The 72,089-nt window shown below is 37.2% G+C and overlaps 1 pseudogene; it reads right to left on the bottom strand.

Moving 5' to 3' along the window:
- Positions 1 to 33,738: 33,738 nt before the first annotated feature.
- On the bottom strand, positions 33,739 to 34,713 carry LOC101841229 (annotated as a pseudogene).
- Between the last annotated feature and the right edge of the window lie 37,376 nt (positions 34,714 to 72,089).

Genomic DNA, 72,089 nt, shown 5'->3' on the forward strand with positions numbered 1-72,089 from the left:
ATTTCTATTTTTCATTTAAATTAAAAACAATCTTATTTTACCCACCAATCTCTGTTGGTTCTTTCTCCCTCCTGTCCTCCCATACCCCCCACAATTTCCCCATCTCACCACACACCCCCTCTTCTCCACTTCCTATGGAGGGTGAGACCTCCCATGGGGGATCATCAAAGTTTGTCACATCATTTGATGCAGGACCTAGACCTTTCCCCGTGTATCTAAACTAAGAGAGTATCCCTCTATAGGGAATGGACTCCCGAAGTTCAAAATTTCATGCACTAGGGATAAATATTGGTTACATTGCCAGAGGCCCCATAGAATGCCCAGGCCTCCCAACTGACATCCACATTCAGGGAGCCTGGTTCAGATCTATGCTGGTTCCTCAGCTGTCAGTCTGAGGTCCCTGTACTTCTACTTGCTCAGGTCAGCTGTTTCTGTGTGTTTCCCCAGCATGGTGTTAAACCCTTTGCTCATCACTGCTCTCTCTCTATAACTGTATTCCAGGAGTTCGTCTGAGGGCTTATCTGTGGATCTCTGCTTCTGCTTCCATTAGCTACTAGGTGAAGGCTCTAGGATGCCATTAAAAGTAGTCATCAATCTCTTTATAGGGGAAGGGCATTTAAATTACCCTCTCCACTATTGCTTAGATTCTTAGGGTCATCATTGTGGATTCCTGGACATTTTCCTAGTGCTGAATTTCTCTTTAATCTTATAATGGTTCCCTCTATTAAGGTTTCTCTTTTCTTGTTCTCTTCTATTTTTTCCCTTGACTCCATCTTCCTGATTCCTCATGATACTTCCAACAGACATAGATTTCTAGGAAAGTGAAACAGAGAGTCTCCCACAATTTTGAGACAACAGAATTCATAGATACCTCTGTTTTGTCAGCTTTGGTGTTAACCTCAAATTTTTGTTATGGTTTTTGTTTTATCAGTTGGTTCTGGCTTAATTGTGGCTGACTTGCTTCCCTCAGTGTCTGTACATTTCCCCATATATTTAGTTTACATCCCAGTGCCGATGTCCCTCTTCTTGCTTGATTAATGCATTCATTTTAGTTTTAATTTCTCTTAAAGGGCATTTTCTTCCTTCCATGGAAAGTTCCAAAACTTAAACTCCATAGCCTTACCTGGAGTTAAGGGGAAGATAATGAAATGAAAGGGTAAAATACTCCCAAGGCTGGTATTTCTTCTACTTTATTTTTATAAAATGGCCAAGTTGATTTCTCCTGTCTTATATTTCTTTGACATCAAAAATGTAATTGTAAAGTAACACTAGTAGAACAATAGTTTAATAGTTTCAAAGATTTTCACTTATTACTCAGCAAAAGAATATACATGGGATAAGTGATACTTTATACAATAAAAAAGAATGACTCCTTTAATAGTGATGTAGTGTAAAACACAATACTTTGATGTTCATAAAAGCAGGCCTGCAAGTATGTGTTCTATATGAAACACATTTAGTTTTATAAATATATAAGAAACATAACAATGGTTCATTCTGTAAAAGTAGGTTTAATGTCAAGGTTTTAAAAACACCTTGAAATATAGATTCATATGAGCAAACTTTAGATATTTGGAAGAATTTTGCACACAGTTTAAACCCATTGTATGCATAGCTGCAATCAATTAGTTAATATTAATTCAATATGCATTAAAACAAATTTTATCATAACACTGCATTTCAGTAAAAATATTCGATCAAACTAATGTGTGTGGTGTTACTATATATGAAACAACAGTTTGGATATATCATTTATACAATTACAGACAATTCTTTATGACAATGGAATTCTTTATGTGAGCATTTTGTACAGCATTTCACCTATCAGCTAATAAAACTATCTAAGAAACTTGGGTATGGTACAAGAGACACATAAGCAGGAAAGATGAAAGGAGAGGTTAACACTTCTTCAGCATCTGTCAACACTGTCTCCTATTACATTTGATCAACTTTCAAGTAAATGCAAACACATGATATAATTTACAGTAATAAAAGCACATGCCACATAGCAGTTACTTTGCTTTTATCTTCTCTGCACATCACTCATCACAGACCATCAGAGGTAGGGGATATGCTGCTTAACAGTGCATCTTGCCAGCGAAGGATGTTGCTTCGGCATCCAGAGCTGGCCATTTACCCAGTAAGCAATGAGGATCAACTCTCATGCGTTTTCTCTATGAAACCTGAAAAAAGAATGAGAATAGAGAAACCATGAATTTGAAAGAAAGTAGGGGGGATATGGGTTGAGTTAGAGGGAATAAATACAAAGAGAAATTGATTCAATTTTATTATGATCTAAAATATATAGTAATCCAGTTTTAAAAGGCTAACGCTAAAAGTTAAGAATAAAGAACAAATAATGTGTGAACAGTGGAGTGTACTGACGGTTTACTAGAAAATAGGAAAAAACTGGTCTCCATCTTGGGAAAGTGAATTTAAGATGTGTTTCCTAAGTAATCATTGATGTAGAAAAAGGTTTGGAATAGAAAAAAAGACAAGGACCTCTAAATCAACATAAGCCTAGCTCATATGAACTCACAGCGGCTGAAGAAGCATACTTGGGTCCTGCATGTGTCTGCATGAGGTCCTCTGTGGTTATATTATGGCTTCCAGTTTAGTGTTTTTATGGGATTCCTGAGAGTATGAATGGTTCCCCAATTCTTGTGCATTTTCTTGGGCTCTTTTCCTTCCGATGACTTGTCCAACTCTAGTGTGATGATTTTTATTTTAGTTTATATTTCATGCTGGTGTATTTAAATAATTGAATGAATATAAACCTAGCTACTGGGATAAAAGTTAACAGCTGAACTGTCAATCATACCTACTGGGGAAGGGAAAATTATTTCTCACTAATAGAGTGAATCTAGGTATAGCAATCACTACAAGACAGATTTTATGTTCAGCTATAGTTGGCCAACATATAATGGACTCTGCAGTTTCTTGTATGTGCTTTCATTTGGTTGCAACTTGGTATTTTATTGAGGGTGAGTGGGTTTGTTTTCTTGATTTTGGAGGTTTTGTTTTATCGGGTTTGGTTGATTTTCTGAGATAGAACTTAAAGCTGAGTGCATAGGAAGGGTGACAGGATATGCAAGTACTTACGAGAGGGGAAAATATGATAAAAATATATTTAAACCTAAAAACTGTTTTAATAAGAAAAAAGAAAAAGGAGAAATCTGGCAACAGGGAAATGTCCAAAAATCCACAAGGATGACCCCAAGTAAGAATCTAAGCAATAGTGGAAAGGCTACCTTAAATGCCCCTCCTCTATAATGAGATTGGTGACTACCTTAAATGCTGTCCTAGAACCTTCATCCAGTAGCAGATGGAAGCAGAGGCAGACACCCACAGCTAAACACTGAGCCTAACTCTTGGAATCCAGTTATAGAGAAGGAGGAATGAGCAAAGGGGTCAAGACAGTGCTGGAGAAACCCACAGAAACAGCTGAACTGACCATGTGACAATATATGGAACCCAGTCATTAAGCTGGGGAACCAGCATTGGTTCCAACCAAGGTCTCTGAATGTGGGTGACAGGAGTCCTGGGCAGTCTATGAAACTTCTGACAATGGAAACAGTATTTATCCCTAGTGCCCAAATGGATTTTGGGAGCCCATTCCCTGTGGAAGGATGCTCTCTCAGTCCAGATACAATGAGGAGGATATTAGCTCTCCCCCTTGTGACAGACTTTGATGGTCCCCAAAGGAAGACCTCACTCTCCCTGAGGAGAGGATGGGGTAGAATGGGGTAGCCAGCCAGGCACATGAGAAGATAGGAGGGACAGGGCAACTGGGATTAGTATGTAAATAAGATTGCATCTAAACTGAATAAATACATTTTAAAAAGAAAAAGTAATCCAAGAACATAAGTAGTAACTGAGGGATATTTAATGAAATAAAGACAGTGCAAGAATCCCATCCCCTGAAAAATCCACAGGTTTTATTTGAGAGATTATTACCTTCATTCTGCTGGTGACACTTCATTGAATGTGTTATTTCTTTCTAAACCGCAATGATGAGAGAGGGGTATTGTTTAGGCCTGGTAAGTATTTGAACAGGAGGGGCCTAACATTAATCCTAGGGCAGAAACACTTTGAATTTCATTGTTTGCCATGCACTGAAATGTAAGTGTAGTAGGAAAGATATAAAACCATCAAAACCTACTATTTTCTCAAAACCTATTATTTTCTCACAATTTCCCACAAACACAAACAGAGTTACTGTCAACAATCACCTTCACCTATCTCCATCCCAATTTTGTTAACCTACTCTTTAAAAAATACTTTCATGTTTCTTTGCTATGTTTTGTGACTGGCCAGATTTAATCAAGGATCTCTGTGCACATCTCATCCGTGGGTACATAAATGAAGACAATAAATGTCCCTCTCAAAGAATCAAATATTTGCTAGTATTTCAGAAAGGAAAGATAGAGTCCCGGGATCCCATTCCCTGCCCTGGGACAGACTGATTTCAAGCCCAGTATTTCGAAGGCCAAATGGAGGTAATCTTAGCAGTGGTGGGATCATGACTATGAATACCTGAATCATGCCCTGAAGGTAGCATTTCATAACCCATCACTTTTTCTTATATTTTTTTGTATTCATCTGCAACATAATCTAAGAAGTATTGATGAAAATATTCGGTTCATGGCTGAATAACCATCAAATACTCTTAGCATCTCTTTAGGCCTAGAGTATCTGTACTCATTATGATGCACTGCATAAAATAAAATCATCATGTTCTTTTTATTTAAATTAGAAACAAGCTTGCTTCAAATGTCAATCCCGGATCCCTCTTGCTCCCCTCCTCCCCCTACCCTCACTAATCCCCTCCAACCCCCCTACTCAATCCCTTCTCTACCGTCCAGGGAGGGTGAAGCCCTAAAAGAGACATACATTATCCCCAGGAGAAGGGGAAATAGATAAGATATCCTGAGAAATTGCAAGCATGGGGGAGGGAGTAAGGAGAAAGACAAGGTGAGAAGAGGAGGGGAAAGGAGGACATGAGTGAGGGAGCAGGAAGATTGAGTCAGTGGAAGAATAGAGGAGAACAATAAAAGAGATAACATAATAGAGGGAGCCATTTTAGGTTTAAAGAGAAATCAAGCACTAAGGAAATGTCCAAAGATCTACAAGAATGACCACAACTAAGAATCTGAGCAATAAATTGTCTTCGGTGTTTTTGATTTTAGCCATTCTGACAGGAGTAACATGGTACCTCAAAGTTGTTTTGATTTGCATTTCCCTGATGGCTAAGGATGTTGAGCACTTTCTTAAGTGTCTCTTGTCCATTTTATCCTCCTCTATTGAGAATTCTCTGTTTAGTTCTGTACCTCACCTTTTAATTGGATCCTTTGGTGTTTGGAGACTTGCTTCTTGAGTTCTTTGTAAATTTTGGAGATTAGCCCTTTTTCAGATGTGGGGTGAGTGAATATCTTTTACCATTCTGTGGACTGCCTTTCTGTCTTGTTGTCTGTGTCCTTTGCCTTACAGGAGCTTATGTGGAGAGAGGGGAACACTCCTCCACTGCTGGTGGGAGTGCCAACTCGTACAGCCACTTTGGAAAGCAGTATGGAGATTCCTCAGGAAAATGGGAATCAATCTACCACAAGACCCAGCAATTCCACTCTTAGGCATATATCCAAAGGAGGCAAATTCATACAACATGGGCATCTGTTCCACTATGTTCATAGCAGCATTATTTGTAATTGTCAGAACCTGGAAGCAACCTAGATGCCCCTCAACTGAAGAGTGGATAGATAAAATGTGGTACATTTACACAATGGAGTATTACTCAGCAGAAAACAACAATGGAATATTGAAATTCGCAGGTAAATGGATAGCACTGGAAGAAACCCTCCTGAGTGAGGTAACCCAGTCACAAAAAGACAAACATGGTATGTACTCACTCATATATGGATTTTAGACATGGATCAGGAGAGTGCCAGTCTGCACTTCCACTGACAGAGAATCTTGGAAACAGGAAATAACCTAAAAGATATGCATGGTACCCAAGAGAAGAGAAATGATGAAAGATCCTCTGAACAGATGGGGAACACAGCAAGGGGTGGGGGGGGAGGGGGACCTGGGAAATAGAGAGGGGGAGAAGTGAAAGAGAGAGTAGGTCTTAGAGGAACAGGAAGGTTGACTGGGGGGGATAGGATAGGGGGAAGAGGGAATCATGGGTTAGAAGACAGATCAGGCACAATTGTGACCTCTCGTGATCTGAAGGGATGACACCAATTGGCAAGCTAAGCAATAGTGTAGAGACTACCTCGAATGACCATTCCTGATAGTGAACTTGATGTCTATAACCATGCTGTTGCCTTCATCCAATGACTGATGGAAGCAGAGGCAAACACCCACAGTTAAATCCTGAACAGAACCCAAGGAACCCAGCTACAGTGAGAGAGGAGCAAAGAGCAAATTGGCAAAGAATGGGCTGGAAAAACCAGCAGAGACACCTGATCCGAATAGGGGAGAGCCCTTGGACCCCAGAACAACAGCTGGGAAGCCAGCATGGGACCAATCCAGACCCCCTGAAAGTGAGAGTCAGTGAGGAGTCCTGGGCTACCTATGAGGTCCTGAGCAGTGGATCAGTGTTTATCCCTCAAATACTAACAGACATAGTGTATCCATAACACAAAAAGGGTTGCTCTCTCTGCCTGGACTCTTAGGGAAGTGCCTGGACCCTACTCTGAGTGAAATTATAGACTCTAGATATCCCCTATGTGGAAGGAGTTGACAATAGGGTGGGAGGATGGGGGGATGGTGGGGGGTGCAGGAGGAGGGGAGGGAGAGGGAACTGGGATTGACATGTAAAACAAGCTATTTAAAATTAAAATAAAAAAGAATCTGAGCAATAGTAAATAGGCTACCTTAAATATCCATCCCCTATAATGAGGTTGATGATTATCTTATATGCCATCCTAGACATTCCAGAGCCTTCATCCAATAGCTGATGGAAGCAGAAGCAGACACTCACACCTAAACACTGAGTTGAACTCCTGGAATCCAATTCCAGAGAGGGAGGAGTGATGAGCAAAGGGGTCAAGACCAGGCTAAAGAAACCCCCAGAAGCAGCAGAACTGAACAAGGGGGAGCTCACGGACTACAGACTATGGGAAATCACCATAGGACCAAACCAGAACCATTGAACATGGGTGTCAGTTAGGTGGCCTGGGCCTCTGGTAGTGGATCAGTATTTATCACTATTTTACAAACTGATTTACAAACGGATTTTGTAAACCCACATAAAGGGATTGTGGGTTTTCCCTTTTATCAGAATAAAGGGGTCCTTCCTTAACACTTTTGTATAGTTTTTAATTGTTAGTCTGTTTGGGCAGGTGATAGTAGAGCAGCACCTACTCATTTCATGTTTCATCTCCTTGTAATGCTTCCCGCTACCATTCTTTCACTCTAAAGTCATGATTATCCTTGAAATTTTGGAGTTTTCTTGTATACAGCAAAAATATATCTTCTTAATCAATGCAATTGAATATCATGAGTCTTTTGATTGAAAGACTAATTTAATATCTAGAATTATTCTTCAATGATATGGATTAATTGCTGTCATCTGTGGATGAAACTGGAATCAATTGAGGAGAAAACCACACTGAGCAAGGAGGTGAGAAAACATAAGATCTCAGGTTCTGCTTCATACAATAACCATTTGAGGTATCATCGAAATTCCCAAAGAACAGAGTGAACAATGAAACTGTTTATTCACATTACCACTCAAGACGAATGAAAAGCAAGCATGCTTTCAGAAAAAGGCAGTGATTTTGCTATTTCTCAATGCATACTACACTAACTTGTGCTACATTCCTTTACTAAGAAGACAGGAAGACAGGAAAATACATTGTTAAATTGGAGGATAAAACTGTATTAAAGAATGGTGAATGGTGCACAGCATTAAGAATCAAATAGAGTTAACATATTAGAATTAAATCCCATGGAAGACAGGGAAAGCATGATGAAAGCTGAAGGATTTTACTGCACTTGAACTTGTCAGTTAGAAATAGTGAATTTAATGAACATCTCAATTCAAGTCAAATACACTGCTAATATTTTCATACATTTTAGTTAAAGAATATATGTTAATTAAAAAGTCTCAAATTAATTAAAATTAAAACAGAAAATAATTGATCAACTACACAATAGGATTAGAGAGAATCTTCCAAGAATAGACATGGAAGATAGAACATAACAAAACATGTCTGTGTCTTGGACTCATGGTTTTGGATTCACTCTTTCCTAATGTTGTATCTTTGAGAAATATTTCAGAGTAACATAAGTAACAGGAGAAATTTTTGAATTGCTATTATATCACTAACTTTAAAACATTTGTCATTAAATTTATTAAAAAATGAAAACCTCATAATTAGAACTAAAATTATGTGTGCCTGTCTGATTGTATGATATTACATGATAATAGAGGACATAAATGAATATCACATTGCACATTGATTAAAAGTGGGAGAGTCATATGGAGACGTTGGAAAGTCTATCCACAATACACATATGAATATACTGAACATAGCCAGAAATTAGGAACAAGTACAGACTACAAAAATCTGAGAAAAATATGGACACAATTGCCTTAAAGCACATTATTTTAATATATTTAAATTTTATTATACATCAAAAGTGAAAAATGATGAGCCTTCTAGATGGCTCAGCAGTTTAACTGCTTACTGTCAAATCTAAAAAAGTGAGGTAGATCCCGAGGACTCACACAATATAGTAGAGAACTGAATCTACAAATTATCCTCTAACCTCAACACATATGCTGGAGAAACTCACTTTCCTAGCTCTACCATATATACACAATCACGAAAATTGTCAATAAAGAGACTAAATTAGGAAGATGTATATGTTAATACACACACAAGTATACATGCAATAACAATTAATCAAACAAGATGCCGTAAACTTGAAAATTTCAAGGATAATGGGTTAGGTATATGATATATATAGCAGTATATTAACTACATATAACATAATGTATAATAAATATGCAAAATGCAATTTATAAATAATATGGAATATATATATATATAAATATTATATATATTTAATGCATATTATATTAATGATACAAATATCAAACTAGGTAGAGTCAAAAGCAGGGAAAAGATTCTAACATGTAATACAATTTCTACATAGAAACACAAGTGGTGTGAATTTTAACTTATCTATTATGGTGAGAGGGAGTAAAAGTATTTTTTTTGTCTGAGCACTGTGTAGTTACTTTTCCTTGGAGAATATTTTTAGGAATATAACACAATTATCTATCATTCTTTCAGTTGGCCTCTTGGGCAAATACTGCAAGGTTTTGCTTCACTTTCTGGTAGAACTGAAGCACCTAACAAAAAAGAACAGTGGAATGAAACCTTCCCTAAGTATTCTTCAAGCAAGTGAAAATGATTCTGTGGGCTCCACATTTGCAATTGCCTTCCGTTACAACCTCTAGAGAGCTCTTCCCTATCACTTGAATTAGGTCTTTGGGCAAAGAGCCTGTTCAGAGAGAGACTGAGATGATAGTTACTCTTGACCACGGTACATTGCTTTTCTGTCCCCAATGCCAGGCACTCCAGCAGTGTGAGCAGTCAGGGGGCACGGATAAAAATATAGATAATAAAACTGTGAGTGTTCCCTGAAGCAGATAAAATGTACATGTGTTTTATCCTTTTTAAGAACACAATATTAGAAAAAAGAGAAGACATCAGAGCTCACAATATCTTTTTACAACCGAGATTTACCTGTAAATACCATATAGTCCTTGAACAAGGCAATTTTACCTGTAAATACCATATAGTCCTTGAACAAGGCAATTTCCTTGCTTTGTTGCTACATTTACCATTAAGGATAATTCGGGTATACATTTGAGAGCATGGCTGCTTATTTCGATCAATTCCATAAGTGTATCTTGATTACAGAGGTGGAGAACTGTGGCAAATGCATTAATTTGAGGACAGGCTTGGGTGCTTGCAATCACCATAGTGAACATGCTGTCATTATCTTTATCTTTTCACAGCTACAGCATCAAAGGTGTGTATTATAGGTTAAGGCTAAAAACTGGAAAGGTTTTTCCGTTCAGTGTTTTGCTTTAATCTGCATGCCAATTTTCACAGTTTTTCTCTCTTTGTGAGGGGCAATCTAGGTCATTTATGGATTAATAGAAATTTGTGTTTATATCCAGTATTTGTTAAAGTGTAAATTCAAACCTATGTGCAGTAGATATCAAAGCATATCAAAAATAAAGCACAGCATCTCTATGGCAACCTAGTCCGCAGACACAGGTAGCACTCCACATTCTTTGGGATGTACAGACCGAAAATATGTCCTCAAATAACAGTCTTCTGCCATACCTTTGCAGAGTGGCATGTTTCTCTCCAAATGCAATGGGTTTTACCTTTAATTGTTTCTATATAAGTTTTCATTTGAATTCATGCACTCCTGGGATTCTCAGTGGTTAACTTCTACACTGAACTCACTAAATGTGTAGACACTAGAAAATACAGCCTGAGTTATGAAATCTGAATAGAACATGTGTATTAAAATTGCGAGACCATTAGAAGACTTTTATTCTTTGACTCTTTTTTTTACCCACCAATGGTAAAGTAAAATGTAGAAGAGCATTTTTTCAAGAGATAATTGTCATATTTGTTGGATAATTTTATAAAGAATATCATGCTCTATCATGAATAGATCAATGAGAACCAATTACAAAAATTGTGCTTCTTTATAAAGGTAAAATTTACATTATGAGTGTATTTTTACATTCTTCATTTCAATCATTTTCTCCATGCTCTGAGGCCCTACTTGATCTATCATATTTTAGTGTGATTTAGTCCAGACCCTATTGTTTTGGGTGTAACTAAGTCAGTCACAATATTTAAAATGTCTATTGGAAGTCTATGTGTGTGTGTTTCCCTCTTCTCTTGGCTGTCATCATTTTAGTTACTCTAACACACACCAACAGGATAGTAATCTAGATATACTGAGTCCTGAAAGCAGCACCACCTTCCTTGCCAGAGGCTGCACCTCTCATGCAGAGTTATGTTGCACATATTGCAAGTTCAAGACTACATCAGAAGCTGACCCTTTCTCTCATTTCCCTCACCTCAGTTTAGCCTCTAGCAAAGTAAAGTTCAGACATTGCATGGATAAAGGAGAATAAGCAGGAGAACAGATCATTTGCAAATATTGTATTTGAGAAGTAGCAGTCTCAGCAAGTTTGTTCCCTTTGTTCTTGAATAGGATATTCTTACAAGTTCTATTTTCACCTGAAGTTCTGCACAGCTACTCACTCAAGTGAGTATTATCCTCCTCATTCTGTCCAGTTGAGCTGTCAAGATAATCTCATCATAAAGTAATACTGAGAATGACTGTTTCCAAATCATAGCTTGAAGCCCTCCTGGACAGGAGTTTCTTCAGAATCTTTTCCAGATGATAACAATGAAAAACTGAAATGGAAGCTGATTCAGCTCAAAATTTCAAGCTGAATTACACTAAGCAGTTTGGAGGATTAGTTCTTCAGTATTGTAGAACATTTTGTGCACCCAAACATGGGAGTAATTGGCTGCTCTTCATTAAACCCCACATTGAGATTGCTTACTGAGAAAATGTGATGTAAGCTTAAGGAAGAAGATGATGGAGAGTGTATGTTGTCCTAGTTGTGGGCTACAAACAAATGACACATAATATTTATGTATTGAATAAATGTTTTTATTACCTCATTTATAAAGGAGTTACCTCATGCAGAATGTTCAAATGTTGGTTTTCTTGTCGTGTGATCTGCAGGATAAGTAAATAATAAATAAATAAATAAATAGCAAGCAATTGAAAGCATCAGATATTCATCTAAGAACTCTATTAATTATTTAAAAATCTTTCCAAAATGATTGGTAAAAAGCATTTAATATAAAGGATTTTAAAATCAATTTCTTACTTGGAACAGTAACAAAGATTTCTTTCATACTCTACAAGTAAATCATCCTTGAAACATGGAGTGTAAAACTGTATTAAATTTGACTTGAAAACTATTTATTCTATGTTTTTTGCCTGAAATTTCTCACACATTTACCCCTCTATATTTATGAAACCCTCAAGTGATTTTCTTGACTTGAAAAAATTCAGGTCAATCAATGGATGTTTACTAAATAGGAAGAGGACACTGTGGAATTCTACAGCACAGCAGAGTTATAACTGCAAACTAGTGATGTTGTGCATCTCAGAAAAACTGAAAGGACAAATTCTGGAAATGATGAACACAAAGAAAGAGTAAATATCTGAAATGTATGATACATTAAGCTCAATTGAAACTTGATACAAAGTGTGCCTTAATAATATTTTTGAAATTTGATACAAGGTGCACATTAATAATTTTATATGGTAAACCATTAAAGATGCTTCAGTTTTTATGCATAGATGATACAGGATATCATTCTGTATGCTGTGAATGTTTTGCTTTAATTGGTGGATGAATGAAGATGTTTTAGCCAATGGCCAGAAAATACATACTTATGTGGGAAATACAAACAAAGAGGCATAGAGAAGAAAGGTGGAGTCAGGGATAAACCACGTAGCCTCTGAAGGAGTAACATACTGGAGTATTACCTGAAACCCATTGCCTGATAACAATACACAGATTAATAGAAATGGGTTAATTTATAAGAGAGAGCAAGCAAGTAAAGCCATTGACCAAACAATTGTATTGCTATTATGCCTCAGATTGTTATTTCATAAGTGGCTGTGGGTACCCAGAACAGGAGTGAAACTGGTCCAGCAGGACCAGACAAAACAAAGAAATTGCACAATCTACAAGACAAAATGGCAGCCCAGAGAATGGAAACAGATCTTCACCAATCTCACAGAGGGCTGATCTTCAAAACACAAAGAACTCAGGAAGCTATTCACCAAAACACCAAATATTCCAATTAAAAAGTGGGGTATAGAACTAAATAGAGTATTCCCAAAAAAAGAATATCAAATGGCTGAAAGTCACTTAAGAAATTGCTCAAAATCTTCAGCCATCAGGGAAATGAAAATCAAAACAACTTTGAGATACCATATTACACTTGTCAGAATGACTAAAACCAAAAACACTGATGGTAGTTTATGCTGCAGAGGATGTAGAGAAAGGGAAACACTCCTCCATTTCTGGTGGGACTGCAAATTTGTACAGGCACTTTGGAAATCACTATGGTGTTTCCTCAGGAAAATGGGAATCAGTCTACCTCACGATCTAGCAATTCAGCTCTTAGGCATATGCCCAAAGTATGCACATTCATACCACAAGGACATCTGTTCAACTATGTTTAAGGCAGCATTATTTGTAATAGCCAGAACCTGGAAGCAACTTAGAAGTGCCTCAGCTGAAGAATGGCTAGCGAAAATGTGGCACAAGTACACAATGGAGTATTAATCAGCGGGAAAACAAACAAACAAAAAAATGAAACCTTGATATTCACAGACAAGTGGACAGAACTAGAAGAAACTCTTCTGAGTGAGGCAACCCAGACACAGAAAGAAAACCATAGTGAGTACTCACTATTACAAACATAATAAAAGCTATATACAGTAAACCAGCAGCCAACATCAAACTAAATGGACAGAAACTCAATGCAATTCCTCTAAAATCAGGAACAAAACAAGGCTGTCCACTCTCTCCATACGTTTTCAACATGGTACTTGAAGTTCTAGCTATTGCCATACGACAACAAAGGGGGATCAAGGGGATACAAATTGGGAAGGAAGAGGTCAAACTTTCACTGTTTGCAGACGATATGATAGTTTACATCAATGACCCAAAGAACTCTACCAGGGAACTCTTACAGCTGATTAACACCTTCAGCAAAGTGGCAGGCTACAAGATCAACTCAAGAAAGTCAATAGCCCTAATATATACAGATGATAAAAGGGCTGAAAAAGAAATCAGAGAAACATCACCCTTTACAATTCCCACAAACAACATAAAAAACCTTGGGGTAACACTAACCAAACAAGTGAAAGACCTGTATCGTAAGAACTTTGAATCTTTAAAGAAAGAAATTAAAGAAGCCCTCAGAAAATGGAAAGATCTCCCATTCTCTTGGATAGGTAGGATCAGTGTAGTAAAAATGGCAATCCTGCCAATAGCAATCTACAGATTCAACGCAATCCCCATTAAAATCCCAGAACAATTCTTCACAGACCTTGAAAGAACAATAATCAATTTTGTATGGAAAAACAAAAGACCCAGGATAACCAAAACAACCATGTTCAAGAAGGCAACGTCCGGAGGCATCACAATCCCTGACCTCAAGCTCTATTATAGAGCTGTAGTCCTGAAAACAGCTTGGTATTGGCACAAAAATAGACAGGTAGACCAATGGAATCGAATGGAAAACCCGGGTATTAACCCATACATATACGAACATCTGATCTTTGACAAAGAAGCTAAAAATATACAATGGAATAAAGAAAGCATCTTCAACAAATGGTCCTGGCATAACTGGAGACTGGCATGTAGAAGAATGCGAATAGATCCATGTTTATCGCCATGCACAAAACTTAAGTCCAAATGGATCAAAGACCTCAACATAAATCCAGCCACATTGAACCTCTTAGAAGAGAAAGTGGGTGGTACCCTTGAACGAATTGGTACAGGAGACAGCTTCCTGAACATAACACCAGTAGCACAGACAATGAGATCAACATTTAATAAATGGGACCTACTGAAACTGAGAAGCTTCTGTAAGGCAAAGGATACAGTCAGCAAGACAAAAAGGCAGCCCACAGAATGGGAAAAAATATTCACTAATCCCACATCTGACAGAGGGTTGATCTCCAAAATTTACAAAGAACTCAAGAAGCAAGTCTCCAAAACATCAAAGGACCCAATTAAAAAGTGAGCTGCAGAACTAAATAGAGAGTTTTCAATAGAGGAGTCTAAAATGGCTGAGAGGCACTTGAGAAAGTGCTCAACATCCTTAGCCATCCGGGAAATGCAAATCAAAACAACTCTGAGATACCATCTCACTCCTGTCAGAATGGCTAAAATCAAAACACCAATGACAATCAATTTATGCTGGAGAGGATGTGGTGAAAGAGGGACACTCCTCAATTGCTTGTGGGAGTGCCAACTGGTTCAGCCACTTTGGATATCAGTATGGAGATTCCTCAGAAAAATGGGAATAAGCCTACCAAAAGACCCAGCAACTCCACTCTTAGGCATATATCCAAAAGATGCCCATTCATACAACAAAGATGTCTGTTCCACTATATTCATAGCAGCTTTATTTGTAATAGCCAGAACTTGGAAGCAACCTAGATGTCCCTCAACCAAAGAGTGGATAGAGAAAATGTGGTACATCTACACAATGGAGTACTATTCAGCAGAAAAATGTAATGGAATCTTGAGATTCGCAGGCAAATGGATGACACTAAAAGAAACCATCCTGAGTGAGGTAACCCAGTCACAAAAAGAGAAACATGGCATGTACTCTCTCATATATGGATTTTAGACATAGACCTGGGGAGTGCCAGCCTACAATCCTATGGCCAGATGTCTGGGAAACAGAAACTTCATTTAGCGGCTGAACGAATAAGATGCAGACTCCCTTGGTTAAGTACTGAGCTGAACTCAAGAAAGACAGTAACAGAGAGGGAGGACTGATGATCAAAGGGATTAAGACTGGGCCGGTTTAACCCCCAGAAACAGCTGACCAGACAGAGGTTAACTCTTGAATCCCAGGCATCAGCCTGGGAATCCAGTATGTGACTGATCAAGACCCCCTGAATCTGGGTGTCAGTGAGGAGGCCTAGGTAATCTATTGAGCCTTGGGCAGCAGATCAGTACCCATCCCGAGTATACACACAGACTTTGGACTCCCGTAGAACAATGTGAGGTGCCCTCTCACCCTGAACTCTTGGGGAAGGGTCTAGGCCCTGCCCTATATGAAATGACAGACTATGGACACCCCCATGGAGGGCCTCACCCTCCCTGGGGGAATGAGGGGATAATGGGGGGGATTGGGGGGAGGGCATGGGAGGAGGGGAGGGAAAGGGAGAGGGACCTGGAACTGACTTGTGAAGCAACCTTGTTTCTTATCTAAATTTAAACTGGAAAATAAAATTTAAAAAAGCTAAAAATAAAAGTGTATATTAGACATAGACCAAAGGATAACCATCCTACAATCCACAACTCTAAAGAAGTTGAGAAACAAGGAGGACCCTAAGGGAAATATATGTGGACTCCCAAAGAAGGGGTAAGGGACAAGGTCTACAGAACAATTTGGGAGCACAGGAGGAGAGTAAGGGATTCAGGAATAAAATGTGGAGAAAAGGGGAATGTGGAGGATAACATGAGGGATCAGTAGGTCCAGTTGGGTTAAGAACAGAGAAGTAGAGAAAGAAAAGAGATAATTTAATATAAGAAGCCATTATGGGTTTAAAGAGAAATCTGACACTAGGGAAATGTTCAGCGATTCACATAGATGATCCCAACTAATGGTCTAAGAAATAGTGGAGAGGCTAACTTAAATGCCCTTCCCCTATAATGAAATTGATGACTACTTTTAATGTCATCATAGAGCCTTTACTCAGTAACTGATGGAAACAGAAGCAGAGATTCACAGCTAAGCAATGAACTCAACTCCTGGAATCAAGTTGTAGAGATAAAGGTGTGAGGAGCAAAGGGGTCAAGACCATGCTGGGGAAAACCACAAAAACAGCTGACCTGAACAAGCGGGAGATCATGGATCCCAGACTGACAGGTAGGGAAGCTGAATATGATCGAACCAAAGCCCTGAATATGAGTGTCAGTTGTGAGTATGGGCAGCATATGGGGTCATTGGTAGTACAACCAATATAAATCCCTAGTGCATGAATGGGCTTTGGAAGCCCAATCCCCATGGAGGGATACTCTCAGGTTAGATACACAGGGAAGGGTTTGGTCCTGCCCCAAATGTGTTAGACTTTGATTATACCTGATGGGAGGACTCATCCATTGAGGAATGGCTGGAGAGTGGGATTAGGAGATTTTATTTAAATTTAAGATTTTATTTAAATTTAAAAAAATTTTAAGCAAATTGCTTTATCTAACTATATGAAATCTCATTAAAGAAAAACTAAAGCTGCTGGTATGTTAGTTGATAGCAAGCACAGTATATTATGAAAATATTTTATCTTTGGTGCGTGTTAACAGAATTCTGCTCCTAATCAAGAAATGTTTGTCTCCATTGTACAAACTGTCTTTTGTTCTTTTGTGTGCACTGAGGTTCTTATTGAATTTCAGATGAGATTACATACTATAAAATAGTTACAAAAAGTTTCTGGGTTATATAATGTATCATACATGTTTGTGGCAAGTGAAGATTTGAAGTAGCCAGGGGCACATGCATATAATCTCAAAGTTTTGGAAGCAAAGTCAGGAAATTTCCAAAACTTTAGCAGAGTACCAGCCAGTCATGGACTGATAATGAAACTGTCCCAAGATTGGCAGAGTTAAGGAGAAGGCTCAGGGGTAGAGCATTTGCATGGCAAACACCAACAAGGGAGCTTGAGATCCAAACACACAAAAAAATTTCCAGGTACCATGGCTCAATTTTGAATTCTACACTCTAGGGAAACAGACAAAATTATCTGTTGTTCTGGCTTGACTTCAGTCTATTCTAATTTGTGAATTCCAGACCAACTAGAAACCTAGTCTAAAGGAAGAATTTTGTGTTCATGAAGACATCACCTGATATCGTATTATGTCTCCACATACAGCCCCACATATGACATGTACAAACATACACACATGCATCCATATATACATTTAAGATAAAATTATATCCCAAACACTACTTAAAGAGTAGTGGCCATTTTCTATCCTGTTGTGATTCTTAGATTTTCTGATTAAACACTCCAGTAGAATCCACCCAGGAGTTTCCACCTCTGTAATCACTCTCTTGGACATGGATCGTACTATGAGAATTTCCTGACTCATCTTATACTTTTGTCTCTAAATATGTTCAAGTACATGAGAACTTCTGGCCACCTTGTTATCTGTCTTAATTAAGGTTACTATTGCTGTTTAGAAACACCGTGGCCAAAGCAACTTGGGGAGGAAAGGCTTTATTTAGCTTATGATTTCATGTCACTATCCATCACTGAAGGAAGTCAGGACAGAAACTCATAAAAATGGCAGGAACCTGGAGGAAGCAGGAGCTGATACAGAGGCCAGGGAAGGGTGCTGATTAATGGTTTGCTCCTACTGAGTTGCTCAGCCTACTTTCTTGTGGAATTCAACACCATCTTCTCAGGGTTGACAATCCACAGTGGGCTGTGTCTTCCCACATCAAATCATTAATTAAGAAAATGCACTACAGGCTACCTCTAGCCTCATCTTTAATTATAAGTTTTTATTCATTTTACATATCACAGTTACCTCCTCCCTTCTTCCTCCTCCCCTGTACTTCCCCAAACCACCTCAATTCACTCCTCAGACAGGGTAAGACCTCCCATGGGGAATCAACAAAGGCTAGTACATTCAGTTGAGGAAGGACCAAGCTGCCCTCTCCCCTTCCCCATTCCCTACCTTGCTTCAAGACTGATCAAGCATCCCACCACATGGGATGGACTTCAAAAACACAGCTCATGCATGATAGATAGATCCTGGTCCCACTGCCAGGGCTCTCACAAACAGACCAGTCTAGAAAACTGTTGCCCACCTGCAGAGGGCCTGTTTCAGTCCCATGAAGTCTCCCCAGCAGTCAGTCTAGAGTCCATGAGCTCCCACAAGTTCAGGTTTTCCCATCATGACCTTGAATCTCCTTGCTCATATAATCCCTCCTCCCTCTCTTCAACTGGATTCCTGTAGCTTTGCCTGATGCTTGGATGTGGAATCTCTTCATTTGCTTTTATCAGTTTACTAGAAGAAGGTTCTATGATGACAATTACGGTAGTCACCAATCTGAATACATGGGAAGGTCAGTTTATACATTGTCTCCATTATTGTTAGGGGTCTTAGCTGGGGTCATCCTTGTTGATTTCTTTGAATTTCAATAGCATCAGGTTTCTGCCTAACCCCATAATGACTCCCTTTATTGAGATATCTCTTTCCTTGCTCTCTCAAACCATTTCTTAAAGTAGTAACCTTGCAATCTGTTCAGACTCATTTTGAATTTAGTCTTAAAGTTACATCAATTTTCTGCTTCAGGCAGACATGCCATTATCTCTTTTATACCAGTGACCTAGTTAGTGCCCGGCTTCAATGCTATTGCATACATTTTTGAAAAGATTACAATTCAGAAGCATGTTTATCATTTTGTGGAAATTACTTTTCCAAAGATTTATCTTATAATAACTTTCGCAACATGTTTTATGTCTGTATATGATTTTCATAACCATATGATTAAAAGATGTTATAAGTATTCACTAAGTAGTTTTGAGAGACTACTAGATTTGTTGCACAGTGTCCATTTTAGTCTGAGTGGTATCTGAAAGTTAATCCCCAAATTTTTATGGCCACCATTTTTTCTACTTTATTTCTATCAAATTCACAAAAACCATAAATTTAAAGTGTTTTTGGAAAGCAAATGTTGTCTTGTGGCAACTGGATTTGTATTATTTCCTCCTGAATATATAAAACATATGTAGTATTCTACAGTAGACTAATACCTTGTTTTCAATTTTATGTTCAACATATAAAAATGATTTCTTTGTTTCCTTTGATGACTTCTCTCTTTAAGAAGTCTATGTCAATGAATGGCCACCATGAGATACTGCACAATAAATATGATCAAGCAATAATAAGAAAGCTACTATTCAGCACTGAATTTTAAGATCCATAAGAGAAGGCTCATACCTACTAAATATGGGTAACTAAAAACAAACAAAAGTGCACTTTAATTAGCATGATTTCCTGAATATTTCACACTCCAGTGTAGTCATGAAGACATATGAGGGTATTGTTTCAATATAATGAGATCTGACATTTCAATAAAACTTGCCAAAGTGACTTGAGAACAAAACACTACAGAAACAAATGCCCACATGTACAATAGAGAATTCGTGATTCAAAACAAATGTTTTGGTTCCACCCACAGGCAAAGGGAAGTAATGGCTCTGTTCATTGTAGTGTTTATCTTTTCATCACCTGAAAACCTGGTATCCAGGTGGAATGTACAATACTGCAGCAGGCACGTTCTACTTTAACAATCACAGACCATTTACAGTGTTGAGCAGATGCATGCCCAATAAGAATGCTTGAGTTTATTACTGCATTTATCATTTCCTTTTGTAAACGTACTCAGAATTCTTTCCTATATCTTTTGGAAATGGATTATGTGTTGTTTTCTATAGAAACATAATATGCAGCAGTAACACAGTTTCTTACTCAGATCTAATGGTAACATATTCACTTAGAAATGTCTACTCATCTATAATAGAAAGAATATTATAGAATGAAAATAATATACAAAACTATCTGAAAATGTTCTTTGCTCCCATGGCAATTGTGCAGAAATATATAAACTTACTTTCATAATAATTTTGCAAATAGTATTTAAATCACACACTAATTATATTTTTTATTTCAGCCAAAAGAATTCTGTGATGCAAACAAAGCAGATATTGGAATCAGTGATTACAATAATGAACTCATTATTTTATTTTATTTTTAAAATGCTTCATGTGCATGACAAGCATTCTCAGAACCATTTCCATCCAAGAAATGAATGAGTTACATCAGGACTTTGGAAATGCATAAGACATTTTTCCATTTTCATGGATGCTATCGTAGTCATATCATCTTCAGGTTCTGTTTTCTTGTTTGTTTTGGTTTTTGGTTTTGTTTGTTTTATTTTCTTATTTAAATATTTCTACATATATTTACATATGTATGAACTTCATAATCAAAATAAAAGACAGTATCAATTTCAGAGTGAGTGAAAATGGAAAGAGTTTGAGGAAGGGGACATGGAATGTTCTGGAGTGAGGAAAGGGAAAAGTGATATAATTGAATTATCATTAAAACCTATATTTGTAAAATAAATTTATGAAGGCAGATTTTTTTCTGCCTCTCCTGAAAACTCCCAAATGATGACTTCTCATTAATTATGAAAGCTAATCAGATAGGTTAGGTTATTTTCAAACTAGCTCCTATATCTTAACCAATTTCTATTAATTTACTTGTGACCTCATGGATTTATTATATTTAGTCTCCCCATGTTGCTTTCCTGCTTCCTTTGTGTTTAGTTGGTACTCTTTAAGACTTGCCCCTTCTTTTCAGCATTGATTCCCACCCTAAAATCCTGGATAGCTATAGACCCGTTCAGATTTTTATTATACCAATTCAAATAACAAATCTTCCCAATATATGAAAAAATATTCAACAATATTATATTTATTTTTTTCTTCTCTCATGAATATGTCCCTATTAAATAGATTCTTCTCTCACGAATATGTCCCTATCACAGTTATCTGTCTCTCCAAACCTCCCAGGTCCTCCTTCACCTCCCATTTCCCCTGTATTCACTTCTGCTCTATCTCCCATCAGAAAAGATTACATCAACAAGAAACAATCATAAATGACCAAAATAATAATAATGATAATAATAAAATGATGATAAGACAAGGAGACAAGGCAAAACTTTCCCAGAATTTGGAAAAGGAAACCTACCAGAAGTAAAGAATCCCAGAGCAGGTAAAAGAATCAGAGACAGGCTCACACCCACAGTTAGGAATCCCACAAAACACCAAGCTAACAGCTACAACTGTGTGCAGAGGACCTGGCACAGACCATGAAGACTCTGTGCTTACAGTTTTGGTCTCTGTGAGCCCATCTGCACCTTGCTTAGTTGATTCATTGGGCTATGTACTCCTGGTACCCTGCATTGCCTCTGATTCCTACAATATTTCCACTCCTCATTCACAGGATTTCTCAAGCTCCATGGGGAATGACCTGATGGAGACCTTCAGTTTAGACTATCCCAGCATAATGTTTGGCTTTGGGTCTCTACACCTACTCCCATATGTTGTCATAGAAAACCTCTCTAATGATGAATAGACAAGGCTCTATGAGTATAGTAAAATATCATTAGGAATCATTTCATTGACTTTTTTAAAGACCAGCCATGTTTGTTTCTGCCCTAGGACTCTGGACAATGTAGTATCTATTTCCTGGCCATTCAAGCAGTGCTGGGAATGGGAACTCACTCATGGCATGGGTTCAAGATAAATCAAACATTGGTTGGTGATTTCCATGATTTCTGTGCCACCATTGTTCCAGCACATCTTGTAAGCCTGACTGGTTGTTGGTCAAAGGTTTTATGACTGGGTTGGTGTCTATAGTTTTCTTCAGGCAGCCAGTAGAGTGTTGTAATGTAGGGGTGATAATTCCATGAAGGCATCAGCTTAACATCTCTATACTCAATGTGCTGTGTAGATGTTTTCCTGAAAATAGGGCCCCAGCTGTAAATTTATGAAGCAACCCTGTGCCCTATCATCAGCCTGGGTTGTTTGGGAATTTCCTCAGGACACCTGCTGTGAACAACTCAACTGTGTATCACCCAGTACCACCACTAGAAACTCTGTCTGGATACAAGAGATGTCCAGTTGTGACTCCACACCCTGTCTTTTCTAGGAGCCCTCATTAGTGCCACCCTCATCAAGGAAGATCCCCGCTGCACTACATTTCCATACTACCCCTGAAATCTTCTAAATTCCATGGAATTTTTATTGTGAATCTGCTGTGTTGTAGTATTCATACCCTGCTCTGGTAGGATAGCTGTGCTCTACAGGAGACACTGGCTGTTATTGATGCCAGTACAGATGACAGGTTCCTCAAGACTTACATTGACACCTCTCTATTGTAAAATAAAACAGAGAGAGGTGTTGGGAGTTCCCACTGGTTAGAAGTTGCAGTCTTCCAGAGTGTACCTGCTCTCCCCAGACTCAGCACAATATGGAGGACTACCAACCAGCACTGTCCCAGTGGAGGCTTCCTGCTTTCTGCTTAGTCTTTGCTGGAGGATGACTCTAGGCCCAGGTGCATGACTTGTCTCAAGGATGACCCTTGGCACAGGTTCCTGCAAATGTTCTTCCCCTGCTACCTATATGGTAGTTAAGAATTATACTCTAGCAATTTTCACAGTGGGCTGCCACTAATCCAGCTATATGATAGGAGCATGCCACCTAAGGCAAATTAGGGTTTCCCCCATCTAACAACCAAATGCTATATTCCCTATACTCTGGAATGAAGTTGAACTGATTCACCAAAACTGTCTCCCAGACATCTAACTCTGTCTTGTTCAGAGGCCACATATAAAGCTTTGATGCCATTTCTGCACCTTTGTGATGTGAACTTGTGGCCAAGGGACCATGAGAACAAAGGGGACCCCACAGAGAAATATGGTCTGTTATTGACTCATGTGACCATAGGCCTAGGTGCTGATTTAGGTTTTGTTGGTTTCTTTGCTTTGTTTGTTTGTTTGTTTTTGTTAGGGAGTGTTATGTTCCTTGGTTTCTGTTCCCTCTCTGAATTTTCAGAGTATGATGACAGTGTGTTGCCTGTTTTATTGACCTGCTTGGCCTGTGTGTTCACAGGCAATGGTTGCTGGTGTTGATGGCTGGGATGCAGGGCTGAGTGGGAGGAGGAAATTCAGGAGGAAATGGTCTGTAGGATGCACAGGAGACATGAGGAAGGCAGAACAGAGGCTGCTGCTGGTGATCTGTTGCAGTGTTAGAGTGGAAACTGAATTATTGAGTCTAGGGGAGCAGAGATATTACAGAAAGTGTCCAGACAGCCTACCTGGTTTTCTGTCAGGCATGACCTGTGGGTGAACCAGGGAACCTGCTTTAGTTGGTGACTGGAATACATCAATGAATAGGTTAGGGAGTTAAGGAAGGGTGGTCTGTGGGATCCACAGGAGATATAAAGGGAGGAACAGCTGGTACTTTGTTCCAGAACTAGAGATGAGCCTGAGGTGTTATGTCTAGGGGAACAAAGATAGTAGAGAAGGTCTGTAGGCAGACTGCCTGGTCTTCTGGTAGTCTTAATTCCCTTGTAGCAAATCTATAATCATTTGTGTAATATTAGGTATCACTAAATATATCACTATATAAAAATATATGTAATGTATTTATATTTTATTATATATGTACCAAACTGTTCCAAAAATATAACAATTTTTATATCTAATAAATTTGAATGCTTGAAGGTTTTGTATTATTTAAAGTGGTCTGTTCTACCAGCATCTGTTTCTAGAGATAAAATTTCATCATGGATACTGGTGAATAGCCCAAGGTCCCACGTCAGTCCTGACATCAATATACAAAGACAAAACTAAGAAAGAGAACTTCAGATGAATAGCCCATTTGTGACACAAAGGACACAGTCAATAAGACAAAAAGGCAGGCCACAGAATGGGAAAATATATTCACTAACCCCACATCTAACAGAGGGTTGATCCCTAAAATTTACAAAGAACTCAAGAAGCAAATCTCCAAAACACCAAAGACTCAAACTAGAAAGTGGAATACAGAACTAAATAGAGAATTCTCAATAGAGGAGTCTAAATCAGCTGAGAGGCACTTAAGAACGTGCACAATATCCCTAGCCATCAGAGAAATGCAAATCAAAACAACTCTGAGATGCCATCTTACTCCTGTCAGAATGGCTAAAATCCAAAACAGCAATGACAGTTTATGCTGCAGAGGATGTTGAGAAAGGGTAACACTTCTCCACTGCCTATGGGAGTGGCAACTTGAACAGCCACTTTGGAAATCAGTATGGAAATTCCTCAGGAAAATGGGAATCAGCCTACCACAAGACCCAGCAATTCCACTCTTAGGTATATATGCAAAAGATGCACATTCAAACAAGGGCATCTGTTAGCAGCACTATTTGTAATAGCCAGAACCTAGAAGAAACCTAGATGGCCCTCAACTGAAGAGTGAATAGAGAAAATGTGGTACATTTACACAATGGAATACTATTCAGCAGAATAAAACAATGTAATCTTGAAATTTGCTGGCAAATGCAAGACACTAGAAGAAACCATCTTGAGTGAGGTAATCCAGTCACAAAAAGACAAACATGGTATATACTCACTCATATATGGATTTTAGATATGGATCAGGGGAGTGCCTACAATTCCAGTGCCAGAGAGTCTGGCAAATGTAACCTTCAACCAGTGGCTGATGGAAGTAGAAGCAGACACCCACAAGTAAAAACTGAGCTGAACTCAAGAAACCAAGTGATGGAGAGGGAGGATTGATGAGCATAAGGATCAAAACTGGGCCTTTTTAATCCACAGAAACAGCTGACCTGAACAAGTGGAAGCTCTTGAAAGCCAGACTGATGGCTGGGAGTCCAGCATGGGACTGATCCAGACCCTCTGAATGTGGGTGTCAGTGAGGAGGCCTAGGCAATCTATGGGGCCTTGGGTAGTAAATCAATATTTTTTTCATATATTTTTATTTAACTTTTTACGCATATCATTTTCAGTTCCCTCTCCCTCCCTCCTCTCCCACCCTCGAATCCTCCCAACCAATCTCCCCACACCCCTGCGAGGAAAAAGACCTCCATGAGGGATTTTCAGGGTCTATCACATCATCCCGTGAAGGGCTCAGGTCCTTCCTCATGTGTCCAGGATGAGAGAGCATCCCTCCACATGGTATGGTTTCCCAGAGTCCTTCTATATGCCAGGAATAAATGCTGCTCCACTCTCTCAGGTCCCACAGATTGCCAAGGCCTCCTCTCTGTCACCCAGGTTCGGTAGGAGGGTGTCTGGATCAGTCCCATGCTGGCTCCTCAGTCATCAGTCTAGGGTCCATGTGTTCCCTCTTGTTTAGGTCAGCTGCCTCTGTGGGTTTGCCAGCCTGATCTTGATTCCTTTGGTCATCACTGGGTTCCAGGAGTTCAATTCAATTCACAGCAGTAGGTGTCTGCCTCTCCTCCATCAGTTATTGGATGAGAGATCTAGGATGGCATATAAGGAAGTCATCGTTATCATTATCATGGGAGGGCATTTAAGGTAGCCTTAGTGACAGTTAATTTCATTCTTGTAGATCTGTGAAGATATTCTTACCCTGGCTCAACCTTCCTGCTCTACCATGTCCTCCTCTCCCCTCCTGTTTTCTCTTTCCCTTTCTCCCATCTCCTTCTAACCCCCCCATCCAATTAAGAGATCACATCCCCTAAACCTTCTCCAGGTTACCATGCATATCTCTCCTATCTCTGGCAGGGGGGTTGTGGGCTGGCAATGCCCTGGCCCATGTCTAAAATCCATTTATGAGTGAGTATAAACCATGCTTGTCTTTTTGTGACTGGGTTACCTCACTCAGGATGGTTTCTTCCAGTGCCATCCATTTGCCTGTAAATTTCAAGATTCTATTTGTTTTCGTGCTGAGTTGTACTCCATTGTGTAAATATACCACATTTTCTCTATCCACTCTTCAGCTGAGGGGCATCTAGGTTCTTTCCAGGTTCTGACAATTACAAATAATGCTGCTATGAACATAGTTGAGCAAATATCCTTATTGTATGAGGGTATATCTTTTGCATATAGGCCTAAGAGTGGAATTGCTGGACCTTGTGGTAGACTGATTTCCATTTTTTTTTCTGAGGAATCTCCATACTGATCTCCAAAGTGGCTGCACTAGTTGGCATTCCCACCAGTGGAGGAATGTACCCCTTTCTCCACATCCTCTCCATAAAAAAATCTCTCATTAGTGTTTTTGATTTTAGCCATTCTGATGGGAGTAAGATGGTATCTCAGAGTTGTTCTGATTTGCATTTCCCTAATGGCTAAAGATGTTGAGCACTTTCTCAAGTGTCTGAACATAACACCAGTAGCACAAACAACACTGAGATTGACAATTAATAAATGGGACCTCCTGAAACTGAGGAGCTTTGCAGGGCAAGGGACACAGTCAACAAGACAAATGACAGTCCACAGAATGGGAAGATATTCACAAACCCCACATCTGACAGAGGGTTGATCTCCAAAATTTACAAAGAACTCAAGAAGCAAGACTCCAGAACACCAAAGGATCCAATTAAAAAATGGGGTACAGAACTAAATAGAGAATTCTCAATAGAGGAGTAGATCAATATTTATCCCTGGCATACAAATGGACTTTGGGTGCCCATCCTAAGTTGAGAGATGCTCTCTCAGCCTGGACTCTTGTGGGAGGGCCTAGGCCCTGCCCTGAATGAAATGACAGACTGTGGATATACCCCATGGAGGACCTCACCCTACCTGGGGAAAGGAGTGTGGATTGGGGGATGGGGAATGGGGGAGTTGGTGGAAGGTTGTGGGAGGAGGGAAGGGAGAGGGAGCTGGGATTGTCATATGAAGCAACCTTGCTTCTAATTTAAATTTAATAACAAAATAAGAGATTATATTCATTCTGTTATCCAGGTAATACAAGTGTGTCTTCTCATGTATTAGGAATGAAAGATACTGTGTTAACAGATGTAAAGAGCTTGAAAGACAACATAGATCACAATCATTACTCAATTCATACTCTTTCACTACCAGTATTATATTCTAATGATTATATTTTGTCTTTGTGCCTCAAAATTTCTCTGATCTTTCAATTGTCATCCCGACCTTTTGGTTAAAATTTTTGAGTGCTGAGTAGCTCATCAATGCTACTTTCTAACGATAAGAAGCCAACATTTCATTCTTTGCAAAAATGACTTAGGAAAATTTCTACATCTGCTGGCATATATTTTGAAGTTCAGATATATAAGAACAATGAAAACAGTACCCTTCTTTTTGAGAAACACTGATATGTCAACTGGTTTACATGGTAAACATGGTCAGAAATTTTAAAAGCTAACTCTGATGGAGTTTGGCTTTGTGTCCAAATGATGGAAGAGACTTTCTCTAAATTTTTGAAAATAATATCTCTCCGCTTGTCATTTTCCCATTCTAATAACTGAATTTATCTGTGAAAAATATGACATCTTATGTGTGCAGATATGTATACATATTAATATACTATGAATACAGCATTGATAGTAGAGTCATGGGTTGTTTGTATATAGCCTATTTTTCTCAATGAAAATGTCTTCAAAATTTTTTTCTAAGAATTTGACATTCTACACACAACTTTTGTGCCTGATGTAAAGTTGAAGTGCATAGACTGAGCTGTATCTACTTTCTTACATGTCTTCTGTCTATAGCCAGATCAATTTTGTTCATGAGATATAAGTAATCTAAAGTTTAAAATTATACCTTGGAGCCAACATATTTTCAGCCTTGGGTAAATTATTTAGCATTGCTGAGTTTATAGCTTTTTTGTGTTTTTTTGTTGTTGTTGTTTAATTGTGACATGGTTTCTCTGTGGCTTTGGAGGCTGTCCTTGAACTAGCTCTTGTAGACCAAGCTGGTGTTGAATTCACAGAGATCCACCCAACTCTGCCTCCCAAGTGCTTGGGTTAAAGAAGTGTGCAACCACCACCTGGCTGAGTTTAAAGTTTTATTATATATTATATATGTACATATATATCATAAAGCATATTCACATAGTATAAAATATAGCTTATATTACAAATGTATAAGTATTTGATTAAACTCATTTACTTGATATAATTATATTTGATGTATACTTAAATAATTTTATTTATATAACATGTACACATTTATAATGCACACATCTTATACACACTGTATAATTATGAGTGAAGTGGCTCATGTAGAAAGTATCTTATCATTGCAATGTCCTAAATTGTTTTGGGTGAATGAAGGAACATCCAACAGTATTCCATGTAAGATAGTTAAAAACTGTCTCTATGTAACATAGTGAAGACAGAAAAATAAAGACCACCCTAAAGAGAGGAGAGAAAGAACACTGAATATAGAGTAGCACAGTTAATCCTATGGAGAAAGACAAGTAGGTGCCTGAGGCTGTGTGTTTACCTGATGGAACGAAGATGTAGTCAGCCTGTTAGAGGACTGATAGACCCATACACTGGAGCAATCTGCACTTTCCATACTTAGGTGAAAGGAAGAGTTCTGGTGAGCCAGCCACAGCCTCTTGCAAAAGGTCAGGGCAACAGTGAAGAGGAGATCCATTTTGTTCCAGAGGAATCTCCTTCATCCTCAGCAAAACATACTTCAACATACCTATTTTTTTCTTTTCTTTGTTTTCTAGTTGTCAGAATGGTAATTTTCTTTATTCAAGTTAGATATCCATTCTTTGGCAGGTAAGGCTATTGTGATCATATTTACAGGTTTATATATTACTTACCAACATTTTACAAAGTTGTTCAGAAAAATCAAAGGTCTATTTACTTCGAAGAAAAATTTACCAAAATTTATTATCATATTCTTCTTTAAATTATTTTTCCATTTATTGAATACAATATTTTCTCACACAATATATCTTTATTTTTTGTTTTTTATTTTATTTTTCATTTTTAAATTTAAATTTAAATTAGAAACAAGGTTGCTTCACATGTCAATTCCAGATCCCTCTCACTTTCCCTCCCCTCCTCCCGCACCCTCCCACCAACCCCCCTATACCCTCTCATTTCCTAGGGAGGGTGAGGCCCTCCATGGTGGTGTCCATAGCCTGTCATTTCATCCAGGGCAGGGCCTAGACCCTCTCCCAAGAGTCCAGGGTGAGAGTGCATCTCTCATTGTTAGACGGGAGTGCAAAGTCCATTTGTATACCCAGGATAAATAAGGATCTACAACCCAAGGCTCAATAGGTTACCAAGGCCTCCTCTGGTCTTGATCAGTCCCATGCTGGATTCCTAGGCATCAGTCTGGGATTCGGGAGCTGACCCTTGTCAGGTCAGCTGTTTCTGGGGGTTGGACCAGACCAGTCTTAACCCCTTTGATCATCAGTCCTGCCTCTCTGTCACTGGATTTCTTGAGTCACACAATATATCTTAATTACAGTTTCCTATCCCTCTATTGAACCCAGTACCTTCCCACATCTCCATTCTTTCTGGATCCACTCCTTTTTTCACTCTCATTAGCAAAGAAAAGGCTTAAAGGAGATAACATTATATCTTGACAAAACAAAATATAAGATAAAACAAAAACTATTATAAGACAGTCCATCAGAATAAAAAGAGTCCCAAGGGGAGGCACAAGAATCAGAAATGGATTAATTTATACATTCATGAGTCCCATAAAAATATTAATCTGAAAACTATAATACATAAAAAGAAGATTTGCTGCAGACTCATGTAGGCTCTGCTTTGCTTCTTCCATCTCTATGAGTTTATGTGATTAGTTGATTCAAAAAGACTTGCTCTTGTGGTGCCCTCATGTCCTCTGCATTTTATATTCTTTGTGCTTGCTCTTCCACAGGGTACCATGAACTTTGATTGGAATGATTTGATGGAGACATCTCTTTTAGAGCTGTATGTTCTGAGGTCTCTAGCATAATATCTGCCTGTGGGTCTCTTAATGAAATTACCATTGTAGCTATATTCTACAAATGGAAATTTCATGCTTCTATTTTCATTCATTTCAATTAATTTTGTCCTTTGCCGTTTTTTATTTGACATATACAGAGTTTTGGGATATATGAATCTACTCGTTATCATTAAGAATGAAATTTTATTGACGTTTATTATGCTCAGAAAATTAATGTACACTGTTTTGTTCTCGCCTTGTCAGACTGGTCATGTAATCTATTTGAACTTTCCTCTCCATTTTTAAGTGTGACTTTTTCTACTACAGCTGAAGGAAGCTTAGTCAAGTGAATGCATGGTGACTGCAAAAACTCAAGTGGGGATACGGTGGGAGGCTGGGGGGGATGGAGGAGGGTGCGGGAGGAGGGGATGGAGAGGGAACTGGGATTGACATGTGAAGCAAGCTATTTAAAATTAAAGTAATAAAAAAACTCGCTTTATATTTGCCCAGAGTTGTATGACCATTGCTTGAATATTTTAGTAAAAAATATACATTATAAGCACAGTTTAAATTTTGTAAACTGCTACTCTTCTGTTTCCATAGGAATGTATTCATTGTTTTATTGCCAAGCACAAAACTTAAGTCCAAATGGATCAAAGATATCAACATAAATCCAGCTACAGTGAACTTCTTAGAAGAGAAAGAGGAAAGAACCCTTGAATAAATTGGTACAGGAGACCACTGCCTGATCATAACACCATTAACACTGACACTGTGAACAACAATTAATAAATGGGACTTCCTGAATCTGAGAATCTTCTGTAAGGCAAATGACACAGTAAATAAGACAAAACAGCAGGCCACATAATGGGAAAAGATATTCACCAGCCCCACATCTGACAGATCTCCAAAATATAAAAACAACTCAAGAAGCATGTGTCCAAAACACCAAATAATCCAATTAAAAAGTGGGGTACAGAACAAAATAGACAGTTCTTAATAGAGAAGTCAAAAATGATGGAAAGGCACTTAAGAAAGTACTCAAAATCCTTAGCCATCAGGGAAATGCAAATCAAAATAACTCTGAGATACCATCTTACTCCTGTCAGAATGGTTAAAATAAAAAACATCAATGGCAGCTTATGCTGGAGAGAATGTGGAGAAGGGGAACACTTGCCCATTGCTGTTAGAAGTGCCACTTGTATATCCAATTTGGAAATCAGTATGGAGATATCTCAGCAAAATGGGACCCAGTCTACCACAAGACCCAGCAATTCCACTCTTAGGTATATACCCAAAAGATGCCCATTCATACAACAAGGATGTCTGTTCCACTATATTAATGGCAGCATTATTTGTAATAGCCAGATCCTGGAAGCAACCTAGATGCCCCACAACTGAAGAATGGATAGAGTAAATGTGGTATATTTACACAATGAAGTACCACTCAGAGGAAAAAATTATGGAATCATGAAATTTGCAGGTAAATGGATGGCACTAGAAGAAACCATCCTGAGTGAGGTCACCAAAAGGCAAACATGGTATGTACTACCTCATATATGGATTTTAGATATGGATTAGGGGAGTGTCAGCCTATAATTCCATTGCCAGTGACTCTGGTAAACAGGGAGGTTCACAAGAGAGACATGCATGATACCCTAGAGAAGTGGTATTAGGCAAGATCTCCTGAGCAGATTGGGAACATCGGGGGAGGGGAGAGGGCACAGGGAAAAAAAGGGAGAGATGAAGAGGGCATAAGAATGGGGGAGCATGAAGGTTGAGTCAGGGTAAGAATAGAGGAGAATCGTCATAGGTTTGAGGAGAGAGCTGACACTAGTGAGATTTCCAGAGATCCACAATGATAACATCAACTGGCAAACTAAGCAATATATGAGAGACTTCCTTAATAGCAACTCCCTGATAATGAGACTGATGACTACCTTATATGCCATCCTAGAACCTTCATCCATGACTGAAGCAGAGGCAGATACCCACAGCTAAATATTGAACTGAACTCCTGGAACCCAGGGACAGAGATGGAGGAGCGATGAGCAGAGGGGACAAGACCATGCTTGTGAAACCCACAAAGACAGTTCACTGCACAAGGGCGAGCTCTTGTACCCCAGATTGATAGCTGAGAGGCCTTGAATGTAGTGTCAGTGAGGAGGCCTTGTAAACCTATGGGGCCTCTGGTAGTAGATCAATATTTATCCTGAGCTTATGAATGGACTTTGGGAGCCCATTCCACGTAGAAGGATACTCTCTCAGCCTGGACAAATGAGGGAGGACCTAAGCACTGCCACATGATATGACAGACTTTGTACATCTCACATGAAAGGCATAAAGGGGATGGGATAGGGGGCTAATGGGGGGTATTGGTGGAGGGGAGGGAGAGGAAACTGGGATTGCCATGTAAAACAAGCTTATTTCTAATTTAAATGAAAATAAATAATAATAATAATAAATATGTTCCACCATTTCCTTTTCTCTTTTACTGTGTTCAATATGTGTGTTAATATCATGATATGTGTTTTGCATTTCATCTGCTTTAACATTTATTTTTATCAGGAAAATGTGATGTTTCTATGTAGATTATTAGAAGTTTCTGACTTTTGAGTTTCATCTTGAGTCAGCAAATTAATATTCTTCATCAAGTTTAGAAAATATTTTGGTCATTTAATTATACTTTCTGTTGTATTACTACTGTTTCTTCAGGAAGATTTTAATAATAAATAGTTCCAACTGTTTAACAGTGGCCTATTAGTCCCTTAATTATTTTGATTTTTTACTTAATAGTTTCTCTTTTTTTCATGCAAATTAGTTCAGCTAATTTTTTAAGTTCACTCATCTACCATAGCAATTCTACTTTTCAATTTATCCAGTGAATTTTTCTTTTCACTTACCAAAAGTTTTTTTACTGAAATAGTCTTGGTTAATCACACCTATGTGATATATTGACATATTTACTCATTGATTTCATATTTATTTATTTTTTGTTTTTTTTTTCGAGACAGGGCTTCTCTGTATTGTTTTGGAGGCTGTCCTGAAACTAGCTCTGTAGACCAGACTGGCCTCGAACTCACAGACATCTGCCTGCCTTTGCCTCCTAAATCCTGGGATTAAAGGCATGCATCACCAATGCCCGGCAAGAGATTACAGCAACTCTGAAGACAAAAAAAAAAAAAGATCCTATTTGTGGTCCCAGCAACAAACTCAAAATTCTATGATGAACAGGGTATCCGATGACCTGTTTTATGAATATTTCACATTTGTTACAATTTAGACAAAGTCTAATTCACTTGAAATCTTCAAATAAAAGTTCCTGTTTTTTCTAAAATGGTGCTTGTTGAGGTTTAACATTTCTGTTAAATGTGGCATTGAATTACTTGTTATCCAAACATAGCAGGGGCGTCTTACCATTTATTGTCAAGACTTTAACTGTGTGTCTTCCGCAACTTCTACTTTTTCTTAACCATTTTCCATGTTTCTCCTTGTAGCGATTGATTTTTTTTGCAGTTAATTGTCTTAGTAGAAGTTGATCTTGACTTGAAGTTGCCCATACTACAGCTACCAAATGATGCTGAAGAGAATGAATTGAGATCCCAGTGCCCCTAGGTTCCCTAAAGAGTGAATCCTGTATCAAAAGCAGGTAATCCAACTCCAAAAGAAGTAAATCCACTGAAGGCAGAGAAAAATGAGCCTGTGCCTCAGCTTCTATTTCCTCTGGAACCCCTTCAATTCCCACCCACAGAGTCATCATTTGGGTCTTCAATGTCAAATGAAAATGGATACTTTCCACCCAAGTGTTCCCTGAGGACATCATCTTTATTCCGGAATGTGAAGCCAAACTCAAAGGGGCTGTCAAAATGACTTCCATCTACTCCTGTACCAAGATTTAAACCCTCTCTGCTGTATTTGTCATAGATGTCCCACTTTTTCCCACCTCATATGTTTCAGTGCCACCATCACCAGTGCATCTGTGCCATAGCCATGAGGAGACCTGCTCAATTTCCCAACTTACCGGCCACAGTGTTGTCAGATTTGTTCCAACAATCTGTTAAAACATGGTGGATTACTATGACGTTCTGGACATCTGAGACATGAGACATTAAAAAGGCATGTTGGAAACAGGCAGTTACATGACATCTAGACAAAAGTCGTGAAAATAAAGAAGAGGCAGAGTGGAGCTTCAAACGGGTTTACTTTTAAGAGAGAGGATGGATGTGTTGAAGCCATAGAGTGTTTCCTGAATTCCTCTGGCTTTATAGATTGCCCTTTCCATACCTGACCCCGCTTAATTATGTCTTATTTATTAGTTTTTTTCATTGCTATTAAAGCAGAACTTACTGTAAGACATGCCCCTTCTTCTAATAAATGATGTTGTTGCTGTCTTAGCTGAAATCCTACAGCATTAGCTTCTACTCTCACTGGGTCAGAACTCTTAGATCTCTCCAAATCGTCCAAATATTTATCTTTGCTTTTAAACACAAGCTAGTTGAGTTTCTATTAGGACCAGTTTTAAGGTAAAGACTTAAAAGTTAATTCATTAAAATCTAATTGTTACTTCATTCCCTCTGTCTGGTCTTTCTCATCATGGATCTTCTATGCCAACTACTTCAGGAGTCTTAAACTCTTTTTTTTTCTCTCAGCCCAGAGGAGTGATAATGCTTGTCTTGTCTTGTCTTCTCTCAGCCTGTCTAAAACAGAGAATTTGTGCCAAATTGCCAGAGCTGTGGATATTACATAGTTCACACTGGGGGCTTGCCTACTTTGGGTTTGCTGTGGGACTAATGCCTATAAATTGGTATGGATTTTGTCATGACTGATTTGATTTACTGTGGTTTAAGTTTTGATGGAATGATTAGTTTTGTATCTTTAAACTATTGTATTTGATACATGGATATCCCTTTTGTTTTATTTAATTCATCATTATTTTTTCATTTTACCACATCAAGTTCTACATGCATTTGTTACATAAGTATAAATTTTATAGTAAGTTTAAATCCAGTTTTCACTATAATTTGTTTCAATTTGATTGGGAAAGTTTAGTAATTATGTTCCCTCAAGGATTTATTTTTGTAATGTAGTTATATCTTTGAATTTTTATTGACTTTTCAATAATGCCCATACAATAATATATTACATATTGTATGGATATAATATGGATAGTTAATTCATTAAACTTATTTATGGCTTGTAATATGTGTACTATGTATTCATTAACAATTATGTATTTAATATGTAATATTAAATTAAATCTAGTTTATGAACAAGTTTACAGTTGTCTCCTTATTGAATTTAATAAAGCATGATTCTTTGTGATGTTGCTCCCAATATAGGATGATGATGAAAAAATCCATTACATTAGAAACTTTATATTCTTTTTTATGTGTCAAGGAAAAATGTTTATTATGCAATCAATCGTTCTACCAACCACATAAAGGTCTGTAAGAACGGGGAAGGTTATTTTGAAGGGAAGAGGACACTAAGTCAGAGGGTGAAACGACAGGAGGGCTACATGTTGAGTTGTACATCCACCAAGTTCCATAAGTATTCCTGATACTTGAAACTTCTCCCTTTGTCTTTTGTCAGATCATCCATGTGATAACCATTGATGTACTCAGGAGAGATGGTTTCTGTGACATTTTAGAAAATGCACCCATTTCCTGAAATGTGGTTGATCATTACACTTCTTTGAAAAAAATCTTTAGATTGCTTTTTCATATAATATATCCTGATTATAATTTACCCTATATTTCTTGCAGTTTCTCTCCACTTCCTTTTCTGTCCATATCTGCCTGTGTTCTGTCTCTCATTAGAAAGCAAACAAGCTTCTAGGGGATAATAATAAAATTAAATCAGATAAAACAAAAGCAAGCACATTGAAATAGAACAAAACAAACATACATAGTGAAATAGCCCAAGAAAGGCACAAGAAAACGATATAGACCAAGACATGCTTGTTTGTCCACTCATTATTTCTCCATTCTATTAGTCTGTGTCTTTTCTTTTTTAAATTGTGAGTTGCAAACATTTCTATGGGTAGCTCAAGAGCGTGAAGATCATTTTGGCATTGTGACATGGATGTTTGAAGTTTTTAATCATACAAGTCTTTGATTCACTTGGTTTGCATTACCACAAGATATTTTACATTATTTAAGGCAGGTGAAAATTGATGCTTCCCTAGTTTTTCTCAGTATATTTGTCATTTATATATTGGAAGGCTACTGATTTTTGAGTTAATTTTTTTTTGTTTTTTTGCGAGACAGGGTTTCTCTGTATTGTTTTGGAGGCTATCGGTCCAGCCTGGCCTTGAACTCACAGAGATCCGCCTGCCTCTGCCTCCCGAGTGCTGGGATTAAAGGCGTGCACCACCACCGCCCGGCTTGAGTTAATTTTTTATATAGCTACTTTGCTCAAAATATTTATCAACTGTATGGTGTTTCATAGTGGAATTAAATATATACTATTATATCATACGCCAATAAAAATACTTTGAATTTTTTTCTGTCCAATTTATATCCCTTTTATCTCCTTCAGTTTTCTTACTATTCTACCTAGACTTCAAATACTATATTGAATCAATATGGATAGCTCTGCTACCTTGTCTTGTTCTTGATTTTATTGGAAGTTTTTGAGTTTCTATTCAAGTTGGTTGTGCCTAGAGGTTTGCTGTAAACTGCTTCTATTATATTAAGGTATGTCACTAATATGTCTTATTTCCCTAGAACTTTTCCTATGAAGGAATGTTGAATTTTGTAATGGTACTTTGCAACATCTAATGAAATGTCTTTCATTTGTTTATATTGTGGATTATGTTCATAAATTTGCATGTATTGAACCATAATTTCACCTTTGGAATTAAGCCTACTTTAACTTGGTGGGTGATCTTTTTTTGTGTGTTTTTGAACTGTGGATTTGCTTTGCAAGTGTTTTATTGGGAATTTCTACACCAATGCTCATAGCAGAAATTGGTCTATATTTCACTTTCTTTATTGCATGGTTTGGGTAACTGTGACTTTGCAAAATGAGTTAGGCAATGTTCATTTTGTTACATTTTATAAAATAATTTGGGGAGCACTCACTCTTCTTTGAAAGTCTGGTATAATTATGTGATAGAACTCTTAGGCCCTTGACTATTTAAGTTGGAAAGTTTTTAATCACTATTTATATTTTACTCGGTGTTATGGGTATGCTTAAATTGCTTGTCTAATCTTGACTTAACTTTAGCATATATTGAGAAAATTATCTATTTCTTTTAAATCTTCCAATTTGAGAGAGTACAGATTTTTAAACTATGGCCTTATGAATCTATGGATTTCCTTACTGTCTTTTGTCACTCCCTCCTTTTTGTCTATAATTTTGTTAATTTGAATCTCTTTACAATGCTTTGTTTCTAATTTGGCCAAGTATTCTCAATCTCATAGATTTCTCAAAATGCCAGTTTTTTGTGCCACTCATTCTTTTCATTTTTGTTTGTTTTTATTTTATTGATTTCACCTATCAGTTTAATTATCTCATGCCATCTACTCCTTCCTGAGTGTGATTAGTACTTTCTGTTCTATCATGTTCAGATGTGATGTTAAACTATTGGTATATATTTATTGTTATGAACATGCCTCTGAGAATTGCATTATGACCCACAAGTTTGGGTACGTTGCACATTCATTTTCATTGAATTCTAGAAAGATTTTAATTTCTTTTTTCATCTCTTCTCTCCCATTTTTCATTCTGTAGTGTTTGTCAGTTTGCATGAGTTTATAAGCTTTATTTTGTTTCTGTTATTTTTGATACACAGCTTTAATCTGTGGTAATCAGATGGGATGCCTGGGGTTGTTTCAATTTTCTTGTATCTGTTGACACTTTTCTGTGTTATAACTATGTGGCAAATTTGGGGAAAATTTCCATGAGATGCTAAGAATACAGTAAGTTCTTTGTTGGGGTCAAATGTTCTGAAAATATGTTAAGTTCTGTTGGTATGTATCATGAAGTTAGCTCCAGTTCGTGAGAGGGAGAGATTGATTTCAAAAACTATCATTATTTGCAGGTCAATATGTATTTTAAGCTTTACTAGTGTTTCCTTCATGAACTAGGGTGCTCTCTTATTTGGTGGACAGACTGTAAGAATTGCAATGGCCTATTGCAGGATTTTTCTTTATGGGTATATTATGTTCCTTTTTTAATCTCTTCTTATCAGTTTTAAAGTCTGTTTTGTCAGAAATTAAAATGACTACAACAGCTTGATATTTACAACACTTAGTTGTGTTATTTTTCCTCATTTTACCCAAGGTGTTGCCTGACCTTGGTGTTATATTGTGTTCTTTGATGCATCCATCAGAGGATGTAGTCTGTTTTCTCATCTATTTTGTTAGTCTCTGTCTTTTTATTATCATGAGTTGAGACAATTGTTGTTGACAGTCATCAATGAGAAGTGTTTGTCTATTCTTGTTATTTTGTCTTTGGGGTATTGCTTTTAGTTTTGCACTCTTTATTTGTGGTTTTACATATTCATTGTGGTTTTGGGGGAGTGTGGGTAACTTCTATACATGGAGTTTCCTTTCTATTGAAACAACTGAATTCGTAGTTAGAAAATGCATAAATTGGTTTTAGTATTGAATGTCTTTTTGTTTTCTCCATCTATTGTGATTGAAAGTGTTACAGGGCATAGCTGTCTGTGCTAGCATCTTGAGCCTCTCAGAGTTTGTATAACATCTGTCCAGGCTGTTCCTTTGAGAGGACAGTTGTCATCCTAATAGATCTGCCTGCATATGTTACTAGATCCTTTCCCCTTATAGCTTTTAATATCTTTCTTTGTTCTGTACATTTAGTGTTCTGATTATTATGTGTCAAAGGGGAATATTTATCTGGTCCATTCTCTTCTATGCTTCTTATACCTCTCTGATAGACATCACCTGCTTTACGACATGAAAATATTGTAAAATATAGTTTTGTTTTAAAATGCTATATGTGTCTTTTACTTGGGTTGTTTTTCCTCCTTTTGGTCTTGCTATTCTTTTTGTAGTGTTCCATATTTCCTGAATGGTTTCTTCTAGGATAATTAAAATTTTCTTTGACTAAGTTGTCTTTTTTATATTTTCTCTCAAATGCCTGATATTCTCTCTTCTGTTTTGCATATTATTGATGACGCTTGCCTCTGAGGTTTCTGTTTGTGTTCCAAAATCTTTCATTTCCAGATTTCCTTCAGTTTGGGATTTCTTTATTGATACTATTGCCAGTTTGAGATCTTGAACTGTTTTATTCATTTTATTGTGCAACTTGTTTGTATTTTCATATATTTCCATGAGGAGAATACTCATTTTCTTTTAGGGACCTGCATTCTTGTCATAGAAGTTATTTGAATGCCCTTGCCATTTGTTTCAGTTATGTTGGCTTTCTCAGGGCCTGTTGTAATGGGGTTTCTGGGCTCTAGTGGAGAAATATTGGCCTAGATGTTATAGATTGTGTTTTTACACTAGCATCTAAGCATCTAGGTTTAGGATGACTGCAATACTGGTTACTGATATCTGGTCTTATGTTTTCTGGTGTGTGTGTGGGGGGTTATTTTTTATTTCTTTTGCTCTCTCTGGACTTTTTGAATGTTTTATTGTTTTATTGTTTCCTCTTAAGAAATTATTTTAGGATCCAGCTAGTTGGGGTGAATTAGGATTCTGTATAGCAATTGTTTCTACATGTAGAGAGCTGTCACGTTGGAATAGGGATGGATTAGTTTTGGAGGTATAAGGGACTCCACAGGAGGGAAAAAAGCAGATTTTCCGCCAAGAGATGCTTCATCCCTTGTAAAGTGAAGAGACACTATAAGAGGTAGCCTGCTACAGACTAGGCATGCGACTTGGTATTGCAAATGGAACACAGGAGGGAGAAGCAAAGAGCTGCAGTTGATCCAGCTTCTTTGGCTGGACACTGTGTCATGTTCCTAAAATTATTTCAGTATTATCTTCTTATCCTAGATTTATTAATATCTTGAAATGACCACCACAGTATTTCTTAATTGTGTGAGAATTGAAGAGTTGTTGTTAACCTTAACACTTACATTAATAATGAAGTTTCCAGGAACAATAAAATATATAAATACTGTTGCATGACTCTAGGCCTCTCCTTCCTTAAAAGATGTTCATTTATTTAACTGATAGTTTTCAGTGCTTTTATCAGTTTGACCAAATTATTCTACAGTCTGAATATTTTTCCTTCATTATGAGGGTTCATATTATAGCCACAAGGCCTATATTGGTTACACACACACACACACACACACACACACACACTTAAAACATATGCTACAATATGTAATATGTTGTGTGTGTGTGTGTATGCTTGTATACTGACACACAAATGCTGATATTTTTCAGTGTCCTATAATTCTTATCAGTATTCCAAAAAAGAAGTGACAATGAACATTAACAATGGCATCCTGACCTGACAATTTTCTTTTTTGTTATAAATGTTCTAAATATTCATGTTTTCTTTTTTTGGTGTTTCGAGACAGGATTTCTCTGTATTGTTTTGGAGGCTTTCCTGAAACTCACCTGTTGACCAGGCAGGCCTCGAACTCACAGAAATCCGCCTGACTCTGCCTCCAGAGTCCTGGGATTAAAGGCGTGTGCCACCAACACCTGGCATGTTCGTGTTTTCTAAAGGGTAAGATGACAATACACCGTGAATTATCACTGACTTCTTTGGCATGATCAAGCACATAGTGTTGAAATATAATAATAAAAAGCACAGAGAAAGAGCAAATTTATCCAACTGCCACCTCTTCTTTTATGTTTTCAAAACACTCCTGTATTTGTGTGTTTGTCATTTCCAATAGTTTTTATCTTAATTTTTATAAAACATTTCTATATTTCCCCTGGTTTTATTATTGAGCTATCAGTGAAAACCTTTAATCAACACAAAGCAAGCATTTGTTGCTTTCTTCACTCCATATTAAAAGTATACAAATCAAGTTCAGGAAAAGGATACTCTTTGTATCTGCCCTGTACAGTTGTTCTTTACTGTAGGATGCTTCAATGTCTCTGACAAGAATCTCTGATATCTTCAAGCTATCCACAGTTACAATCCATGTGATTAAGTGTAAAGTGTCTAAAATAACAACTTCCAACAGGTTGCTAACGTGTTTAGAAGGTTAACCATCATGACCCCTTGAAGTTGATTTGCATTTAAAAAATTCTGCTGGGACTTGCCTACTTGCTGGTGATCAGCATCCTCTATCCAAGGAAAACATATGGGCTTTAGTTGCTTATTTGTTAACTGAGTTGAGACTGGAAAGGGACGTATATATCAGAAACATAAGATTGCTTTCCATCAGATTGCATGAACACACCCTCTACACAAAACCAAGCCTGGCTGCTCCTAGAATTTTGGGGTACATTTGGATTTGTCGAAACCTAAGACTATTCATGTGGCTGGCTGCCTTTTGATTATTCAAGTGTCCCTCCTTCTGTGTCTCCCCAGATACCAGCTGTCTTGGCCCCTGGCAATCATAAGATTTGCTCTTCCCTACAGCATTTCACATGAGTACTCTGATTCCCTTAGCTGTCTCTGGTGTTAATACCTACTGGCCCGAGATCTTAGAATACTCTTGGATTTTACAGGTATTTCCAATTTGAAATTCCTTCTTTTACTTTTGTTTCTTCTTCCCTCTTTTCGTTCTTCTTTTCCATTTTGGCTTTGTAATACAGAGTTTCTCTGTGCAGCTCTGACAATCCTGTAAGTCTCTCTGTAGACCAGGCTGCTTGAACTGGCAGATCTACCTCTCAAGTGCTGGGATTAAAGGTGTGCACCATGACCATCCTGCTACAATTCTTCTTATACCCCCACTTCTCCCCATGAAAGCATTATGTGAAAAACATTGAAATCCTATCCATTCAGTTATAAACTATATTTTATATTTCATGTAAACTGACATAATTTTACAAAAATATAATGATTACAGGGGAATGTCATTTGTATTTTATGTATCTATTCAGAAATCTTTGGGAATTCCTGAAAGAAATACATTAATTTATATGTTAGATTATCTCAAACATGTTATTTATGAAAAACCACTGAAAGTACATTCTGATTTGAAGTAGTTTTTATTTATCTCCTAAACTTCTTCAGTCACAAGCTTCCTTCTTGACTTTTTTTTTCTGGGTATTCTTGGAAGGCTGCCATTGATCACTTGTATGACTTCCTTCTGTTTTCTGGTTTTCTTTCTCACAAAAATGGTCCATCACAATAGCTTAATACCCAACAATACCTGAAAGAAGCTCATACTTACATCTATCTATATCTTATTTCAAATATCAGCATATAATCCACTTAGCAATAAACTAGTCATGTTTATTTTACCTCTAATGTTTGCCATTGATATAGTAGTAATGCAAACAAAGCAAAATATCACCTTTGTTTTGTGCAAAAAGCAAACAAATGGATTTGTGTCACTCACTAGTGGTCTTACTCTGCTATCGAGTGTCATTGATCCTTTAGTCACAGATAGTCTCCAAAATGGGCATTCCTCAGAACTCACTCCTCTATAGTGGACTAATTAGACAGTTATTAATCAAATGCTTTCTAAGGATTCACTCATCAAGATACAGTTTTCTGCACTTTAAATTTCTTTAGGTTTACTACCAACACATTGCAATGAGAAGAGAATAAGCCAGCAAAGTCTTATTTATGGTGCCATGTGGGTTAAAGGGAGTCAGTGTATGAAAATGAAGAATTTACCCAATTTATCTTCACTCTTAGAAAATCAAATGGCTTGTCTTGCCCCAGGCAACTCAGTAATATAACTGTAAAATAAAAATGATGGCACATTTAAACTTGTACATAAATATTGCTGTATAAATTTCTGGGCATTTTGATTCATTTCCTTTAACTCTAAAAGATATTTTTCTGTTCACTACAGTGACAACAGTTTTATTATAAATCTGCTCCACTAACACCAGCCTCAGCTCTAATCTCTCAACATTTACTTGGTCCTATCAGGCTGTGCATGTGGAAACATAGCTCCCTGGACATATAGCAATGATAGCTGTTCTAGGATCAGCAGAGACAAGACCTTAAACTTAGGGTAGTGTCAAACGCAATGTCTGAAGACATTACACTTAGAGCAATGATAAACACAATGCCTTAATATGTACCCAACCAGGAATCAGAAGCTTGAGCTATAGAGAGTGTTAAAATATTAAATGTTAAATGTTACTTAACATTTTTGTGTCCAATTCTTGATCCACTCTCCTTGCAAAGAATGCATGGTCCAGAATTCCATGATCAAGGGATAAAGTACACTGAGCAGCTTTTGTCTTTTCAGGCAATTACTTTTGCCTCAGTACAATCATAAACTGATTTTAAAATGAGATATTGGAAAATAATGATCAAAAAAAAAGAGTTGCTCAAGTCAAATGAAATGTAAATACACATTGGTATTATACTCAAACTACAGGAAAAATGTGAGAATCACTTCCTGGGTTTTAGGGAAACTTTAAACTCATTTTTGAGGAATAGTGGGTTGTGCTTACTCCTTTCTTTTTCTTTTCACTGAGGAGTGGTAAACATGGTTATTTACTTTTGAGAGTTTAATCACCTGGAGGACAGTGCCTCACAATGAATTAACAGAAAAACATTACAGTTAATTTTATGAAACATACCAAAATTGGTTAATAACTAAGGGGAGTAAGGACACACGGTGCTGGCATCACTAGTAACAAAACTGTGTGGCAAAGTCACACTAAGAAAGAGAATGACTTAGGAACAAGAAAATAATACCTATGCACAGAGGAGGGAAGATCATAAGCACAGGTATCTAAAGATCTGGAAAACTGAAAGAACATACTTTAATACAAAAAAACTAATTAGAAATGATGAGCAAGACATTGCAACCAAATTATTACACAATTTAGGGAACTATGTTCTTAATGATTTCAACCTAGAACCAATGATTTGAGTAAAGATGAGAGAAATCTATCCTTTCTATGGGCCTCATGCTCTAGTTTTCATTACTGTTACTCTGAGGAGCATCTTGACAAAAAGCAACACAGGAAAATAAATATCATGTTTCATCTTATAGTTTACATCATCTCATCAAGTGAAAGAAATCAGGAGATGAACTTGAGGCAGGAACTGAAACTGACTCCATGGATCAAAATCTCTAATGGAGTTACTCAGCATGGCTTTCTTATATAACCCAGAACCATATTTCAACCCTCCTACATCAATCATGAGTCAAGAAAATGCCCATAGGCCATTCTGATGAATACAATTCCTCAAGTGATAGAATTCAGCTCTCACTTGCAGGGTGGCTCTAGTCTCTGCCAAGCTGACAAACTAAACTCCTCTTTCATAAAGCATTTATTTTACATTTAGTTTGTAGTTGTTCCTCTCATTTGTTGTGGCTAATTTTGCTAGAGACTAGGACTGTGAGAGATGTGCACATTATCCCTTTGACTGTAACCACAAACTGAGAACATACTCCTTTCTCCAGCTCTGTGGAAAGTATAAAGGTATCTTTGATAAAGGTTATGAGCACTTACCAAATTCACAGAGAACAGCTGGAGTTTTTCTCTATAGCTCCCTGTGGGCTTAGAAGGAAACTTTGGTTTCAGTGTAACTGAGTTCAATTTATCTCTCTGGCTGCAAAGATATTCAGCTCAGTATTCCTGCCCATTTAACACCTATCTCTGCAATTTTTCTCTTGCTGGATTGTGACTTTGATCTATGCAACTTCCTGTGTAGAGGCCACACCTCGCCTCAGGCACCATTTTAGTATTGTATTGTGTTTTGTTTTGTTTATTTTTTCTTTTTACTACTACCAGCCTTTGATGCTTTATTTCTTTTTTATTCAAATTAGAAACATGCTTGCTTCACATGTCAATCCCAGCTCCCTCTCCTACCCTTCCTACCTTGTCCCTCCACCAGTCCCCCTCATCCAATCCCCACATCATTCCCCAGGGATGGTGAGGCCCTCCTTGGGGGGATCTCCAGAGTCTGTCATTTCATCCAGGGCAGGGCCTAGGCCCTTCCCCATATGTCCAGGATAAGAGAGCATCCCTCCCGGTAGAATGGGCTCCCAAAGTTCATTCGTATGCCATGGTGAACAATGATCTACTACCCAAGCCCCTAATCTTCTCAAGCTTGGCTTAATCATCTGAACAACATTGATAAATACATAAGGATATGTTGGGACAAGACCAAGAAGGACAGCAAACAAAAGGAAAACAAAATTAATTGGGTTACAACAGACTAAACACTTCTAAACAGCCAAAGGAGCCATCCATAGAGTGAACTGCACCCTAAAAAATAAAGAAAATATTCAGAAACTTCATAGAGGACAAAGAATTAACATCTGGAATATTATATTAAAAATCAGTTTCAAAAAAATTGAAATCAATCAAATTGGAAGTGGGAAATCGACCTAATTAGAGATTTCTCAAATAAATACATGAAATGGAAAATGTATGAGAAGATTTTACACATCCCTAGTCATCACATCAATGCAGTTCTAATCCATGGTAAGATATTATCTCACCTTGGTAAAAGTGGATCTTATGCAAAAGATTTTACATGATAAGTACTGTCAAAGACAGAAAAAGGTAAACTTTTGAAGATTGTTAATGGGAATTAAAGGCATTTCAGACGTTGTGGAAATTAGTGTGGAGTTTCACAAAATTAAAAAGAGCTATCTGTCTAACAGATTAATTACTCTGTGTATGAAGGAAATAAACAGTAGGTAGGAGAGACAACTGTGTTCTCATGTTCATAGCAACAATATTCATAATGTCAAAAAAATGAAGCAAGCATAGTATTAATCAATTGTTGGATTTATGCATATAGAGCACATATTCAGGATGTAAGAGGCTATTAATAACCCATAAAAAGTAATAGAATTCTGTCTGTCATTTGTGGCATGATCAATTGAAATATATATTATTAAATTCAACAAAATAAATCAAGTATAAAAAATACCAGATGATTTTAATAATAGGTGGAACAAAAAATTTTGGACTATTCTATGTATGCATTGTGGTAATGAAGTTGATGAGAGAATTCTGAATGATATTCATACAGGAATAAGAAATTTTACTATTAGCATCATGTGATTAAAAGTAACACTTTATATAACCTGGAAAATCTAAGAACTAACAAAATCAAATATGTTTAAATAATAGAAGTTAAATCATAATCTTAATATCAACCAACATACACATGCATCACAAAATGTCACCCTATCTTTTCATTATATTATGTGTCATTGAAAATAATTATTTTTCAAAAGATTGTGGATGACTAGACACAATGATCAGAGTTTCTCTTAATTGTGACAAATAGGGTAGAGACAAGGCTACAGGGTATGATAGTTTTTTAATTTAGATTATATTTTTGCACTAGAGGCAAGTGAATACTATGGTAAGTATGTGAAAGTCAAAGAACAACTGTGGGGTGCCCTGCTCAAAGTCACCTGAGGCCTGGGTCAGTGCACTAGGGATTCCCATGCCTGGTGGTCCAGCCCACCTAGAAGCTGCCAAGGCCCCAGTACTAGTCCCACCTCTGCAAATGGGAAGAGGAGAGCCATTGGAGTACTGGACATAATTACATCCACCAGAAGGGAACCTTGGACCCGCACCTACCAGAGGAGGAAGAAAATCCTCCTGCACCCACTGGAAGAAGGGATGGGAAGAAGACAATATAAAAACTCATTCAACAACAGAAAAATCAATATGACACCACCAGAGTCTAGGGACTATACACCAGCAAGACCTGAACATCCCAATTCAGATGAAGCAGAAGAAAATGATCTAAAAAACTACATCATGAAATGATAGAGGCCCTCAAAGAGAATATGAGAAAAATCTCTTAAAGAAATGGAAGAAAAAAAACAAGAAATGGAGGAAAAGACAAAGAATAAATTGCAGGAATCAATTTAAACAATTCAAGGGTTGAAAGCTGAAATGGAGACACTGAAAAAACAAACACAGTCTGAAGGAATGCTGGAAATAGAAAAGCTTGGCAAATGGTCAGGTACAAGCATAACAAACAGATACAAGAGATGGAAGACAGAATCTCAGGCATTAAAGATGCACTAGGAGAAGGAGATTCATAAGTCAAAGAAAAATTTAAATCCAACAAATCCCTAAAACAAAATATTCAGGAAATATGGTATACCGTGAAAAGACCAAACTTAAGAATAATAGGTATAGAAGAAGGTGAAGAAATCCACCTCAAAAGGGCCCAAAATATATTCAACAAAAGCATAGAAGAAAGCTTTCCCAACATAAAGAAAGACATGACAGTAACTTAAAACCATGATTATCGAAAAAGATACGGGGGGTTATTCAAGTTTTTGTATCTGTTGCAGTTTGTTTTGTTGCAAAATATGTGGTAGATTTTTACAGAAGGATCCATGTGGTACTGAGAATGTATATTCTTTTATATTTGGATAGAATGTTCTGTAGATGCCTGTTAAACCCAATTGAGTCATAAACTCTATTAGTTCCTCTATTTATTCCTTAGGCTTCTGTCTGGTAATCATGTCCAGGGGTGAAAGTGGGGTGTTGAAGTTTCCCAGTATAAAAGTGTGTGGGGATTTATGTGTCATTTAAGTTTTAGTAATGTTTCTTTTATGAATGTGGGTGATTTTGTATTTGGGGCATAGATGTTCAGAATTGAGACTTCATCTTGATAGGTTTTCCTGTGATGAATATGGAATGAAATTCTTCATCTCTTTTGATTAATTTTAATTTGAAGGTCTGGCTGTTGTAGGAACTCCTAATCTCTGTTGGTGTCATATTACTCTTTATGTTATTTCATGTGATCTTATACTGTTGTTTACCCATCTCTTCCCCTAGTGGGTGCAGGTAGGGCCTGCGATTCAGGGGATCTCTTTTTCTCCAGTTGATGTAGGTCAGGCCTCTGGCTTAGGTTGTTGGTATTTCTTTCCCATTGCAGGCAGGTCCAAGTCTCCTATGGAGGCTGATGTAGGGGTGAGCCCCACAAAGCTATCTGCCCATAAATGCGGGGATAGGGAAATATAGCACAGGTGAAAATAAAAGGAAATAAAAGAGAAAACAAAACTCTCTTCTCCTATTTTCCTGTTTTGGAAGCCTGCCACACTTCTGACTCCCCAGCTTGTGTGTAAGTTCTTACTCTGGTAAATATATTCCATATTGCACTGACCTCACATGTCAGCTGGTGTCAGAAATGGGATTCGAACCCACACCCCCAGGGGAGGCTGTGACCTGAATTCTATGCCCCCTCTCCCTACTATTGATATTAGAGAATAGTTTACATCTGTTAGTATTAGTTTTCATTTATTTTAGGGTTGGAATTGGAAGGAGGTGTGCAGATTTGGGCATGCCTTTCAGATAAGTTTAGAATTTAGATGGGATAGATATATTTAGCTTAGGAGATAAGTAGATTATAACTTACTTGTCACCATCTATGTATATATGTTTGAGTTTGCATCAAATTTACATCTTCTATTTAGACTAAAAGGGAAATTGTAGTGGTGAGTCCCACAAAGCTATCCTCACATAAGAGCAGGGATAGGGAAATTTAGCACAGGTAAAGATACAACAAAGTGGAAGAGAAAATGAAAGTCTCTTCTCTTTTGCAAGCCTGCCACACTTCTGACTCCCCAGCTTGTGTGTAAGTTCTTACTCTGGTAAGTAAATATATTATATTCCATATTGCTTTGACATCCATGTCAGGCTGATGTGGTCGTGGTGATTTGTGGCTGTCCCCAGGCCTCTGGGTATTCTGTGGGCAGAATGGGGTAATGTGCCTGGGTCAAGGACCTATAATGGCAGGGAAGAGGGCAGCAGAGGGCCCTGCACACACCTACATGTGGAAGCAGAGCCAAGTCTGTGATGGTCAGTAATCCAGTGACAGCAGATGCAGCCCTAGAGTGTTTGGGGCTGTCCTCTCCAAAGGTAATTTTAAAAACAGTACGCATTTGGTGTTTTTTCCATTTTAATTTCAATATCTCTTTTAACACACAATTACCTGTGTAGCCCAGGCTGATCCAATAGTTGTTATCCTCCTTCCTCAGCCTCATAAATATGGGGATTCTTCACAGTTGCTACCACATTCAGGGAAAACAAATTTCAACCAATATTATAAAAACTATTCTATTGATACTTATTTTTCCAACTAATCTTGTTTATATCTATTTTGTATTAATGATGACCATTTTATTCAGTTTTATATCATAACTTCAGTCTGCTGCTATGGGTTTCCCTTTAGCTACTTTCTTTTTTTTTATTTTTCTCTCATCTATTACATCCTTAACAGAGATTCCCTTCCCTCCTTTCTGCCAGTCCTCTCCACCTGACCTCCTCTCTCCCTGGTATACACTCATACATCTTTCCCTTCAGAAAAGAGCAGGCCTCCCAGGAAAATCACCCGAACTTGGCATGTCTTGTTGGAATAAGACTAGGCACCACCACCCACTTTAAGGCTAGATGAGGCAACCCATCTAGGTTTAACGGGGTCCCAAATGCAGGCAAAAGAGTCAAGAGTCTGCTACTGTTCACACTGTTAGCAGTCCCAGAAGAATATCAAGCTGCACCACCATAATATATATGCACAGGACATTTGTCAGAACCACGCAAGCTGCCTAATGATTAGATCAGTCTCTTTGAGCACCTATGATACTTACTTAGTTGGTTCTTGAACCATTTTTACTTGTGGTGTCATTGATTACTCTGACTACTGCAATCCTTTCACCTGCTCTTCTGCATGATTCCCCAAGCTCCGCCTGACGTTTTGCAGTGAGTTTCTGCATCTGTTACCATCAGCTTCTGGAGGAAGCCTCTGATGATTATGCTAGGCTCTGTTCTAAAAGTATAGCTGAAAATCATCAGGAATCATTTCATTGACTTTTTATTTGTTTTCCTGGTTGTGTTTAGTTTTACAATAGATCTCTCGGATGCCCAGCCTTCCAGGTCTTGGTCCTTCAGACAGTGTCAGGTGTTGGCTCCTGTTGCTGGTTATTGTTTCTAGCCTGGTTCCACAGCTGCTTCAGACCCAAAAGGAACACACAGATGCTACATGAATTGTAAATCTGTTCATCAAACATAAGGTTTAGATATACATACTATATACTAGGACATGCTTCATAACTAGATCTGTTTTTCCCATGAAGATGGTAGACACATAAAAGTCTGCTTTATTCATATTTCTCAGCCTAACTGGAAACAATTAGCTCATATTTTACTTCAGAGAAATTTAAATTAGACTATAGGTTTTTTATAAGGAGGTCATCAGTTTAAAACTTTACAGCTATGAACAAGGTCAGAGTTGCAGGTGTCTAACCAAGGTTAATACACAAAGCACCATTAAAAAGTGTGGCAATTATTCACTTGCCAAGTCTAGCTGATGAAAGACCTATGGATACTGTGCCACTAGGTTCTGATAACAGTCTTACTCCTGAAACCTTATTAACATATTAATCTTTGTGTTAACATGATAAATGACTCAGCTACTTTTCACTTACCCTAAGAATGCACTTTTGACCAATGAGAAGAAACACTTATAATTTTGCTCATTATTTCAAAACTCCTGTGAAAAAGAGAGTTTGCAGAAGACAGAAGAAGAATCTAGGAGAAGAAGCTAGAAGGACAGAAGAATTACAGTATGGTGTGTGAAAGAATCCATTTGCCCTGGGATGCCCTAAGAAAAAAAATTCCTTTCACTTCCTGTAGTTTCTGATCAGAACCCTGAAGATGACATTAGGGCTGAACCCCAAAGGCCGTCAATAAAACTGCTATATTCAAACACTCAGCTAATATTCACAAATGAAAGAAATATGAATGATCTTTTTTTACTGGGTCTGAGTTAACTCACCCAGAGTGATTGTGTCCAATCACTCTGCCTTTTATCTGTGATTTTATAATTTCATTTCTTAATTGTTCAATAATATCTTATTTTGTAAAAATACCTTATTTTTATTATCCATTCATAAGTTTATGGATATCCATACCATGCAAATTTGCTATTTATTGTGAATAGAGCAACAGTGCATAGATATATTTGTGTATTTTTCTGTCTTAGTCACTATTCTGTTGTTCCAAAGAGATATCATGGCCACACAGCTTACAACATAAAGTATTTAATAGGGGGCATTAGTCCATTATCATCATGGTGGTGGATGTGGCAATAAATTTACCGCCTTGATGCTACAGAAGTAGCTAAGAGATCATAGCTACTCCAAACTGGCTGTGGAGGTTTGAATACAATGACCCCCATGTGCTCCTATGCTTGGATCCTTAATGACTAGGGACTGGAACTATTTGAAATGATTAGAAGTATTAGGACCCACATTCTCTCTGGAGGAAATATGTCACTTTGGGTGGGCTTTGAATCTTGACAAACCCATGGTAAGAACTGTGTCTTTTGTGCTTCTTATGGATCACAAGGAAGATCTCAACTACTTCTCACCCACTATGCCTGCCTTGCTTTCTGCCATGCTTTCCTCCATGTTCATAATGAGACAAACCTCTGAAAGTGTAATAAATCCCCATTAGATGCTTTCTCTAATAAGAGTTGCTGTGTTCCCAGTAGAACAGACACTGAGAGCAACAACTAATAAATGGGACCTCCTGAAACTGTGAAGCTTCTGTTAGATAAAGACATGGTCAACAAGACAAAAACAGCAGCTTACAGAATGGAAAAAGATCTTCACCAAAAGATCTGACAGAGAGCTGATCTCCAAAATACACAAAGAACTCATGAAGCTAAACATCAAAATACTAAATAATCCAATGAAAAATGGGGTACCGATCTAAACAGAGAACTATCAAAAGAAGGATCTAAAATGGCTGAAAGACACTTAAGGAACTGCTCAACACTGTAAGTCATCAGGGCAACACAAATCAAAAGGACTCTGGGATACCTTCTTCACCTGTCTGAATGGCAAAGATCGAAAAGCACAGATGCCAGCTTATGCTGAAGAATATATCTTGATACAGAGAGCCATCATGGGTTTAGCAAGAAACCTAGTACTAGAGGAACCCATACTAATCGACAAACATGACCCCAGCTAACACTCTACGTACTAGTGGAGAGTTACCTCAACTGGCCTTCCCCTTTAAATCAAACTAATGACCACCTTAATTGTTATCACAGAACCTTCATCTAGTAACTGATGGAAGCAGAGGCAGAGATCCTCAGCTAAGCACTGGACTAAGCTCCCAGAGTCCAGTCAAAGAGAGGGAGAAGTGATAATATGAGCAAAAGAGTCAAGGTCATGATGGGTAAACACACAGAAACAGCTGACCTGAGGTAGTAGGATTGCACCGAGTCTGCACTGACAGCTGAGGAACCTGCATAGGATGGTACTGGGCCCTCTGAATGTGGGCGACAGTTTTAAGCTTGGGCAGTTTAAGTTTATGTCACCACTGGCAGTGGGACCAGGATTTATCCCTAATACACGAACTGGCTTTTTTTAAGTCTATTTCCTATGGAGGAATACCTTGCTTAATCTAGATATGGGGCCTTTGTCCTGCCTCAGTGTAAGGTGACAGACTTTGTAGTCTCCCCATAGGAGGCTTTATCCTCTCAGAGGAGTGGATGGGGATAAGGTGGAAGGAAGATGAATGGGGATGGAGGATGGAGTAGGAACTGGGATTGGTATGTAAAATTAAAAAAAAGATTGTTTAAAAAAGAGAGTTGCTGTGTTCATGGTGTATCTTTACAGCAATAGCACAGTGAGTAAAACATTGGCCATACCTCCTTATCCCACCCAAATATTTCCACTAACTGAGGGGCAAGGATGAAACCACAGAGGTGGCACTCTTATTCAAACCACCACAATGGCCCAAAGTGTACAGTTAGATTTACAATACTTCTAATTTTATCTTTGTGAAGAACCTACACAGTGTTTTGCAGTTTGCACAATTATCACAAATGAACAAAGTGCTCTTCTTTTCCTGCATCCACACTAGCTCTTTTTATCACTTTATTAATCTAATCTTAATCATTTTGATTTTTCTAAGATGAAATCTCAAAATAATTTTAGTTTCCATTTCCGTGACAGTTAATTATGTTGAATTTTTGAAAATTATTCTCATAAGTTTCAATCTCATCTCTGGTGAACTCTGTGTTTAATTCCATGTAACTATATATATATATATAAATGTATTGGGAAAATATTTATGTTTTAGACATCCATGGAAGATGGAAATAAATACTCAAATCTTCAGTGTGCAAGCTTTATTACTGGCTTATCCTCTTTACCACACATTAATCTTTATCATTCTTACTGGAACCAAATTACATACGTTTTTTGGGGTTTTTCAAGACAGAGTTTCTATATGTAGCTGTCTTGGAAATTGCTTTGTATACCAAATTGGCCTCGAACTCATTTATTTGCCTCTGTCTCCTGGATACTGACCTGCACCCCTACTTCCAAGTCAATTTACAAACGTGATTCTTGTGGCAATGGGGTATTAATAAGTTCTCGAGACACGAGATAAATGATACATGGGTGTTTTATTAGGACACAAGTTAAACAGATAACAGTAACGAACGACCACGGTGCTCCTGCTCCTTCCAATGCAATCCACCACCCAAGAGAGAGAGCCAGTCCCTCTACCATATGAAGTCATGCCCAAATGGGTATGACTACTAACACAAATTCACTGGCAAGGCGAGATGCTGCTACAATTCTTGTCATTCTCTTTGATTTCTATCTTCCTTATAAGTATGTCCATCATTGTTGTGAAATAATAGTTGAAGGCGTGCTACATTCATTTATGCTGTGGAATGTTTGTTTAATAATGTAAAAATGTATTACATTCTTTTATGTCCCATTTGTTTAACTCTGTATGTCTGTGTTACTTTGCTTGCCTAAAACACCTGGTTGGTCTAATAAAGAACTGAATGGCCTATAGTTAGGCAGGAGAAAGACATAGGCTGGGCTGTCAGGCAAAAAGAATAAATAGGAGGAAAAAGAAGAGGGGAGAAGACAAAATGCGAAGGAAATACCAGGAACCAGTCATAATAGCCACACATCCAGAATGAAAGGAGTAAAGAAAGACATAGGATATAAAACAGTAATAGCCCAGAGGAAAACGGGGTGATAGTCTAAGTTAAGAAAAGCTGAGTGGTTACAAGCCAAGCTAAAGCTGAACATTCATAAGTAACAGTAAATCTCCTGGTATTATTTGGTAGCTGGGTGGCAGACCCCCAAAGAGCAGAGTAAAAATATGCAACTACACACCATCAGTAGTATTCTTAGATTAGGCTCAGTTTACTTTTCACTACTTCTACAAAATATTATCATAATTCTATGTAAGTTTAATGTCTTTCCTCATATTCATTTCATGAACAAACAGAGTTCATTTTTCATGGGTGCCCATTTAAATTATAAATTAGTACCTCACAGGAACTTATGGAGCTTAATAACCACAAAAGGGTACTAATTGATTATAATATCATTCTTCCTCCTTAACTTAACTCTTTAGCACAATCTGGGCACTGTACACCTTTCCTGAAGCAGCACTAACTATACCTGCATCCTCCTTGCTAACCTGAGTCTGTGTTGCTCAAACAAAAACTCAGCTCTCCTTCAAAACCTTTGCATTATCTTGACCTTTGGTGGGATGTTTTTTAAGATATGCATTGGGTCCTTATGCTCAGTGCTTTATGTCTCTGCACAAATGAAGTTTCATAAAATTGTAATTCTCTCTCTCTGTCTCTGTCTCTCTCTGTCTCTGTATCTGTCTCTCTTACACACACACACACACACACACACACACACACACACACACACACACACACACTGAAATCATGAAGCTTATCACAAATTGCCTCTCTGTCTTCCCATTCCCTTTACTATTTTGGCTGAGGATGTTGGTTAAATTAAAGTAATACACTAAGTAGCTATACTACATTAATTGTAGAGATCCAACATGGTAAAATCAAAACATGGGATTTGAAGCGTGAGTATATGGGAATAAAGAAGTTTGGAGCAATGTTTGAAGGTTTGAAGGTCTAACAAGTTTCTATATTGCCATGATGGACTATATATACTTTTAGTTTGCCACATCAGAATCTGAAGAATCAGACCCAAACTTGAATAAATTATATATCTGTACCAGGATTAATTCTGTAGTTTAAAATTAAGTTAAAATTGTTTCTCACATTCCAGAGTACCTTACTGTAACTTTAGCAAAATCCTAGGATGCAATCCAAAAAGTATAAGGTATTTACTATTGTTTTATGAAGAATTTTCATTAGGAATAATAACAAGATAGAACAGTATAATTATATTCAAGTGAACTGTTATTCCCACAAATAGTAAAAATTGACTTTATTCTGATATACTTATTATTGTTATTAAGCAACAGATTATTGAAATTAAAAATCTTAGTTTCAATGCTTTAGTGTAAGATGTCTAATTCAGTTAGTACAAGAAGTACTGAAACACAAAGAGTCGATCCTTAAATGATTGCATGGTACTGACAAGAGAACTCTGATATCATAATGCTATAGGCAAGAGATGAGACCATCTTTAAGGCTAAATTGTGAGATTAAATTTAAAAGCCTTGTGTATTACCTCAGAAGAAACCCTTGCAACATGATACTTAGTTTTCTTCATATATTATTGCTAATGTTTGGGAGCAAAAAGGTCACAACTCTAGGATTAACTGTCTTTTTTCTAATTTTATGGATATCCTGAACTTGTTCATATTTAACCTAAATTAAAAGTAAAGTACAACAGTTTAAATTAAAAACGATCATCTGTGTTCTAGCTTCATTTCCTGTGAAAACACACCCAAATATTCAAGGGTCTCTCCTGGAAAGGAATAAATCCTTGCAGTTGTTCATTTATTGAAGAATCTGACAAACAGCACTGAATTGTGGAGGTCTTTTCCTTTCCACTCATAAAATACTAGCAAAGCCTATCACCTCAGGAGACAGCGAACAAAGTCAGAAGAAAGATTTCTAATCTACTTCTGGCCTCTAGCTGCAACTTCTATTCTGTTTCCATGGAAATAGAAATAAGATATATAAAATAATAATAAAAGGAAGTGCTTTTGCTTGTGAATTTTTAAAGCTTTTGAATCTTTTCTAGTAAAAACCATGGTGACTATTTTCTAGTTAAAATACCAAAGAATAATGCATTTTTAAAACTAATTTCGTTCTAGAGACTAAATATTTAAGAAAGCATAGATGTCATTTGAAATTAAAAATAGGATGCTTTATTGTCCAATACTGTAATCCTTTTAAGCATATTATTTGGGTAAGATCCAAATAATCACTCTGATTTCTAGGTGTGGTATTGTCCCAGGACAGGGACAGCATTGAACTTAGAACTGGTAGAAGATGAAGTGATGTTTTTGGAGACAATGGGACTGTTAAATACAACAAGAAAAGGATCAGATTTCAGTACAAAATTGGTCTATAATGTACACTCGCACCTAACACACCAAGGAAACAAAGTTAGAAGCCAGTGTAAGGTCCTCATTGCATTGAGTTGTCCATGCTTCCATTCCAATGGCTACAATATGTTTGGTATTTTGGTTTGTTTCTTTTGGCATGGTTTCAGAGGAAACATTTGGCATACTAGTCCAAGTCATTCCACTTACAGCATGATTTCCACGCATTTTCCAAGTGTTTATGAGTAATAGATATCTAATGATTACCCAGGACACGAAAGTCAGAAGACAGATGAGTGTGTAAGGTATGTAAGGTTTTTCCTATTGAAAAAAATGTTCAAGCTGTTATTAAACTTTTTATCCTTTCCATATCTTATTCTATAAGGTAAAACTGTATGTGTACTTAATAGAATTTAAGCAGAGTTATGTCTTACTATAGTAAATAAAGAAACATGCATCATGGTTCCACATATGAATAAATAAGGTAATACAGTTTTAAGTAGCCTGGATGGTAACAATTTAAGTATTGTCCAACTGTAGTCACTTTGGATATTAAATAAAGGAGATAAAATAATGATATATAATAGTGGCTCTTAGGTTTTCTGTACTATGACAACTATCTTTGACAAACAATCAAAGAGAAGATGGTTGGCCGCTTACCTTCAAATGAACATTGTTGGCTTTGTTAATTCTCTGTCTGTGGTGAAGATCATCATGGTAGTAAGACTCTGTGACAAAGGTTACTGTTGCATGATTGGCAGGAAGAAGAGAGGGTACAAATACTTAATACGTAGGCATATTCTTGTACTGCCTTTTTATTGGTGACTTCCCAATTTAATAAGTCTTTTCTCTTTGTTGTTCATTTACTGACACTCCTATCAGTGTCTTTTGCCAAGCTAGGTACTTCTAGTTTCAGCAATTTGACAACATTTGACCATCACAGGAAAATCTGATATATGATATAATATTTGGTAAATGACTATTATTTTTTGAGAATCTATATTGTAGAGGATAGTTGATTTTTGAACTTTTGGCTAAATACTTTATTTTTCTGACTATATAAACCAAATATGCACTCAATAGCTTTCAGTCTATATTTGAATTCTAAGTTTTGACAGTTTTGACCATTTTTATAGCTATTGGTATGGCTGTGTGTATGGTATGATATGACAGCAATACTAAGGAATTACTATTACTACAACTTTCAGGTAGGCTCATGAACACACCCCTGTGTTTCCCAGCTGTGACTTTATAGGTTTGATATATCACAACACATTTAAAATTTAGGATACTATCAATTTAGTATTAGTTTTAGCTAGACTTGACATTATGTGTAATTCAAATTTATATTAAAATTTAAATTTTCCCCTTTAAAAACCTTGTGAAAAACAGATTATACATGGTATATCTGAAAGAAATAATGGAAATCACAGTATCTACCAGAAAAGACCTACATAGTCATAACTGACCACGTACATGTTTCTCCCTTTCATTGTTAAGAGGTCTTAGATGTGCCCTTTGATTGATGTGTTTCTCCTTATTTTATCATGCTTGATATGCTAATCATAGCATACAAGCCTATTTATGTTTTACTCAATATAAATACAAATATAATGCGGTTTTCTCTCTTGTATCATTAGCTTGTGAAATTCTTTCATCTTGACCAAATCACTCCATTTTCACTGATTCTATATATTTACTTTACATAGGAATTAGTCAGTTATTACCACTCTTCTAGTGGTAACATTGTAGCATGTATATTTTCTATTCTCTGTAATGCTGCTGTGTATGGGCAGCTACAGTTTCCTAAAGCACCTGTACAAGAATGTCTAAGTATTTCTATTGAATATTAGATAATGGAGTTATTATAAGATGATGCTCATCTCCTCACAGCTAGACAACTCCAAGCTATTTTCAAATTAAAAGACCAACAGCTCATAAAATGTTGGCTATTTATATCTCAGCAATGAGCTTGATGCTCATCATTCATTCTTGATGCTGTGACATGGTGAAAACAGAAAACATATGATTTCTACTTGTATTTCTATGGTATACTGTTCTGGTTATTGGACACACATTTATTCAATTGAATCCCTTTTCACTCATGTTATGAAAGTCCTTTAGATTTTTATTGATTCACTGTAAGCAGTATAGTGATGGAACATCATATTTTTCCCTTTCTCTATTGTCTTAAAAATACTCTGTGTGTATTGTAAGTAGTTTTTCTTTTGAATTTTCTAAAGTTATGAATCTGAAAAGTGGAAATGTACTAATATTCAATACAATCAAGTGCTATGCCTCTTCTCTTTATATTTCACTTAATGTTTCTAATTAAGATAATCTTCCTTATCCTAACATCAGGAGGAATTTTTTTCAATTTTTTACATTGTAATTGATATTATATTCTTAATCTTCCTGGAACTGGTGCTGGTATAAGATTTGAGGGCAGAATGTATAAACTTCCTCATAATAAATCAATGTCTATGTCCTTTTTGTCAAAATAATGGTTGTTTACATAATCAGATTACTCTTTTTAATGTAACAATGATACGTAACCTAAGAAACATAATTGAATTAAAAGTTTGAAAACTTCCAATATCTTTCAAAACTGTAAGATGAAAAAAATTACATAAATTTCCTAATTTTGCATTTTAATTTTGTATGTTTTTAAATTACATCAATTTCCCACAATCTTTTCCTCCCTCCAGTCCCTCCCAGCTACAAACTCCTCTAATGATCCCACATTCTCAAATTATTATCATCATTTCTATTATTTATTATTTGATACATATATTTATACATGTATTATGTATGTTTTTGCATGCACAATTGCATATAAAGAAAATTGACTGAGTATCATCTTATTGTTTGTAGGTGTATATTTTTAAGGTTGACATCTAGGGAGGAACCTGTCCCTGGATGATGCTATGCACCCTTTCTCAGAAAGCAGATTTTGTCTAAGACTGGTGCCCTTCTATGCTAACATAGCTATTGATGTTGCCACTGTACCCATAATGTTTATGCAGTCCTTTCTAGGAAATATTGTTTCATATAAGAATTCCTGGTATTTTTGCTCTTAACATCTTTTTTTATATCATTTTTTATTTTAATTTTAAATAGCTTGTTTTACATGTCAATCCCAGTTCCCTCTCCCTCCCCTCCTCCCACACTCCCTTTCCCCCCAGCCTCCCACCCTATTGCCAATTCCTTCCACATAGGGGATATCTAGAGTCTGTCATTTCACTCCGGGTAGGGTCTAGGCATTGCCCTAAGAGTGCAGGCTGAGAGAGCATCCCTCTTTGTGCTATGGGCACACGATGACTGTTTATATTCCAGGGATAGACACTGATCCACTGCTCAAGGCCCCTTAGGTTGCCCAGGCCTTCTCACTGACACTCACATTTGGGGGGGTCCAGATCAGTCCCATGTTAGCCTCCCCGCTGTCAGTCTGGGGTCCAAGAGCTCTCCCCTGTTCAGATCAGCTGTCTCTGCTGGTTTTGCCAGCCCATTCTTTGCCAATTTGCTCATCACTCCTCTCTCTCTGCCACTGGGTTCCTTGGGTTCAGTCCAGTGTTTAACTGTGTTCTTAACACCTTTTGTAGTGTTCTTGAGTCACAAATGTAGGAACTGTATTGTAAAGGTACATTTTGAGGTTTTGCTTTCCATGATTTTTTTTTTTTTGGTTTTTACGAGACAGGGTTTCTCTGTATTGTTTTGGAGGCTATCGGGCCTTCCATGATTTTTATATTGTGCACAATTGTTGTTTCCTTTGGTGAACTTCAGTGCCTGTAAAGAGAGACTTCTTTGATGAGATATGGTAGGCACATTTATCTGTGGCTATAAGGATAAGATTTACCTTGTATTAAGGGATTATTCTGGTCTAGCAAGGTTGTCGTACTATCCTGTTTGCTAAGGCCTAAATCCTTACTATCCCCAGCAAGATGACAAATTTTCCTGTACTAGGCATGATTTCTCTCCTGTTAAGTGAGCCTTGTTCTAATTGTAGAACTGTTGGTTGCTACCAACATGTGAGCAGCACTTATTCCACATTTATGCATGATCTTGCCATGCTGGTATTATCATGGTCCATGTGTGTTGCAGCTGGGTAGTGCTGTGTAACACTTTCTCCCTTGGAAGCTTAAATAGTAATTTTTGAAACCATAGAAGTTAGTCTGTAAGAAAGAGTATTTTTTATCATATACAGCTTGAACCATGTGAGTCCTCTTCTTTACATGAGCAGTATTGTTTTTTGTTTTTGTTGTTGTTTTTTTGTTTTGTTTTTCTTTTTTGTTTGTTTGTTTTTTTCAAGGCAGCGTTTCTCCGTGGCTTTGGAGGCTGTCCGGGAACTAGCTCTTGTGACTAGGCTGGTCACAAACACACAGAGATGTGCCTGTATCTGCCTACCCAGTGCTGGGATTAAAGCCATGTGCCACCACCACTGGGCTAAGAGGCATTGTTTTATTTGAGCAGTATCTTAGAGGTTCACACTCAACTTGACTTTTAAGAGTTGACCTAGTTTAACTATCAGGGGTTGCTTTTTATATGTTTCATTGAAAATATAGTCTAAATAACATTCACGTTTTAAAACATTTTAGTAAATCTCAGGAAGTCTTCAGTAACCATCATTGTGCTATGATCTAAATGATTTTGTCTCCCTAGTTTTCAATGTCAAAACCTTAGGGCTATTTTTGGTTTTTATGTTGATGATATCTAAAGTTAACTAAAACCCAAGCTGTTATTTCACACCTTATGATAGCAGCTTATACAAAGGACAGGGAAGAGGGAATTGCTTCCTCTTTGTCTACTTTTCCTCACTCTGAATTAAAAGTTCATTTCTTTACTGATATTAGAGCCTACTTCTTCAGGATTCTGACATATACTGAAGACCACCCAAGACATCCACCCTCCTGTACTGAACGATTGGATTCTTTGTTTTTCCATTGGCTGACAGCTATTGTTGTTATATGCCACGGACTTTAACCTATTCTTATAAATTGCATGTGTGTGTGTGTTCTATCAGTCTTGTTTCTCTAGAGAACCACAAATAATGCAATTATTAAGTGTCAGTGAGCATTTATATGCAAAAGATACCAGTCTAGATTCTGAAGGTCAGGTAAGGCTATAAGAGTAGAGCTCTATCGCTTAGATTTAGTATTCTTTTAATAAGAAGCACCAAAGAACTTGCACATGTTATGTTATCACTGTTGAATATTACCTTGTATTTACTCTCATCTTTTAATCACAAATACAGTATATATGTAGCCATTTGAAAGGCTGGAAAAGAAGTTTTCCATGGCAAAAAAAAAAGAATGACCAGCACCTTGACACTGGATATGTTATTCTGTACAATTGTATGCATGTCACATGACGGTATGTGACAAAGTTTTGGAGGATGCTGTTTAAACCACTCATCCATTAGTATTAATTATGGCAATCTCAGTGCATGGCCATCTCTCTTTTTTGTTTGTTTGCTTTAAATTTATTTTACATATCAAACACAGTTTCCTCTCCCTCCTCTTTTCCTGTTCCCTCATCCCAGCTCCTTTCTACTCCCCCCAATTCACTCCTCAGAAACTGTAAGCATTTCTATGGGAGTCAACAAAGCATGGCATATCAAGTTGAGACAGGAACAAGATCCTCCCCACTGCAAGAAGGCTTTGCAAGGCATCTCACCATGAGAATAGGTTATAAGAAGCCTGCTCATTCACCAGAGACATATTCTTGTCCACCTGCTAGGGACCTCACAAACAGACAAAATTACACAACTGTCACATACATGGAGTGGGTCTAGGTCTGTCCCAAGCAGGCTCTGTAGCTGTCTTTTTAGTGTCTGTGAGCTCCCACAAGCTTGGTTCAGTTCTCTGTATGGGCTACCGTATCATGATCTTGACCCCTCCTTGCTAATATATTCCATCCTCCCTCTAGTGCATAGCTGTGGGTCTCTGCATGTGCTTCCATCAGTTATTGGGCAAAAGTATTCACCAATCTTATTACCAAAGGCTGCTTCAGGCACCCTCTCCAGTATTGAAAGAGTCCTAGCTGGGGTCATCCTTGATTATTCCTGTTAGTTTCCCTAGCACCATGTTTATCCTTAACCCCATAATATCCCCCTTTATCATGTTACCTCTTCAATTGCTCTTCCTCTCCATTCCTTTCCCAACTGGACAATCTGCATACTTGTGTTGCCATCTCAATACCTTCCCCTACATCCCCTCCCAAGTTTACTAAGGAGATTTTATCTATTTACCTCTTCCAAGGCAATCCATGAATGTCCCTCCTAGGGATCCTCCTTGTTACCTAGCTTCAGAGAAAATGTGGTACATTTACACAATAGAGTATTAGTTCTAAAAAATGATAACATCATGAAATTTGCAGGAAAATGAATGGAATTAGATCATCAATTTTTAAGGGTTATTTGGGGGTGTTCTTACATCTTCTGGTAAAATAGATAATTCTGCACTAACTTTTCTAAACATTTTAAAATACTAGACTTGTAAATAAGATAAATTCTCAAGAAAATGATTAGTAAATCAAAGGACTGTCCACATTTATAGTTTTAAAACTTATTTTGATATTTTGTGTCTCCAACAATGGTATCACTATAGTTGTGTCACCAGCAGCTGGAAATATAAACTGAAAATTAAAAGTCAGAAGTTTTGTATTGTGATAATGATGTAGATGTGGGGATTCCTCATGTTTGATTTGATTTCTGGTATAACACATATTGTTGTGATTTAATTACAGAGAAGCTAAATCTTTAAATTTTGGTGAAAGATTTCTTCTTTGATTGAGTAGCACTAATTCTTCAGTGCATTTTATCACAAAGTTGTATCTCACCAAAAATATTGCATACCTAGGATGAAAAGCCTATGCAAACAAATACATTTACACCTGATTTTATTTGTCATAAGATATGAAAAAATAAAAGAGAAAATATAGACCTATAAATAAGACTTAATTAAAATTAAAAACTGTACAAAGTAATGATTCAAGTACAATGCCTTAGCATAGCATCCTGTATGAAATACCTTGAATTCAAGACACAGGAATTAAAAATAGAAGCCTGTTGGTTTATGCACTAAACATATGGACTATTTTCTTTACATGAGAAAAGAGACATTTTCTGAAATATAGATTTTAAGCTTTCCATTTTTAGATTTCAAATTCAGGCTACCATGAGTCACAGAGTCATTTTTCATGAAACAGAGGCAGTCCCACTACTTTAATATTTCCACTAACCTTATTTTTCATGTGAGGGATAAAGCTGCTCCTAGTTGCTAGATTTGTTGGTCATGATCTAAATGGCTGTCAGTCTGCCACCTCACTCACTAATTTCAAGGTCTACTGAACAGTATTGCTGTGAGGCGTCAGTGGTAGGGCAAGTGTGAAATGTTTTGTAGCAGCCTGGGACAAAGTAGAATAGTCTTATAGGAACTTGTGGACAGTGATAACTTATAAGAAAATGCTATCTATTGTTTCCATCCATTTTTCCTTCTTTCTTCCCTGTCTCTTTTCCTTCCGTTATTCCCTCATTTCCTCTTTTCAAATTTCCTTCCATCCCTTTCTTCAAACATTCTTTTCTGTTTGCTTTGGTTTTGCTTAAACTAAGATCAATGACCAGATAGTGTTACTGTAATAAAATATACAAAGGAATTATTATCTTAAATGCTATAAAATTAAATAACACAAATTTTACATTACTATAATTTGAGAAAACAAACACTACCTCTTAATATCTTTGTACAGCCTTCCTTTAAGAAACCCTTTGCTTTGATTTTTCTGCAGAGTGACAGAAAATGGGTCTAATTCCAAACTTCAGTAGGTAGATACCTAGTTTTACTAGCGTTATATATTCCCTATGATTTTTGTAGTGTTTATATCTGATACCTTTGCCAAAATTAAGGTTTTTGTAGATGGTTCCTTTATTATGTTCCCTTGGCCTGTCTTTCTGTTTTGTGCCAAAACCATGTTGTTTTTATTACCATAGTTCTGTACTATAGTTTGGACAGGCTGGCTTTTGCTCAGATTAGTGCATTAGAGATTCCTCACAAGAATAACAAAAGCACTTTGGTTTCAACCTTTTAAAAATAAACCCAGACTCACCAATAATAGACTGATGACTTGCTAAAGAAAAGTTATCAACGTACTTACACAATGGTGTCGTTTGACCAAGAGTAACCAAATTCTACTTCTCTACTTGCTTACTGTTTGTCTTTAATAATTCCTATCTCTGTTGTATGAGTCTAAATTGTGTATGATGTTTTGGATTTTTCTACATACCTTTGTCTATCTGCATCTGTCTGTAACAAATAGCTTTTCTCTGTAGTTACTGGATGGAGAAGAAAGTATTTCACAAGAAATAAATGATGGAAAATTTGCAGAAATATTTAACAGAGTTTTACAAGTGATAAAGTCACCAACTCTGAAAAGCCTCAACAGACACAGAAAATGTAGTATTACAAACATCATCATTTATCAAACAATATCTGTTTGTTCCTTCAAAACTTATGGTCATTTACGTTATAATATTGTTTCAACCTATATTTACTGCTTTTGCCAAATGGTTATTATAGCACAATAAGAAAGCCAAATACACTATTCTTGGTCAGTTTAATGGAACAACCATAGAATTTATGACTACAGCTATTAGATTCATTTCTTGAGACTTTTAAGCCATTGTGATTGAGGTAATTTTCTTAAAGTCATACTGCCATGTTCATTATTGGCGTAGTAAAATTACAGAATTTCTATGTTTAGTTTTTTTAAACTTGAGACTTTAATGACAGTGTTGTTTATTACATTTAAATATTAAAAGCATTTCTGATACAGTCAATAGGGTTCTTTAATAAAAAAACATGTCATCTTTGAATACAAGTAATTTTAATTCTTTGTTTACAATTAATACTACTTTTATTTTGTCCTTTCATCTGTCAGTTGTAGCATTACATTGGCTTTGAGCACTACATTGAACAAATTTGATGAGAGTAGGCATCCTTGTCCCACTCCAGACTTTAGAGTACATGATACAATTTTTTCTCATTTAGCTATGGATTTGTCATTTATAGACTTTGTGTTGAGATGTGCACCATCTATTGCTCAATTCTTCGTAACTTGTATCATGAAATATTGTTTGTCTTTGTTTACGGCCTTTTCACATTTTTTTCAGACGATCATGCCATTTCTGTTTGCAGAACTGTACTGATTTAAATATATCGAATGAAACCACATCTTGATATGAAATCATTTTGGTTGTGGTGTGTTATTTTCATAATGGGATATTGAATTTCATTTGAAAGTATTTTACTTAGATTTTTAAAAAATATTTTTCACCTTTCATGTATATGTGTATGTTTGTGTGTGTGTGTGTGTGTTATGGGTGTGTGCAAGTGTGTATGTGTGATTTGTGTGTGTATATGTAAGGTTACAGGCATTGGTCTATGTTTATATACGTGTATGTGTGTGTGTGTGTGTGTGTGTGTGTGTGTGTGTGTGTGTGTGTGTGTGTGTGTGTGTCTCAAAAGCATGTAGAGGCACAAACATGTTGAGGCACAAGATGATAAAATATTCCATGACTCCCATTTTTGGGATTCTTTTGGAGGTGAGACTTGTCAATAAAGCTCAGAACTCACCCATAAGTCTAGACTTGCCAGGCAGTCTGTTCTGGGAAACCCTTCACCCTAAGCATCACTAAAGAGTGATAACTTAGAGATAGGAGTGTGGATAAATGGCCATGTACAGCCCAACCTTTTGTATGTGTCCTTGTCTTATTTTTACTTTTTTTACAAGTGTGTTCATACAAAAAATCTGGCTGGATTTTTTTATTTTATTTTATTGTTGTTCTGCCAATATTTTATTTTTATATCAGGATTATACTTTCCTTTGTAGAAAGATTCTGGTAGTGAATTATCCTGTACATTTTTTCTAGATGAATGTATAATGTGTAAGTGTTGGATGCTTTTTACACATGTCATAGTTTCCAACATTAACATCCAACCCATACTTTTGAAATTAGTCTCTAATATTACTGCTTGTCATCAGTCTAAGTAGTTGATATCACTGATTTTAATTGAGTGGGTCCTATCTATTTAGAAATTTATCTATAAGGACATAGCTTGTTACAATATAAGTTCTTTGAATATATATTAATGATCTCCTAGATTTCATTGGAGTCTGAACATGAATTGACAAGAGAAGAAGACATCCTGTGAGACCTAAGGAAATAAATATTCTGTGTTTTCACATCATTTAATGGTGAACTGCTGATGGGAAATATCCTTCAGTATTTATACTTCTCTTATTAGTTGAAGAAAAAAACACTGACTTGCCAGTATCCAGGCAGGAAGTAGAGGTGGGCTACAAGAGTAGAAGAATGCACAGGAGAGAACAGCAGAGAGAATCCACCAGGGAGAGATGCCATGTAGCTGTGGGGAAGATAGGATGACAGAAGCTCTGATAAGGCAAGACCATTTAGAAATACATAGATTAGCAGTTATGGATTAATAATGAAGAGAGAGGTTGCCAATAAGAATCCTGAGGCATTAGCCAAAAAGTTAATATAGGTATCTATTTATTTGAGGCTGGGGGACCAAGTATTACAGAAATTCCACTAACAAAATGAGGCAAGAATATCCACTTAAACTTGAAAAAAGTTTATAAAGGGACTTTACAAACAAAAGACTAAAGTCAAGCATAGCTTCTTGGTAACAGCATTTTCTCAGGTGAACTCTGTTTGCTAGAGACAAGAAGAGGTACGGCTCCTTTAAGAGAGGTTTCCTGACTCAGTGTTAGTGGCAAAATCCTCAGGGCTCTTTTAAGACTCCCTACTACCAAACAATTAAATGGTGCTTATAAGCAACAAGCAGCATGCTTCTCCTACAAGTTTTGGCAATAAGCATGGCTCTCAGGAGTACTCTGTCATGAAGCCACTGTCAAAACACGAAGGATGAGGGTGAGTCTGATTTAATCCTAGCAGATACAAAACTCATGGTCACAAAAACATAGGGATATATAGTAAAGACAAATTCAGAGGGGGATAAAAAAACTCTAAATGTATTACAGTGTGTTTAAAAAATATTCATAGGCTTGGAAGAGAAAAGAAAAAGGATAGAGAAATTTCTTAACAAATAAATAGACTACCTTGATGTGGTGGCACATCCCTTTAATCATAGCACTCCAAAGGCACCGGCAAGCAGATCTCTATGAATTCAATGCCTGCTTGGTGTACAGAGTTCAATGGCATCCAAATATACACAAAGAAACCCTGTCTTGCTCCAGCGGGGACCGCCTGCCCAACACCCATCCCCTTGACCTTCCGGGCCACTCCTGGCATCCAGAAGACCCGCCCACACAGGAAAAATATCAGCCCTTTCAAGCCCCAAACCCCAGTGAGTCCAGCTTCAGGTGAGATTGGGTCTCCATCAGGACCCCCTGTCCAACACCCATCCCCTTGATCTTCCGGGGCTGCTCCTGGCATCCAGAAGACCCGCCCACACAGGAAAGACATCAGCCCTTCCAAGACCCCAACCCCAGCGAGTACAGCTTCAGGAAAGACATCAGCCCATCTAGGCCCCAAACTATGTGTCAGCATCCCCAGCTTCAGCTGCAGGAAGGAAGGAGACCAGTAGAGACGGAAAGACCCCACCAGCACCCACTGGAAGAAGAGATGTGAAGAAGACAGAATAAGAGCTCAGTCAGCAATAGAAACACCAACATGACCCCACCAGAATCTAGGGATTCAACACCAGCAAGACCGGGAAAGCACTACATAGATGAAGAAGAGGAGACAGACCTTAAAAATTATTTCATGAAGATGATGGAGACCCTCAAAGAAGAAACGAGGAAATCCCTTAAAGAAATAGAAGAAAAAACAAACAAAAAAAATCCATGAAATGGGGGAAAAATTCAAGAAAAAAAATCTCTCAAAGAATCTAAAGAGCACCAAGAAAAAAAAAACAAAAAAATTAAGGAAACAACTCAAACAGTTGAAGGATTGAAAGCTGAAATAGAAACGATAAAGAAAACACAGAATGAAGGGATGCTGGAAATAGAAAAGCTGGGTAAATGATCAGGAACTAAAGATGCAAGTATCACCAATAGAATACAAGAGATAGAAGAGAGGATCTCAGGTGTTGAAGACTCATTAGAGGATATAGAGTCGTCAACCAAAGAAAATCTCAAAACCAACAAATCCTTAACACAAAATATCCAGGAAATATGGGACACCATGAAGAAGCCAAACCTGAGAATAATAGGTATAGAAGAAGGCAAAGAAATTCAACTCAAAGGTACAGAAAACATATTCAACAAAATCAGAAGAAAACTTCCTAACCTAAAGAAAGATATGCCTATGAAAATACAAGAATCTTACAGAACACCAAATAGGCTGGACCAGAAAAACAAATCACCTCGCCATATAATAATCAAAACATCAAATCTACAGAGTAAAGAGAAAATATTAAGAGCAGCTAAAGAAAAAGGCCAAGTAACATACAAAGGCAGACCTATCCGAATTACACCTGACTTCTCAATGGAAACGATGAAAGCCAGAAGATCCTGGACACATGTCCTACAAACGCTAAGGGAACAAGGATGCCAGCCCAGACTACTATATCCAGCAAAGCTCTCAATTACCATAAATGGGGAAAACAAAATATTCCATGACAAAGCCAGATTTAAACAATACGTATCCATGAATCCAGCTCTACAGAAAATGCTAGAAGGAAAACCTAGATCCAAGGAAGATAACTACATTCACAAAGACACAGGCAATATATAATCCCACCTTACAAAACACCAAAAGAAAAAGGGAGGAGAAACTACACAAAATAACTTCACTAACAATAAATCAAGCACGAACAAGGATCATCAATCAATGGTCATTAATACCCCTCAATGTCAACGGCCTCAACTTGCCTATAAAAAGACACATTCTAGCAGAATGGATACGAAGACAGAACCCTTCCTTCTGCTGAATACAAGAAACACATCTCAACATCAAAGACAGACGTTATCTCAGAGTAAATGGTTGGGAAAAGATCTTCCAATCAAACGGTCCCAAGAAACAAGCGGGTATAGCAATCCTAATATCTAACAAATTAGACTTCAAATTAAAATCAATCAAAAGAGATGAAGAAGGACACTTCATATTCATCAATGGAAAAATACATCAATACGAAATCTCAATTTTAAACATCTACGCCCCAAATACAAAGGCACCTACATTCATGAAAGAAACATTACTAAAGCTCAAAATGCACATAAAATCTCACACACTAATAGTAGGAGATTTCAACACTCTGCTCTCACCGCTAGACAGGACCTCCAGACAGAAACTTAACAAAGAAACAAAAGAACTAATAGAAGTTATGACCCAACTGGGTTTAACAGACATGTATCGAACATTCCAACCAAAGGCACCACATGGAACCTTCTCTAAAATCGACCACATAATAGGAAACATAGCAAATCTCCACAGATACAAAAAATTGGAATAACCCGCTGAATCTTATCAGACCACCATGCATTAACATTAGAATTCAACAATAAAACAAATCGCAGAAACCCTGCAAACTCATGGAGATTGAACAATGCACAATTGCACCATCCCTGGGTACAGGAACAAATAAAAAAAGAAATTAAAGACTTCCTCGATTTCAATGAGAATAAAGACACAACATACACAAACTTATGGGACACTTTGAAAGCAGTGCTGAGAGGAAAGTTTATAGCAATAAGTGCCTACATGAAAAAACTGGAGAACAGTCATACTAGAGAATTAATAGCACAGCTGAATGTTCTAGAACAAAAATAAGCAAACTCCCCCAGGAGGAGCAGATGCCAGGAAATAATCAAATTGAGGGCTGAAATCAATCAAGTAGAAACCAGGAAAACGCTGAGAAGAATCAATGAAACAAAGAGTTGGTTCTTTGAGAAAATCAACAAAATAGATAAACCTCTGTCCAAACTAACCAAACGACAGAGAGAGAGCATGCTACTTAACAAAATCAGGGATGAAAAGGGGGACATAACAACGGACTCTGAGGAAATCCAGAGAATCAACAGGGCATACTTTGAAAATCTGTACTCCACAAAACTTGAAAATTTAAAGGAAATTGACAAAATCCTGGATAGATATCACTTGCCAAAACTAAATCAAGAACAGATAAACAATCTAAACAGACCTATAACCCCTAATGAAATAGAAGCAGTCATCAAAAGTCTCCCAAACAAAAAAAGCCCAGGCCCAGATGGCTTCAGTGCAGAATTCTACCAGAAATTCAAAGAAGAGCTAATTCCAATACTCCTCAAAGTATTCCACACAATAGAAGCAGGAGGATCACTGCCAAACTCTTTCTACGAGGCTACAATTACCTTGATACCCAAGCCACACAAAGACACAACTAAGAAAGAGAACTATAGGCCAATTTCCCTCATGAACATCGATGCAAAAATACTCAATAAAATACTCGCAAACCGGATTCAAGAACACATCAGAAAAATCATCCACCATGATCAAGTAGGCTTCATCCCAGGAATGCAGGCATGGTTCAACATTAGAAAATCTATCAATGTAATCCATCATATTAACAAACTGTGAAAAAAAACCACATGATCATCTCACTAGATGCTGAAAAAGCCTTTGAAAAAATCCATCACCCCTTCATGATAAAGGTCCTAGAGAGATCAGGGATAACAGGAATGTACCTGAATATAATAAAAGCAATATACAGTAAACCAACAGCTAACATCAAACTAAATGGAGAGAAACTCAAAGCAATTCCTCTAAAATCAGGTACAAGACAAGGCTGTCCACTCTCTCCATATCTCTTCAATATTGTACTTGAAGTTCTAGCTACAGCAATAAGACAACAAAAGGAGATAAAGGGGATACAAATAGGAAAAGAAGAAGTCAAACTTTCACTATTTGCAGATGATATGATAGTTTATATAAGTGACCCAAAAAACTCCGCAAGGTTACCCCTAGAGCTGATAAACACCTTCAGCAATGTGGCAGGGTACAAGGTAAACTCAAAAAAATCAGTGGCCCTAGTATATACAGATGATGAAGTGACTGAGAAAGAAATCAGAGAAACATCACCCTTTACAATAGCCAAAAACAGCATCGAATATCTGGGGATAATGTTAACCAAGGAAGTGAAAGACCTGTATATCAAGAATTTTGTGTCTTTAAAGAAAGAAATCAAAGAAGATACTAGAAAATGGAAAGATCTCCCATGCTCTTGGATTGGTAGGATCAACATAATAAAAATGGCAATCTTGCCAAAAGCAGTCTACAGATTCAATGCAATCCCTATCAAAATTCCATCACGATTCTTCAAGGACCTGGAAAGAA

The sequence above is a fragment of the Mesocricetus auratus genome, unplaced genomic scaffold (genome assembly GCF_017639785.1).
Source record: "Mesocricetus auratus isolate SY011 unplaced genomic scaffold, BCM_Maur_2.0 Super-Scaffold_6730, whole genome shotgun sequence".
Lineage (NCBI taxonomy): Eukaryota > Metazoa > Chordata > Mammalia > Rodentia > Cricetidae > Mesocricetus > Mesocricetus auratus.